We start from the raw sequence: 72089 nt of genomic DNA on the forward strand, positions 1-72089 counted from the left end.
ATGTGTGGTTGAACAATTTGATATAATAGACATATAAAGAACTTTAAGTTTATCTATTACTAAATATCTCATCATAAACAGTACTATCTTTGGTTCTTAATATAAGAGATAGTCTGATATTCAATTTGATTCTAAATATAAGATTCTTATCTATTTTGTCTCTTATATTTATCTTTTTTTAAAAAAATAGTCCTTGTTGTAGTTACATATATTAAATATTCCATTAAAACATAGTTTTAACTAATACACATAATTAATAAGAATATTATTTATTACAAATGAATGACTTAATTAATTTTTTTAATTTCTTCACATCAGTAGACTATGACTTGTGTTGAGGACGGGAGGTGGTATTATATTTGTTGTAGTTTTGGTACGCACTATCATGCACAGATATTTACCATCCATTCAGGCTTCTTACAATTAAAACAATTCCCCGAACTTCTGAATTCAGAATTTTTACGTCTTAATTGAAAAAAAAAAAAACTACTCTCACATCCCCTCTCTGTTATACCAACACGTGGTTGATCTAATTTTCCATCGCCCACGTCTAATAGGTCACATAGACCATATACCTAGATGGGTTGTACGGGAATATACCGAAACCCCTGCACGCACACTTTCAACAATATTTAATTAACAGTTTATATTTGTTTCATTATGCCACATTATATATCAACTGATTTTGAAATAATTTCCTACTATTGATCAAATAAGATAGTTACAGCATTTTGATCTTTGATGGAATGACAATCACAGTATGTAATTAACCTTATCTTTTTATGGCTACCCTTCTCCCTAACATTTGGAGATCATATTGTTTGTAAATTTTTACGTATCTACAATACAATTGGCTATTAATTCATACATTTTCTCCGGGACTTTTGTAATCAAATACCATACATTGATAATGTTAAAGAAATATATGCATACATTAATCAGCAGGGGTTGAGTCTAGTAAAAGGAGTTAATCCCTCATAAAGTGGCAAACCAAACTTTGAATTTTTACTGAAAGGGGTGTCTATATTTAGTATTCGATAGTACGTCAAATATGATTATTCCTAGTAAGAGCATACTTATGCGTAGAAAAAAAAAATGTACACAAAAGTAAAAGTTTTTGGGTTGAATATCTTTTTTAATTTATTTTCCATCATCATCACCGTTATTGGCCCGGCCTTGATGCTTTAACAAATGGATGACGTTATTGAAAAAGCCCATTACTCCCTATTAGAGGCCTCTAATCCACAGCAACCAGAAACTAATGACACTGTGATTTAGTGATGCTTTTCATAATACTTTTGTAGTCCTATCTATAAATCATTTTGAAGATGTTTAATCAGAATTAAAAAAATTAAATTATTAATTCAGCTTTAAAATTTAATAACTTTTAATTATATATATACTTTTCAAAAAAATAATTATATACACAATAATAAATGAATGGTAAATAATATATTTATGTAAAAAAATTTAATGAAATGAATTATAAATAGGACCCAAAAAAAAACCTTCAATCTCTACCTCCTTATAAATAAAAACCAAAGGAGTACTTATTTTATTATTAACTACTTAATAGTCAATATTATTTATAACTAATTAATTGTAATTACTAATTTGTAAAATCGTCGTTATATAAGTTGGCAAAAAATGATCGTTATATAAATTATGATAATGTCTCAAGAGCAAGAATAATATCCCATGTTTCTCTAAATAAATGAAATAAAAAGTCATGAAATATTTTATTTTATTTTTTTAGCCATAGGTATCATTATATTAGAGGTAATATTATTTGAAGTACTATCAAGAGTTAAATGTGAGTATCTCTCCTAACAAAGATTCAAATCATAATTCACCATATTGTAAAGGACTAGTCCACTCTACTAGACCCAATTTTAAATCTACCTATGAAGTTCTAATGAAATTGTCACTAATTTGTGGGCCAACAAAAGCCAACAAATGTTGATCCAAGTTAGGAATTGATTCAAAGTCCATAAGATTGTAAGTTTTGAACTGCCAAGACCTAAGTCACTAAAACTTTTTATTGTTTTAAAAAAGGGAAATTCTCAAATCATTATAATTTAATATAGATATACTCATTGTATTTTAAATTAAGAATTCTACTATTCAAATATAAAATCTAACCAAATTTCTTCAACTACCGATAAAATTAATCATACTATTTTAATATCTACACACATGAAAATGGCTACAAACTGTTTTAAAACAGAATTAATTTTCTTCAAATCACATATTAAAAAGATAACCAAACAAAGTGGGTTTTGTAATAGAATGAGTGAAAAAAATAAAGTAACAATCACATGGATAATGAAGTGAAAGTAATAATTTTCGAACAGTTGGTATCAGTCACTTACTCAAGTTAATTCGAATTCATCATCTTCAAATAGCAAAGTAACATAATTATTTGGAAATAGATGGGAAAATCCTATAACATTTGGACTAATGACCATGACAATTTAATTAATGGGAAGTATCCATTTCCTCGGAAATTGACAGAAACATGATAAGGAAAGGGTAACTTTTCTTTTAGTTGGCCAAAAAGAAAATAAAAAAGTAACTGTTGACTTGTTAGCAACATGCTCCATGCCTTGGCCAATTGATTACTGAGGAAGTTAAAGCGAGGAAGATGAAAAGTTCATCAAAAACTCAGCTCTAAAAGGCCATTTATATCATATGTGTTCTTTGCTGATGATGTTCTGTTATTCGAGGAAGCTTCAAGTAATCAAATTGAGGCTATGAGAGAAACCATGAAGTTCTTTTGTGATGTCGAGAAAGTTATAATCTTGCAAAATGTCAAGCATTTTTCTTCAAGAAGTGAATTTTAACGTGGCTAGTGAATTAAGCCAAAGCCTGGGTATTCACATTACAAAGTACTACCTCTAGTGCTTAATATAAGAGATGGTTTAACATTCAATTTGATCCTAAACATAATATCCCAATCCACTTTATCTTTCATATTTATCTATTTTTTCAAAGTAGTCATTGTAATAATTGCATATGTCAAAGGTTTTATCAAATGATGGTTCTAACTAATACACATGATTAGCAATTGTATTTTAGAGAAGACCACCTTTTTATTACAAACAACTAACTTGACTAATTTTCTTAGTCTACTCAAATTAATCAACTAGCTTTTATATTAAGGATACCTAGGGGTCTCTTTCCTCCACAAAAGAATGACTAAAGTGATTCATCTGCCAATCCTCCCAAGGGTTCAAAAGAGATTGGCAGCACGAAAGTGTAATTTCTTAATTATGGTGGGGCGAACAATTCTTAATACTACCTCTGATGTTTAATGTAAGAGTTAAATAACTAATATATAAATAACAAAAAAATTAGCTAAGTTAGTTATATATAATAAATAGATATTCTCTTTCCTAAAATATCTTTGTTAATAGTGTGCATATTAATATGTGGACTGCTTTGAAAAAAATAAATAAATATGAAAGATAAAATGAATTGAGGTCATATATTTGAGATCAAATTGAATTTTTAATTAGCTCTTATATTTAAAACTATATTTAAGACTAGATATAATAATTAAATAAAAACTTTTAGCTCTACTCAGCTATCAAATACAAACAATACTCCTTCCATAAAGAATCAACGACAGCGATACTTATTTGTTTACTTGATCCAAGTTTAATTCGGTTAAATTGGCCGGTCTGTCCTTGTTTTTTTTTTTTTAATATATCATCATGATACATATTTATTTACTTGATTCCCATCCAATCTAACTTAGCTTTCTCCTTTCTCAGATGGTAAATCTTGCTCATGTAAACACAAAAATGCCAATGAATTCCCACTGATGTAGCTAATATTATTTATTTTAAGCAGATAAGGAGATAATGTCTAAAATATCACAATAAATATAAAATATTAGGAATCATGCATCACATATATTTATGAGTCCAATTTTGACCTTGCTAACATTGGAATTGAGTATACAAGTCTTTTAAAAATAATATACTAATTACTTAATTATTAAATTTTTATACTTGAATAGAATTGTATGTTTAAATGTTTTTGCCTGTCTGCTAATTGTCTATATCGTGACGATTCTAAGACTACAACAATCAATATATTTTGATTTTTCAAATCTGACTTATGATCATTTACCGTAAACGTTAGTTGACTCAGATCCTTCATTGATGTGTTCTGAACTCTATACATAACACACCAGGTCACTACTCAGCAACCCAAAGTCAAATTCACACTACAGTCATGTATGGTGGAGATTTTTCTTTTAAAAAAATAATAATTTGCCAGTCTTTATAATTTTACTTAATTTTTAATTAGGTTTGTGTAGCCCCCCCCCCATTTAGGTTCTAGCAATTTCTTCAATTGTAGGCATTAGCACCTATAGCCATGACTTGTTAATTAGGGTTGGGATGGATGTTGATTAAACAACATGCAAGTTATGAAAAAATATAAAATAAGAAGAGATTTTTTTTTACAATAAAATGATAAAATAAAATTTATTATTATTGACATAAAAATTATTATGCTCATAACCATCTCCTTACATTTATATATAATTTGCGATCAGATTCATTTTGATTTTATTTAGATGTGGTAAAATCAATTCATAGGTATGCTAAGTGAAAAGAAATCTACTACCTCCGATCCTTAATATCAGAACTTTTTTTACTTCTATTTTGGTCATAAATATAAGACTCCAATTCATTTTGTCTCTTATATTTATCTTTTTTTTTTTTTAAAGATAGTTCTTTTAATAATAGTAATTCTAGTCAATACACTTAATTAGCAAAGATATTTTAGGAAATATAATACCTATTTATTACAAATAACTGATTTAATTAATTTTCTTAATCTATTCAAATTAATTAACTAGCTCTTATATTAAAGTCCAGGAGGTAGTACATCATTAGCAACTAATGCCGTTTGCCTTACAAATTAACAAATTATATAGGAGTATAGGTAGCAATAACCGTAATTAACAAAACTACAAGGACTTAATTGAAAAATGCAAGGACCTGAATGGAAGTCATGTAAAATTATCAGGACTTGCATATTTGTTTTTTCCGTTCCTTTTGGAAATCCACGAAAGGAGACGAGGAAAATAATTTCCGGGAAAGCTCTTGTGGAAATTTGTTTTCTTTCGAAAGCGATTTCTGCCCAAACAAGCCAAAAAGTCGTTATAGATTGCTACTTCGTTGATATTACCAACCCGATTATAAATATTAAGTTTTCTAATAATCTTCTTACATTTTCTTCTTGGTCAACGTCATCTTTTGAATTGTCTCAATTATTTGTTTTTTAATTAATTATTTGTGGAGATTTTTATCCACCCATCATTAAGATATCTATTCTACGCGTCATGGAAAATACACTTGGAATTTTATGCATCATTTAATTGCTTCCTCTATCAAATCAAATTGTCATGATCAATTCCATGACTTTTTGTTGGCACCGCAAATGTCCGCGTCGTCACAAGTAATAAAGTGATAAGTAGAGTATCGTTCCCACGAGGATTTGGTTTCAAAACCTAGTCAAATATTGATTATCATACTTTCACTTAATTTGAGTAATACAAATATCAAGAGTGAAAGTAATTATTTATAAAATTAAAAATTAAAAAAAAAAAAGTGATTCTTCAATTCCAAGGATTCAAAGGGACTTAGGATTATTTATCCCTCTTATATTTCAAAAGTACTCAATTAAATCCCCATTATAATTGCTTCTTAATTATAGATTATGTTAGCCAAGGATACTAAATTACCTATAAGTGCTTTCTCAAGTCTCCAAATAGGTGTTTAGCTCAATTAATTCCTTAATCTCTTAATTAATTAATTAAGTCCCAATTTTAATTGCAAACCTTTTGTGATTATGTGTGGTTCATGAGCATATCTCTATCTCATTAACAAAACCATCTATCCAACTCACAAATTTCAAGTTCTCACATGATTAAACTCAAGTTCTACACTCAACCTAGCCCTCTCAAGTATCAATCAAGTGAACCCAACAATCTCATTGGTGGCCAATCGACAAGAAGTACTAAGTATAGAGTAAAATCAACACGATCATATCATTAATCACAAATATATAGGGGAAATGAGTACTTAATCCATACAAGAGTTCAAAATAATCCTAGAATCAAAGTATTTAGCCACACATACTCAGAAAATCCACAAGAATATATATATACACATCAGCATAAAATAGAACGAGAGTAGAGAAAGCAAGATAGAAAGGAAAAACCAAGGAAAGAAACCCAAATCTCTTCAAAGCTCCAACTTCTAGCTCAATCTCCCCCAAGAAGCAAGCCCTAGCACAGCCAAAGACTCCTAAAAACCATCCAGAACTGAAGAATGGTGGCCAAAGTTGAGTTTGGGGTCTTAAAACCTAAAATTTTTGAGCTTAGTTGAGCTGTGCGTTTTGTTGTCAGCGACTGTGCTGCGGCATAAAAATTCTGCACCGCAGCCAAGTTTTCCTCTGTTTCAATTGAGCCACAACCAAGTTAGAGTGCGCCGTAGCTCATTTTGCCTCTGGAAAATTTTGTACTTCTAGCTCAAATAAGGAGTTCTACCTATGATTTGTCCTCTACTTGTTCTTCTTTGATCACCATAATGTAGTTCTTAAGAAACCTTGATCTTTAATTCCTTTCGAAGTACTTCCAAGTGGCTTGAAACTTTAATTCTTAGACCAAAATAACCTTGCAAAAATGACAAACTTTAAAGCTCAAAATAACAAAGATAAACGCCAAAATATGAACAAATATATCTAAGAGTACATAAAACTTAAAGAAAAACTACTGAAATAACATGAAATTCTGGAGATTAACACTTTTCTTACCAAGGACCCATTAATTAATATTACAAATTTCACTACTCTTCATATTAATGTCTTTCGAAAAGGTAAATTCTGCTGAAAGAAGCTATTGCTTTAGATTAAACAAAAGCATTCTGAAGCATGGGAGATTAATTTAAACTCTCTCTCTCTCTCTCTATGTGAAAAGAATTTCCAAGGTAGACGTATATATGGTGTATATAGACACAAAACCATTTACATCATATACGTTTGCACACTACTTTATCAAATAAACTATTTCTCCTAAATCTAAACGTAAAAACCTAATTAAGGAATTTATTTTAATTCTAAATATAAAAGATATAACATATTGTACAGATAAGATCCTTAACACCGAAAGATCCCAAATCCTATATCTAGTGACTAGAAAGAGGCATTACTGAGCTCTATGTAGCCTGGTCGCCTCCTTCATCTTCGTCTTCGTTCTCTCTGCTTAACTCCTCCAATGATTTCCCTTTGGATTCTGGCAAGAGGAACGCAAATAACATCCCAACAAAATTAATCACACCAAGCATAATAAGTGAATTCTTCACCCAGATGCCAGTTGGATACCCTTCATCTGTATTTTCACGACGCTTGCTCTGTGCGGGAATCGAAAACCCGATCACACCGATGGCTGCTCCGGCTTTTCCAGCGGCCGCGGATATCCCATGGTAAGTGGACCTCAACCTTGCCGGGAAAATCTCGGCGGGGACAATGAAAGTGGTGTATTTGGACCAAAATTGGTGAAGAAGAAAGTGAGAGAGTACATTACACTAAACCCTATTCGATTTTGTTTCATTGTCCAGTGATCATATGGGATTGCAAGAGCAAACATGAAGACTGTCATGAAGAAGAAACCTATCAGTTGGATGAAGAAGCGACCCAGATAGTCTATAAATGCCACTGTAAACCAATAACCTGGCATTGTACCACATAATGTTATAAGTTTTTGTGCTGCCGAAGCCTTGTAAACCTATACATATCATCCATTAAATCATTATTAGTCTTCACTCTTCATCAAGTACAAAGGTTTTAGTCAATTAAAAAAGACTCAAACATATTTACTGAGTCATAAGGAACCCTTAGAAACTAAATTTAATATGATATCTTAATTCAAAACCTTGATCCATATAATGCCTCTCAGACTTATTTTCCCACTACGTACTCTTGTATCTCAACTTTAACCGTGTCTATGTGATTCATTAACATGAATGGATACTTACATCACTTAAGCTCACTAATTTAGTGAATTAGAAACTAGGGAGATTTTTTAACTTTTGAGAAGAAATATGCTATATATATACACACACACACATAGATATATATACCTCGTGGATTGCGTTCATGTCTTCAGCCGGAGGAAGCCACCCAACTGCAGTGGAAATATCCTTCTGAAAGATATTACAACTGTAATACGCAATATCTAATAGAAACCAAGTGGAGGTGGTTCCGAGCAAGTGAAGGCCATGTCTGCGAGCAAATTCCCGACTGAACAACCCGTATCTGTTCTTCCTCTGAGTCATCTTCTCTAACTTTTCTGGTTCAGCGTCAATGTCAACTTGCAGTACTTTAGCCATGTCATCGGCGACTTTCTTCGCATTCTTAGCCACCAGTGCCGTATAATGAGCTGTCTCCGGCGTTTTCATATGCCAGTAGTAAGTGAGAGCGGCTGGGACAGCACCAAACATGAGAATGATTCGCCAAACATAGTCGGCTTGAGGAACAAGAGAAGCGGCGGCGTTGACCTTATAAGGAGGAGCTTCGTAGTTGTGGTCAAACGCCGTCGCGACAATTAGGGAAATAACACCGCCGAACAGAATCCCGAAGCCTTGCATGGCGAAAACCGCGGCGATGAAAGCACCACGGGTATTTTTATTGGCATATTCCGACATGATGGTGGCGGAGAGAGGGTAGTCGCTGCCGATGCCGAATCCGAGCCCGAAGCGGAAGAAGCAGGGATTGGTGATGACGCCTTTTGCTGATTTACGGAAAGAGAGACCGGAGGCTAGAGACCATGAGAATGAGAGTTAAACCATAGACCTTTTTCCTCCCCATTTTGTTACCCAGCCACCCAAAGAAAAGCTGGCCTAGTGAGGTGCTAAACAAGGCGACACCGTTGACGGCGGAATTCAAGCCGGGAGGGAGGGCTCTGGGCGACGGTGCACTGTCGTGAGTGTAGTAGATGCGGCCGAGCAACTTTGTGATGTTTGGTAAACTGAAGAGGTCATAGGCGTCAGTGAAGAAGCCCATGCCAGCAATTACGACGGCCTTGAAGTGGTACCATTGTACCCTGGCAGCATCAAGAGCACTAAGCACTCGAAGTTGGCTAGACATAGTTGGCCAGACCCAGAAATGACACCCGCGTTCAGATTATAGGGGGGGGGGGGGGGGGGGAAAACACACGCACACACACACTCACGAACGCACGCACGCGCAGACACACACACACACACATATAATGTGCTATTTATTATTGAGTTAGGCAAAACTTATTTTTGTAAAATATGTTTTGAGTCCTCTAACCCTAACACTGTAAATCTTAAATAATGATTTTTTTTGTACAATAGTCATTGTTATTTTAAAAATTAAGTTTAACATGCTAATTTGAGAATACTTTGCCAATATTTAAAATTTAAATATTAGTGTTTTTGTTAACGTGGTTAAAATTAAAAGATTAAAAAACTTTATAAAATTAAAAGTCTAAAATAAAGCATGATGTAAAATTAAAAGGATAACTGTGTACATTGATTTATGGTTTAAGACGTGTCTAGCACCATAAAAATTTTGTCGGGTACATTCAACATCCTAAATTATTTTGTGGTGTGCACAGCACTTTGAAGTATTTTTTAGGTGCATCTAGTACTCCTAAAATATTTTGTGGTGTAATTTTACTTTAAAATACTAATTTCTTTTAGAAGCCACTATTATTTCATGAACAATTTTAACTTCGTCATGAAAAATTACTCAAAAGGTTCATTAAATGAATGCATGTTATTGATTTTTAGTATTCTTTTAGGGTATTGGATGTACCTCAAAAAAATACTTCATGGTACTGGATTAACTGTAAAACATTTTAAGGTACTGGGTATATTAAAAAAATACTTTTTAGTACTAGACATATCATAAAATATTTTAAAGCGTAACTGAAAAAAATATTCCAATTGTTCCCACCTTAACCCCTAATCTATTATTTACTTACACACGGTAACCGAAGGAAGACTTTGACTTTTGATAGAAACTGATATAGGATATGCCACACGCGCAATTGAATATGCCAACCCGTCCGTCGTTATATGCTCGTCCCAATAGATCAAGGAAACAGGAAAGAAACAGAGGAACCATCCTAATTACCGTTTGGCCGGTCTTAATTATCAAAATACGGCGTTTTGTAATAAAAATCTGCACTTCAGTTTAACCCATTAATGTGAATGGAAATTAGAAGCAATGTTAGAAGATACTAAGAATAATTTTTTCGGTAAATATTATATTACTTGCTACTATTGTCACCAGCGATGGTGATCCGCTAATCGCTGGTAACCAATCAAAGTGGTTAGTTAAAATGGTAGTTTGATATTTTATGAGCAAGAAATAACATTAGTCCGTTGGCATTTAATTTATCGCTAATTTTGAGTACTTAATCTATATTTAGATGACGTGTTTGTAATTTTCTAAGGCCTTATCAATTGCCTTTCTTGTTTTCTAAGGATAAAACTAATGAATATTTTATAGAGGGAGAATAATAAAATATTTTGGGAGAATATCTATATAAAGTCTTAAAGAAGGAATATAATTTTTCTTTAAATAATACTTAGATCTGGTTTCTTTTATCTATTATGTCAATTTTTTCAATCACATATAGCCCTGTGTCCTATTTGTTTATGTGAGTTTATAATTAAATACTATGAAATGTTAATATTTCAATAATAGTACACATAGTCATGTGTAGTTAAAAAACTTGACATAGTAAATATAAGGAACTTGGCGTAAGTATTCTTCTCATTTAAAAGTCTCAATAACAACAAAATTGTCTGCGATGACAAGTTTTAATAGAACTTTTTTATAGTTATTTTATTGGGAGAATTATGAGGAGGTCCTAAACAAATAAAATAATTACCGGTAAGTTTCAATGATCAGTGAGTAGTTGTTATTTACTACCGTATAATATGTCATTGCAAAATGCTTTATTGTCGTTATAACTTTTTAGTTATGTTACATACTTGGGACTTTATAAAAATTCTCCCTCTAATTTTTCCAAATATATTTTATATTTAATGAGTGATATTCAGAGGTTTATTATGCAATAAGCACTTTAAAAGGTATTTTCATACAAATTAAGACAAAGCACCTCTCACTTACTTATCTTGAATACCGTAAAATCACTTTATTTGCTCCTCACATTTTTATTTAGCAATTTTCCCTTTTTATTTTTTGAAGTTTCAGTTGGTTATTTTTTACTAGTTCAGCCAGCATTTAACTAGTTCTAACTCGATTCGATTTTGGGATATATTTTAGGTCTAATCAGTTAGACTGGCTGATCTAGTCTTTGGTTTTATATCATTTCTTTGGTATTATTATGCATCCTTCTCTAGATATTTTCATCCTTCCAACCTGGTTTCTCCTTCCTTACTCAATCTTGCTTACAAAAATACAAACATGCCAATGAATTCCCATTGATGCAACTTATCTTATTTATTGTAATTAATCAAGTAACGAAATGATATCCAAAATGTATCAAGGAATCCCAAAATACTATGGAAAATATCACAATAAATATAAAATATATACTCTGTCCTATCCTTAATATAAGAATTACCTAACTAATTTGGGTAGATTAAAGAAATTAGTTCAGTTAGTTACTATATTGATAACAAATATGAGTTGATTTTCTTAAAATACCTTTTGTATGTAGTCATGATTTTTCTTGGATAAAAAACCATTTAATATGCATAATCAATAGGAATGTTTCAGAAAATGGATTACAAATTAAATTTAGAAAACAAAGTAGATTGAAATCTTATATTTAGGACCAAGCTCAAAGCTCAACTAGCTCTTACATTAATGACCGAAACTAATATATATGAGGAATCATGCATCACAAAGTAGTTCGGGTCCAATTTTGACTATGCTAACGTTGGGATTTTGGAAAACTCAAGACATATGCTTACTGATGAGTGATTGGTACCAAGTCTTCATTTTTTTTTAAAAAAAAAAGAACTCTAATGATTATAACTCGTATGCTTGGAGGTTTAAGTGTTTTGGCCTATCATCCTGTCTTAGTTATTACGATAACTCTTAAGAGTATAACAATGAATATATTTTTATTCTTCAGAATAGTATTGATTTATGATCATTTACCTTATACGTAAATTGACTATAGATCCTTCAAAAACAACCATTCTAAATAAACCAATAAATTTAGTTTTTTTTTTATAGTAACTTTAGGAAAAAAAAATTTTCCTTTAAAACCAAACCATGCTAACAGCAAACTTAAATTTATCACAAGCATATATAAACTAACTTACTATATAATAAGGTTATCCCTAATAGAAAAGAACAACACGCAATCATATATCCTATCACAGATAAAAGAATCTTTCTTAACTCATTCAAAAGTGAACCATGTTAGAAAAGATTAGTCTTATCTAACATGGTTATAAAATAACATGATATAGCTCATAAATCGAAATTGTAAGACTAATAAATTCAAAATAACCAAATTTGTAATCCTAGGCCTTTGGCTAACTACCAGCATGCATACCACAACAGAACAAATAAAAGGACACAAAAATATGATAATGTATGAATCAATTAAACACAAATCATCCTATGATGGCAATATACAGGAAAAAACATAACTCAGAGATCGAGGAGGCCCTACAAGTCACTATTGAAGCTTTACTTCTCCTGAGCCTTCCTTGTCCCTCCTCTAAAGCTTTCACATGAAAAATGTTAAACAACAGGATTGAGACAACATCTCAGTAACCAAATCCTTACCTATTACACACACTAGTATGGGTTAGTGACGTATCGGATGGGATATACAGAGCTAATAACAATAAATAGACATTTATTTAATATTTAAACCCACAACAACCATATAAGTCAAATATTTCTACTAATCTCATGCAGCTGATAATAAAAAGAGATAACATACTTTTATTTATTCAAAAAATATCAATATGAATGAAGATTTCATATCATATGCAATCCATACACCCAAATTCATCCTTATATCCTCCTTATTTTTGTCGACTAAACCCATAGGCTAAGTTCTTTTCATTTGATTGACTACTCTAACAAGCTCACCACACAAGTGATCTGGATCAGCCAAAGACCATAGAGCACTTAATGGACCATGGGTCCCCCTTGAAGAACTAGTTGGGTGTCTGAAGTTTAATTGCCCTTAATTGTCGCTTTGGGGTTACTCCAAAAATTAACCGAATTAATGCAATATAGTGCATAATCCGGGTCGTATTCACTTTGAGCAGCTGAAAATGAAATTAAATTCTAGTAAATAAATGCAAGTAACCTAAATTATAAAAAGGGATTTTTGATTTTTGAAAAACTGCTAATTAAATGCTACGAATCAAATTGAAATTAAAATACTTTTTTTTTGTTTTTATATAAAAGTAATTAAAATGAATGAAGATTAAAGAAATGAAAATGAGACACACAAATAACACTGATGATAATCAATCCTCTAATTCAACAATGTAGGCAATCATCACTCTAAAAGATGTGGGAGTTAAAAAACAATGAATTAAGAATTATAATTAAGCTTTTAATCCAACAACCGAGTCACCTCGAGTTGCCACAAAATATTTTCCCAAAATTCAAATTACTAACTGCAACCAGAATAGTAAAATGAAATTAAGGATACTAAAAACCAATGCTCAATTAAATTCTTAAATTCACAACAATAGACTTAAAACTAGCAAGAGACAATATGATCTAAGATTCTAAGCCACCTTAGAAAATCACAATATATTAACTCCAAAATCAATACAAATGTCATAACCATAACATCATAATTGAAATCAAAGCTATAAACAGCCTAATGTCAAATGCTAAACAATAATCCAGTCACAATAATCCCCAAATATAATCAGATTAAGCAATATAATTATCCCAACAATTAGAAAAACTATCCTAAGACCTAGGAATTGTTAAACAATTATTGAGTAGGAAATTAAAGCAACTAAATCCAATTATGGATTAGCCACGCATAGCCATGAAAAATGCTATATTCAATACTCTATTGCAAGCTTCCATTGAAGAACAACAGCGTAAAGAATTCGGCGCGTCTCCTCCAGCTCACTCGTTCAGCGTCGGATATCTCCTTCTCCAGCCGCCAGCTCCCTCCTTCGCCGCCGTCGAACTCGCTGCCACCAGTAAGAAGATGACGATGATGATGGTTTTGAACGGAGATGGGAAAGGTGATGATGAGGGATGGATGAGTCTGCCTCTCCACGCCGTCGAGCTCGTCCAGCCTCCTTCGTGTTGCTCTGTTTCGTTTCCTTCCCTCTGCCGCGCCCCGCTCTGTTTCTTTCGGCATGTATGTTCAGCTCCGTGCGGCTTGTTCGTGTGTGTCTCCTCTGATTTCGTTCGGCCGCGCCTGCGTCTTCTGTTTCGTGTGTGTTCGGCGTCTTCTCTCTTGCGTCTCACGTCTTGCTCTGTTTCGTGTTTGCTGCCCCCCTCCGTTCGGCGTCCACGCTCCAGCTGATGAAGAAGAATATTGGATATTAGGTTGGGGGAGCAAAACGCAACGTTTTGCTCCCCTTTTTTTATTATTTATTTATTATATTTTTTTCTTTTTTTTTTAATTTTCATTTTTATCTTTAAATCTTCCAAAAACCTGCAAACAAAATTCAAGAATAAGGTAGCATTAATTGTCCTTAAAAATCAATTAATCATAATTAAATCAAAACATGACAATTTTGCCCCTATAAAATAATAATTCAAAATAAAACATAATAAATCAATTAATCAATCAATTAAGGTCAAAAGGGACTAATTAAGTTGACAAAACCCATATAAAAGATATCAAAATATATAAAAGTAATTGAGTTTGTCAGTGTCGCAGTCCCTCAAAGAACTACTGGGACAATAATAATAGCCAACCATAGAGCTCCATATGGAAGCCAATACCTCGTGGCAAGTTCATAGATCTCAATAACTTTGATCATCTTCTCCATGACCCATACCAAATGCACATGATTTAAAACATTTAAATGGATATACGCATATATAAGAACATAACTCATTAAAGTTTTAATTCACACATCATATCCCAAAGATCAATTATTTTCAAACTCACTTTATTTAGTTCCCTTCAAAACAGTATTCCACAAGATGGTTTATGCAAATAAAAACTTCATATAAAATAATTTAATTATAAAAACCACTCACCAACACATACTAGAACATGCAACAAATAGAAATTCAATTATCTAGTCTCCTAGCTAACCGTCAAATACAAATGAAGTCCAAACTCAAAGTATGCTATAGTAGCATTTATATCTATAAATAAAATTAAAATATTATCTCTACAGTATTAAAGTAAACTACTCACAAATTTTTAGCCTTTAACTCTCACTCTAAGACCTTCAACTGTTACTCAGGATTCTAACTTAAAAAGCTTTTTCTAAGGTTAAGAGTAAGAACATATATATGAGGATTCATATTCAATTCCTCGGTTCCCTTAACTTGTATTATTCTTTAATTATTAAATTATATCATTAAAACCACCAAATTCATAACCTAGATAGAGAACTCCAAATCCATAGCTTATATTCTATCCTTGAAAATCTCAAATAAGCAAATTTAATATGAGTTAAGTTATTCTTACTAAAAGAGTCTAATTATTGATCCCACCATTGAATTTAACATCTTAAATGTCATAAATCAATTCTCCAAATTGTAAATTGATCCAATAGTGACAATATTTGAAAATGATAATTTACTATTTAGGGTTCTATTTACAAAATCTAAAACAATAAGTTCAAAGCATACTTAATAACTCCTACCTCAAAGATCGTATTGATGCTTTGTCTTGCCCGAAAAAAAAAAGATCGTATTGATGATCTAACCATTGAAATCAATGAGTTTGAAGTCCAAGACTAGCTGACCCAATTATAGCCTGATCCAACAGTTCACGAACTAGTAAGCATACCTTTACTAAGACTGTCTCAGTTTTGTACAAAATTATTTAACTCACTTTTAACTCTCCCCTACTACCACCTATATATAGGCTTGTAGAACTCCTTCTTCCCCTCATTTAGTCGATACGGGACTTCTCATCATTGGTATTTTACCCATCTTCTCATCATTTAGTCAAAGTGGGACTTCTTAACATTGTTATATTATTCATTTATTTATATAAATACACACACACATACACTCATACATAAGATCATACTTATTTTAATTACTTATATATATATATATTCAACCTTTGTTAATTTGATCATAATAAATATTTACTTAAACCTGAGAGATAAGAAAATTAGAATGTTACATAGTATTGAATACAATATAATATACACCACTCAGCAGCCCAAAGTCATGTTGCTATTGGAATATTTTCAAAATGAAGTTAGTGTGTTTTGAAAATTCATGTCCCATCCTTATAAATTAAGAAATTTATGTGAGGAGTTGTGTTGAGAGTTATAATACAGTGTCATCAATGTTGTTTCTTTGGTTTTTAAAGGCATCAATGAAAGGTTATACTCAAATGTGTGATAACAACCACTTGGTTAAGGGCTATGCTATTTAAGAAAACTCTACACAAACTAAAGATGTGGCTCTTCATGAAAATATTATTTTAAATAACATTTAACTATTAAAGCTACATTGATTCATAAACCAACATACAGTTATAACTTTTAATTAGATATGTTATCTCAAGAGACACCTCTTTAAGGCATCACTTCATAGTTTATAAATACTCCTCGCCATCATTGCATTTGCAAAAGACATAACACACAACAAATACAAAATCAAACTCATTGTATTTATCTTTGAGTGTATATAGAGATAAAGTCGAATTATCACTTTATAAAAATCATTGTTGCCTTAACTTGATTTCTAGTAGTGAAAACCATACTCAATAGTTTTCATTGTATCTGAAGAAAATTTGCTGGTAAACTCAATTGGCATCCTAAAATTGAAAAAGGTAAGACGAATTAAACCCAAAAAAAAAAAATTGTAAACCTAAGACATTGGGCATCACTTTTTTTTTTTATCCTCATCTTTCTTCCTACTTTTCAGAGAACCATTGCGATCAACAATTCCTGCTACAAGCATGTATGATCTCCATTAAAAGAAAAAAAAAAGAATATGGACATCAGTAAACTGATATATGATTTTTAGAAGTCAACGAATGGAAACGAATAACATACTTTCCAAGAAAGCCCTTATGGAAATTGGTTTCACTCTTGAGTGATTTTGGAAAGCGATTTCTGGCCAAACAATGATTACAGACTGCTGCCAAATTCGTTATAGATTGCTACTTCTTCGTTGACATTACCAACTTGCCTTTAAGTACAAAGTTTCTTATTCATTTGCTTACATTCTCTTTTTTTCCCCATCAAAAGTGCTCCTTTTATCCTTTAATTGTAGCTCCTTATTTTTATCAAGTAATTTTTTACTTCTCTAACCCTAATGTTATTGGTTTTATTAGCAAAAAACTGCCGAAGATTAGAATCTATTGTTTCAATGGCACCTCCACTCCTTAGCAAGGAAATTGTGTGCTTTATGCCCCAGAGTGACAAAAATAAAGGTAAGTTCAGAATTTTAAAATAACAATGATTGGAAAAAAAATCATTTGAGACAAATGACTTTGGGTTTGAGGATTGAAGAAGAGCTCTATAAAAATAGCTGAAGGCTCAAAACGACACTTCGTATAAAATTTAAAGGTTAAAAGTACACTTTTGCCTTCTTTTTGTGGTCAACGTTATCCTTTGACTTGTCCCAATTATTTGTTTTTTTAATTTAATTGATAATTTATGGAGAATTTTATCCATCAATGGTTAAGATATCAATTATACACGTCATTGAAAATACAGCTGGAATTTTACGCATTATTAATTGCTTCCTCTATCAAAGCAAATATATACGTCACGTTCCATGGCTTTTCTTTCCGAAGACCCGTTAATTAGTATGCTGAATTTCCCGTCGTTAAGTATTTTAAACTGTCTACTTTCCTTCCTGTCTTTGTCCAGAAAATGGAAGAAATTATGTGATGATAGTAACCTTCTTTATTTGCAAATTATTTTTGTAAAAATAAAAGTCTGCTCCACTTGATAGTGCACACCATCTTATTTTTATAGATTCCAAAAATTACCAAAATAATTTGTTTAAAATTAAACATCATAGGGATTATATAAATTACAAGTATGGGTGGAAGTTTCATATAAAATCTACTAAATCGATCCACAGAATGAAGTTGATGTGAATAAAAACTATTGTATGAAACTCTCAAGATTAAAGCAAATTGATGCCGCGCTTGACCTATACCATACATTCCAAAGATGCTGTTGCTTTAGATTAAACAAAAGCACTATGAAGCACGATAGATTTCTTTTAGTTACTTTTTTAAATTGTGAACAGAATTCGAAGGGAGATCATGCATTACAAATTGTATGACTATATACATAAACTGTTTCTAATTATGAAGAACAGACGAAAAAACTATTTACACCACAAAGTTTTGCAAAGCACTATACAAAAGATAATACTTCCCCTAATCATAAATATAAGAGTTAATAGTGTTTGTTTTTATCCTAACTCCATCCGCTATGTTTTCTAAATTTATAATTTTTTTCCTAAACTCTCCCTAGTTTGCATATATTCAAAGGGTTTTTTAATCGGGGGCAACTTCAAATGAAAAAAAAAATTATATATATCATCCTAGTCACTAATTTAATTAACGATGGCATAGCAGGAGACATTCTATAAAGAGGTCCTAAAACCCAACTAGCCATCCAAAGCGTTCAATGGATCTCCATACAAAGTCTCCTCCTACGCTCTCTTAGATCGGAAAAAATAGTTTTGCAATAGGGTGTTCATTTTCTTAATAAAATTACAATTTTGCTCCTGATCTTATTTTTTAAGTACACTTTTATCCTTGACTTGTTAGTACTACAATTTTACCCATAATTTTTTTTTGTGCAACAAGGATAGGGGCAAAATTGCATAAAAAATCAGAGATAAAATTACACCAAAAAAAAGGATCAGGAGTCAAATTGCATATGACAACAGGATAAAATTACACATTTATCCTTCTTTTCATCATAAAATTGAAACTTCACATATTGACCGGAGACTCACTGAACCAAGCATTTAATAGTACATGAACTGAAATACGTACCCCAAAAACAAACAAAGAAACAAGAAGGACAAGACCTAATTGAGAGAGTGGGCACCCAAACAAATGAGATGTGGACTTATCATAAAGATCACCCGCTCAATGGCCTTTAATTATGCCAATAATGAAGGCAACTTGGAAGGAAAAGAGTAGTCAACTTGAAGAATGGTAAGAGAATAATCAACCATACAAAATGAAAACGTAACGAATATGAATAAATAACAAAAGAATCAAATTGACTATGTTTTTTGTTTTGGCCAAAGTTTTCTAAACAATTTCTGACATTATTTTCTTTATTAGAACCAAATGTCATTCAAATCTATTTGCCTATCCCCTCGTTTCCCATTCTTTCGTTTTGGTCAAGTCCTTGAGTTTTTGGTTCAGCTGGCTTTTATGAAATGTATTTCTGCTCATAAACCATTAAACCAGTATGTGTATATGTGTGTGTGTGTGTGTGTGTGTGTGTGTACGTATATATATTGTGAACTTTTACAACTGCCTCAAACCTACTCTATGTTTTGTAGTTCTAGCACTTCTTCAAATACTTGGAAGATTTGCAGAATTTGGGAGGATTTCATGGAAAATGTGGAAGCAAGATAACGGCTTTTTGGTTTGATAAATGGTCCCAAATTTTATTATTGGCCCATAGAAAATATGGGTTGGGAAAGGAATGGGCCCAGAAACTATAGAGGCCCAAGTCACTGAAAATTTTGAGAATTGTGGCTTGGTGTTTGTTTCATGAATTTCAATAGAGGACTTCAGTTAGTTTCATTTATTTGCTTAATCTCTGCTATTTTCATTCTTTATTCACTGTATTAGTGAGGGTGATCATTACATTAAGCCTCCCAATCCTCATTGCCATGAAGGTGTCATCTGCTGGAGAGAATATTAAGTGATAAAAACTTCTCCCGTCAAGTTTGCCTGCGTTTTGAATTGATAAAAATAAGTGAAAAATAGATCTCCCTCTTGTTCGTTTGGGATAACATATTATCAAAGTGGCCAACCTTTGAAAAGAACTTAAAAACAATCCTTTTGAAAGCTACTTGGAACGGAGGTTGCAAGTTAACATGGTCAAATATGATGAATTTGTAGATGAACCCAATCTTAATTAATTCTTCAAAATCCCATTAGATGCAGGGAAAACATGTTTGTCTTTTAGAATCATAACTTCAAATTTTTATTAGATTATATTCATTAGATGAGCTTTTAATTTGACTGACGAAAAAAGAAGAGATTGCAATTTCTATTGATTGAGTTTATCACCAATACAAGTGCAAGTAATCCGAAATCCACACCCACAATAGCAAGAATGTGTATAATTAAAAGGTTTAGGTTCTAACCCTTTTCTTTTACTTTTGTCTATATTATTCCTTAATTATTTTTCTATTCCCAAATCAACGAGTAGTGATTTCCCTCCTTAAGCTGTTGCAGTGGTACTGGAATTCATAGCTTTCATGGCATCAAATCTTGGCTCCTTTGCTTGAAATTTGAGAGCAGCATAAAGCTTCATGTAATCTTCAAACACAAATTTTGGATAAATAATGTGGCCCTTCGTTTCTTCTTCCTTTCCTTCCATCAATATTGGTGCTGGAAATATAACAGCATCACTTCCTGGGTTGTAGAATGAAGCTACAGACATCCTGGTACCATCAGTTTGTGCAATCACACGATGCTCCATACTCTTGTACTTCCCATTTGTGATTACCTGTTCAAGAAAACAAAAGTATACCATCAAGGATCGAAGTTAGTTACTGCATTGCCCAAATTTGATACAACTAATTAACCTTATAGTTTATGCCGGGAGAATTAAAACAACATGGTAATGGGTCCCATTTGACAGATACATGGGCCTGCAACTATAGAAGTCCCAAGTTGCAAGGACTCAACAGTTGGAGAGGATACTAATTATACGATTAATCATGTTTCTTGGAATGTTATATCACCTCTGATCCTAAATATATGAACTAAACAATATGTTTGTATAGGCTCTAAATATAAATATTAGACTTTAATTTACTTTGTTTTTCAAATTTATAATTTTTCCCAAAATATCTCTAGTGATTGCATATAATTAAGGGGTTTTTATCAAGGGGTAGTTAAAATGCACACGATTAGAAATAGTATAATTATTAAAAAACCAACACACATTTGTTATACATAACTAATCTAACTAATTTTTATAATATCTACAAATTAAATATCCAATTCTTATATTAAAGACTGACGAAAGTATATGATATATTACCTCAATTTGGTCTCCAAGGTTGACGACGATGGAGTGACGCATGGGAGGCACACTAATCCATTGGCCATCTTTGAGAAGTTGGAGGCCACTGACCTTGTCATCTTGGAAGAGAAGGATAATGCCGCCGGCATCGGTATGGGCACGAAGACCTTTCACGAGATTAGGGTTGGGGCAAGGAGGATAGTTGGCAACCTTTGTACCAAAATTTGGTCCTCTTGATCCATGGAAAGCCTTCTTGAGGTACCCCTTCTCTAGCCCAAGATTTTCACAAAGCAAATCCAGCAGCTCCTCTGCAAGTTTCTGTATCTGTTCTACAAATTCCTTCATTACCTTCCTGCATTTTGAATTAGTATTACATTTACATACGCATGTGTATATAGTAATATATGTATAACACGTTTAATTTGATTTTTGACCTGTATTCTTCAGTAAGATCTGGGATTTCAGACAAGTTTGAGTCAGGCAAGTGACGCAAGAAGAAGGTACTCTCCCAATCCATGTCCTTAACTTCAGCTTCAACACCCTCTAGCGCTTTGCTTTTTACAAACTCTTTAAACCTTCTCTCCATGCATTCCCTATAATGCTCTTTATTTAACCTTTCCACTGTGTCCAAAAGTTCATGGGCTATCCCATGGTTCACCAACTGCAAAAGAAAAACAATCAGTTTTATTTAATAATTGCCACCAAAATTAACATAAATAACCATAAATATGCATAAACGAATTTATACCTCAAAAAATCCCCAATTCTCACAAGCATTATTAATTTTCTCCATCGTAGCCTGTCTCTCCTCACCATTAAGCTTCTCCAAGTTGATTACTGGGAGGTTCTCCATTTCAAAACACTCAAACTCTCTCTTCGTTTTCCCTTCTAAGAAATTTTTCTTGGTTTACATGCGAATTGGCAATCCAATAAGTGTGTGGTGTGTGTATATATATAGCAGTTCAGGGTCCGTGATAGACCCGAAAAACATAAGCAAAAAATAAATAAATAAGTAAGAATTTAAAAACATGAAGCATGACTTAAATACTTCGGCCGACCATGGGAGAGGATCTTTTTGCGTTGTTGAATTTTCTACTCATAATTTGGGTTCTGATTCAATGTTCTAAGCGTTTTTACTGTAATGATTATCGTCACTGTGTGTGGGATTTGCTGCTTTGAGGTTTTGCGTTTGCTTAGTTAATACGTGATGCATCACAATTCTTAAAAGGCGACAGAAAGTTAAAGTGATAATCTAAACGGTAATAATTCTTCGAAGTCTTGTCATAGAAAATCCTATAATAATAAGTAAATACTAAATATGGGTATACTACGTTTAGTGGTCAATTCTTTGGTGCTTACGCGTCTAACCATATGGAGCATACATTGACACGTTTAACACGTTTATTCTTGTGCAGTCGAAAAGAGATAATTATTAGGATTAATACAATTTTTATTCCTCAAATTTGCTTTTATTTTAATTTTCGTCCTTTAACTTTCAAATCATAAGTTTTATTCTCTCAAGTTTTTCTCTATTTAAAACTTTGATTCACATAATCTAATAAATACCTTGATCATTTTGTCCTTTGAATAACCAAACTCATAGTTTGGAATTTGAGAGACTTAAATCAAAATTCGGGTAAACTTAGGGATGAAAATTACTAATTATTATTTTTGTAAAATAATAATTAGGTTTCTGAAATGATAGTTATGATGAAGCGGGTCAATTAATTAATGCTCGATTTGATTAAATATGTAACAATGTCATGAAATTACTCCCTCCAGTCCTAAATATAAAATCAATTTTTAGTGTAAATTACACTACAAAATGGGTAAATTACACTACAAAATGGATCTTATATGTAGGACAGGAAAAGTATCATTGTTTCAAAAAATAATAATAATTAAGCTTCCGTGCGAATTAAAGTATTTTATTTGCAACTTACACTTTTTTAATAAAGCTTTCGTGTTATCTTCTGGATAACTCTTTCAATGTTATGTACAGAAAAGTAAACTTGGGAGGAGATCATGATCTTGGAAATTTTCGACAACTAACGAAAAGAAGGATGAAATGACATGAACAAACCGTGTCTTCTGAATTTTGACCAAAAAAAAAAAACTGTGTCTTCTGATTAATTATTTAATTAATTGTGCAAATTTGTTTCTATCACAAGGTACATGAGATTCTCCTATATATTATGATGTCTCTTCCCTTTTTGTCCTTTTACGTTCGTTCTTTAATTTATGTATGTGTAAATGTATTTTCGGTAGACGTAACTGATGTATAATAATATACCTATTAGCCTTTTTTTTTTTGTCATTCTAAAGGGAGAATTACTAAAAAAAATAATTATAAAAACTGTGAATAATAAGTGAGCAGTTAATATATATATATATATATACAATTCCTTTGCAATTTATATCCTATATGAAGATATTAATTATGCTTAATTACTAATATAATTTTTTCTTTTCATAAAAAATATATTTAGATATTAATGTATTTTTCTGAAAAAATTTGAAGCATGAATGTTTTCCCTGTCATTCATAAATTATTATTTTTGCTTTAATCAATTAAAATTGCATTCTTGATCTTTCTTGTAAAAAGAAAAGTTCCATTGTCTTGTCAGATTCCGGGTCCACCTAGGGAAATCACAATTTGAATTTCAAATAAATAAACTGAAAAACCTACCAAAAACAGTAAACTACGTTTTTTTTCCCCAAAAACATGTAAATATGATATAGCAGTTCAGGGTCTGTGATAGACCCGAAAAACATAAGCAGAAAAAAAAACATAAGCAAAAAATAAATAAATAAATAAATAAGAATTTAAAAAGATGAAGCATGACTTAAATACTTCGGCCGACCATGGGAGAGGATCTTTTTGCGTTGTTGAATTTTCTACTCATAATTTGGGTTCTGATTCAATGTTCTAAGCGTTTTTACTGTAATGATTATCGTCACTGTGTGTGGGATTTGCTGCTTTGAGGTTTTGCGTTTGCTTAGTTAATACGTGATGCATCACAATTCTTAAAAGGCGACAGAAAGTTAAAGTGATAATCTCGACTGTAATAATTCTTCGAAGGGTCTCGTCATAGAAGATCTTAAATACTACTCTTTTCCTCCTTTTTTCTAAACGATATTAGAGCTTATTATATAAATCAAAATATTAATTAAAATTAGTTAAAGATAATAAATGTGTAGAAATTAAAAAAAATTTTCATTAAAGTGCTCTTATTTATAGGGGAAGACAGTATAAGAGAGAAAATAAGAAAATAATTACAATGAAGCGAATTATGAAAGAGAGAGAATATGTGATAGAGAGATGATAGTTTGGAAAATAAAATAATAAATATATTAAGTATTAAAATAAGTAATTAATGAAAGCAAAATAGGGAATTCGATGCAAAAATTTAAAACAACTTGTAAATGTTGCTTATATTTAAGTACAGGAAAAAGATGGTAATTATTGTTTATAAAATAGGACGGAGGGAGTAATACATATATGGGCATATATTGTTTAACTACGGTTGATGGTCAAATCTTTGGTGCTTACACATCCAATTATAACTAAATTGAATATACGTTGACGCACAACTAAATTCAGAAACTCACTGTTTAACACGTTTATTCTTGTGCAGTGTAGTAAAGAGATAATTATTATTTTGCGAAAAATCATAATTAAGTTTCTGAAATGACAGTCAATATGAATCGGATCAATTAATGCTCGATTTAAATATGTAACGATTTTATGAAATTATTATTTTTGAGAAAAATAAGACTTGAGTTTTCATCTAATTAAAGTATTTTATTTGCCACTTGCACGTTTTCAACAAAATTTACTGATATCCTCTGGATTAATAACTCGCCAGTTGTTCAATTTGTATGAAGAAAAGTAAAGCCGGGAGGAGATCATGATCTTGGAAATTTTCGTGCTTAGTGGACAACTTCCTAGGAAAAGTAGTCATGAAATGACATGGATGCCCAGCGTTTATTCTGACTAACTAATTGTGCAAATTAGATTTCTATCACAAGGTACATGAGATTCTTTTATATATTACTCTCTCCTGTTCAAAATATAAACTAAACTTTATCCATTTATATTTATTAAGAAACTAATTAAAACCAATTTAAAATAATAAATGTTCAAGGCATATATTTGTTTTTTCTAATATACCCTTATTAATGAAGAGAATAAGTAAAAGAGGCATTAAATGAATTAAAGAGGAAAGAGAATATATAGGGGTAAAATTGAAAAAAACTCATTAAATGCTTGGACAAAAGTGAATATTATCTTATAAAAAAAAATCAACTCCTTTAAAAAAAATTTTAGCTTATATTTTGAATCGGAGGTAGTACAATGTTTCTTCATTTTTTTCCTTTTCCGTTCATTCTTTAAAATCCCTACCTATCCGAATTTGCATAATTAATTAATATATGTATGTATGAATGTATTTTCGATGGAGGTAATTAGTGTATAATACTACCACCGGTCATAATTATAAAACCTCGTTTGTAAACTATAAACAAGGTTTTATAATTAGTCTACAAATGAGGTCTTATAATTAGGATAGGAGGTATTAATATACTACCTCTCATCCTTAATACAAGAGCTAGTTTGACATTCAATTTGATCTTAAATAAAAAATTCCAATCCGTTTTGTCTCTTATAGTTATTTATTTTTTTAAATAGTCTTTGTAATAATTGTACATATTAAAGATTTCATCAAATGGTAGTTCTAACTAACACACAAAATTAATAAGAGTATTTTATGGAAGACAACACCTATTTATTACAAATAACTAACTTAAGAAATTTTTTTAATCTACTCAAAATTAGTCAACTAACTCTTATATTAAGGATTAGGCTAACACCTACTAACCAACTTTTTTGTTTATTATTTTAAAGGGAGAATTACTATGAAGTCCCAAGAAAAGAAGATAATTATTAAAAAGTTCAAATGATAAGTGAGCAGTTGTCATTTTCTATACTATAACTTGTAATGACATGTTACTCTATTATTATTGAGATTTTTTAATAATCATATTCTTTCGTAAACTTCACAACAATTCTCCATGCTTTAAATTACAAACATATTGTCTCATCTAATTAAATTTTATTCTTTACAGAGAGAATTATGATGAGTTCTCCAAAAGAGAAATGTAATCACTAAAGAGTCTCAACGGCAAATAAACAGCATAAACCTATTATCATTTCCTGCATTGAAATTTACTATTGCGTGCTGCTAAGTTATTATAAGACTTTTTAGTTTTTACATTCCTTCCTTAAGACATTAAGCTGATTCTCCATTCTATTTTCGTGTATTGTAAGTGATGCACGGACGCAAAATGCCACCATATGTGTAGAGTGGAAAATAGATCCTGAAATAACACAAGAAGATGCCCGGGTATGGGTTCCTATCTTATAATTTCAAGAACATATAACAACGATGGCTGCTCAAAGATCATTTCTAAGTTAGCCTTAATATCTATTAACATCCCAAGCCTACAATTAGCAAGAAAAGTCCTTGAAAAAACCATATCGATCTCTCAAAAACCAATTATTAGAGGCTGGGGATCCCAAGGCTCTATAATGTTCCTCTTTAAAGGTAGTCCTCCCGATATGGGACTCATGACACCCATCAATCCAATTAGTCTAATTTCAACACTTGGAGTTAGGGTTTCATGAGGGGAGAAAAATCATAATTTCAAGGTTTCAACGGTTTAAATCCAATTTAGCTTCATAACCCAACGCCAATCCACTCCTTCAAACCTCTAATAAACACCCCCACAAAAGCAATTCAAGTCTAGTAGCATGAAAGATTCTTCATAGGTTGTGGGTTCTATTTTCCTTGTAATTTCAGACTATTGGTGTTTGCCCCTCTAATTCAAAACGAAAAGCAAAAAAATAATGACACAAGGGTTCATGATACATTCCTTATGCTCGATAAAATCCCACAATAGGCTTAACATTTCCCCAACCCCTACTTAAGTCCTACAAAATTCATGCCATTGTTAAATCAAAACCAGTCCAACACATTCCACTATACCATTTTCTTCCCTTTTTTCTCATAGCCACTGTGAAATCCAGATTTTATTTTCTAAAACTTAGAGAGTTAATGTGGGACTGTAGGGAGTAGTTTGAGAAGGATAGTGGATTTGAAGGTGCGAAACATCACAAATCAACTACCTTAACAAAGCTTAAGTTTGGAAATTATCAGAATTATTTGCCACCTAGCACTCACCACAAGCGTTTCCGTCGTAACAAGTAGTAAAGTGATTAATCTGTATACCCATATATCTATATTTAATTTCAGAGAACACTTGTGCGTTTGTTCTCTACGTTAGCATAATATTGATTCAACTAGGAGCAAAGAAAAGAGGGGTTAGTTTTGTTTATGAAATACATTGGGAGATTCATAATAATCTTGTGAATCATATTTTTCACATCCTGCGTAATCCAAATCATCTTTTGGATGGCGTGAATGATGAAAAGCAATGGATTTGAATCATAATGGTAAAAATCTTTTTAAGGTTACACAGAATCAAATTAAATCCTACCAACAACCACGTGTTTGGCCTCCTTTTTGAAAAATAGAACATTTATAAGCAAAATGCATGAACTTAATCCATTTTACTTTTTTTCCAAAGGAACAAATGCTGGGAATGAGACTACTCTTCTGGTCCTATGCGTTTCTTGTGAATCATATGTCTCCCAATAGGCTAATCTTTTGGACCGAAGGGAATAAAGAAACCTAATTTTGGGTATATTAATTCGGTTTTCTAATGCAAAATTTGAACCGACGGGATTGAAAATATAGAAATTGCATGTGGTAAGTGTTATGAGTCTCACATTAGGGACTCTCACAAGTATTGTGCGGTTTATAAATTCAAAGGGTTCTCTCTTCTAATAATCTAATCTTTTGGGATTGGACTCTGCCCTTAAGCTTATATTCATTACATTGGTGCTTTTATTGAGAGTCAATCGACCGGAAAGGGCTACCTACGAAGGATTCTGACTAGTTAGAAGACCGAGTGCAGTGCTGTAGAGTAAAATCGCCAGGTAATAGTGTCAATCTTTTGGGGTTCTGACTGGTAAAAAGTCCGAGTGAAGTGTCATGGAGTGGAGCCGTCAAAGACATTGGTTTCAAGGGGTATGCTCTATTATGAGTCTCACATTAGTTAATTTCACAAGTGTTGTTAGGTTTATAAATTCAAGAGGTTCTCTCTCCTAATGGGTTAGTCCTTTGGGATGAGCTGTTCCTTTGAGCTTATACTCATCACGGTAAGCAACAACTACAATGTGTGTCATATTGTTTTAGCCAGTAAGTCATCATCAAAAGAAAGATTTTCATGCAAGTATTCATTAAAGTGATTGCGATTTTTCTTCCAAAAAATAGTCTAGTAAATATTGGATTTAACCGGTCCAAAATTATCAGAAAAAAATTGGAAACACTGAGTAATTGGAAACCAGATTGAACTGGCTATATTTTTGAACATTTTTTTAAAAATTTTTCGTGTTTCTAAGCTATATTTTATGCATATCATGCATTATAAGCATTAAAAAAAAATTAAAACTACGAGGTAAATGTGCAAATATATTTATATTCATCATAAAACTCTGAACTTTAAAATAGGTCCATACATTATTCAAATGTTACATGTCCAAATTATATCCTTTTTATTTGTTAATGTATAAAATATTTTGATTTTCTTAAATTATATTTTTTAAAACCAAAAATTTATTTTTGTTTTGCTAAATTAAAGAGAAGACACCGTCACATCTTATTGGCTGTCAATTTCATATATTAATAAAATGATATTTAACAATAAAAAAGTTAACAAAAATTTAAACACGTCCTATAAATTTAATTTTCTAAAATAACATGATATAAAATGTTCCCTTTAAATCCCATAAAAAAATCCCTTTAATATATTTAACATATAAAATTAAAATATATAAAATTAGTCATGATCATGGGATGATTACTAACCCTTGAACCACTGCTTGCTCAATTCAGTGATTGGTGTGGTTTTTAAATTCTTGGTCATATATAATTATATATGCAAATATTCAAGAAGCTATGGATAGCCTTAGATTTAGCAAAACTTTTAAAATTAATGTCTGTATAAAAATATTATACAGCAATGAGAATATATAATATGATAAATAATAATAACAATTATTTTTTCTTAGCTTTTTTCTAAGTCAAGCAACAAGACAAGATTTAGCCATGCATCATTTAAAAGGGCTCTTAGAATTATAGACTGCAAGGGATCTCACTCACTAGTCAAAGATACAAATACAAATTTTATTTTGAATTTAGCTCTTCAACTGACTTTCATCAGAAATTCACTTACCGCATTTATCAGATTACACTTATTAGCCAATGTGTGTCTACAATTATATGTCTTAAAACTATAAGAACTAATCGTGTACGTTAGGAAACTTTAGGGACTTAATTAATATAAACTTCAGCGACCAGATTAATAACTGAAACAAACTTGAGAAGAAAAAATGTCAATATCTTAGTGGGATAACTTTTTCATATTTTGATGCCTTTTTATTGTTTATTCTTTTGATCAGGTGTCATTTTTTTCTTAAAAGGAATTTATTTACCATTATCATTATAAGTGTGGGGAATTAATTAACATGTCAATTAATTATGCACCTAAACATATAAAATAAAATAATTTTATTTATTCCATATTAATATTACAAATATAACAAGTTATATTATTTTATTTGAATATGTAAACAATTTTTATATCTTAAAAAAACACGCTTTTAAAATTATTTTTACTTTCAAAGAAATACCAACTCTTTCTTATATTCATATTGACATTTGATCGGAACCTGAATTATTTTTACCAACTCCCTTTTCTCGCGTGTAAGGTAAAGCTTAATCATTAAAAGCCCCTACAAATTTGCTTGCGTGTCCATGATTTCTTCTTCGACTAGACACCTCGATAGAATCAATTGATACAAATTTAGACCGCTTTAACTTTTGCCACTTTCCAAGAAATGGGACAGTAAGATCATCCAAAACAAACAAAAAACCCATCACATTAAAAACACAGTAATGTTAAAGCAGACACCAAATTATCAGTGGAAAATTCAACGACGCAAATTAATCTCTTCAACGGTCAGATTATGTAAGCGTTTAAGTCATAATTAATGTCTTTCTTTAGTGTAGCTTCCTGCTGTCTTCCTCGTCTTTGAACTGCTTTCTATAAATACCACACACTTTACTTGGAAATAAGCATAGAAACTCACAAAGATAGCTCAGAAACTAAAGAAAGTAACAGAGAGTTTTGAGTGTTTTCAAATGGCGAACTTCCCAGTAATCAACTTGGAGAAGCTTAATGGTGAAGAGAGACAGGCCACTACGGAGAAAAGTAAACTTGGGAGGAGATCATGATCTTGGAAATTTGTGTGTTTATTGGACAACTTCTTATGAGAAGACGTGATGAAATGACATGAACACGCAGTACTTTCTGACTAATTAATTGTGCAAATTAGATTTCTATTACAAGGGACATGAGATTCTTTTATATATTATGATGTTTCTTCTTCACTTTTTTCCTTCACGTTCATCCTTTAGAACTCCTGCCTATCTGAATTTGCATAATTAATTAATATATGTCCGTGTAAATGTATTTTCGGTGGGGCTAACTAATGTATAATAATGCACCTATAAACCAATTTTTTTACTATTCCAAAGAAATACTCATTTAATTCTATTTATAAGGTACTTCTAGCATATTTTACATAAACCAAGAAAAATCTTAAACTTCATTAACTTTCATTTAAAATTTAATAGCTTTATAGCTTTATTCCTGTTTAATATACGCTATACCTTATGTAAACAAAGTCAACACAATAATAAATGAGGGGTGAAATTGTACATCTATACAAAAAATTTCTTTCAGTACCTATAAATAGGACCAAAAAATTATTATGAGGTCTTAAAGAAAACAAAATTTAATTTTTTGGTCCTTTTAATTTTAATTCACTTATAAGTTAATCTTTCAATTATAGACAGAGTCACATCCACTTCTTCCCTCTCTCCTGGAGTCTTTTTTTCCTCATTAAAAAATAAACTTTCCAGAGACAAACATGCAAATGTATAGCATCTAAATTCATCTGGAATGGTGAGGAGGAAGGAGAAGACGATGAGCTGAATTTTTTCCCCCTTAAAATATTAATTAAATACATATGAGCTAAGTTGGATGACATGTGTGAAATTTTTAATGGTATTAAATAATTTTTTTTCCATGTAGGACAATTATTTAAGGATTAAAAATAAATTATGTATGATCAAAATTAAATTAGTAAATGTGAAAAGATTAAAGACTGGGTTACAAGCGAAGTAAAAGTTCATAGATTGAGTTACACTAAATTATAGTTGAGGATTGAGTTATAAGTGGGTTAAAATTTGAAGGACCAAAAGATTAATTTTTTCATAAAATAATTATAAAAAAATCTTAATAATAAGAGAGCAGTTAATATATATATATATAAATATAATTCCTTTGCAATTTATATCATATATGAAGAAACTAATTGCGCTTAATTACTAATATCATTTTTGCTTTTCATTAAAAAAAAAATGTGGATGTCAATGTATCTGTCTGAAAAAATTTGAAGTATGAATGTTTTCCCAGTCATTTATATTTTGAAACCTGAAATTATTATTATTTTTTCTTTATGGGATAATTTTAAACAAAAGCTATTCAGAAAACACGTATACTTGCCCAAACGCAAACATAGAAGGCGATAAATGTAAACAATTAAAATTGCATTCTTGATCTTTTTTAACAACAAAAGTTGCATTGTCTTCACTACAAAAAAACAGACTTTAGGCGACGACTTTCAGCGGTGACAAAAAAAGTCGCCGCTGAAAGTTCGCTGCTGAAACTAAGACTTTCAACGGCCACTTTTTTAGTCGCCGCTGAAAGTGTAATATAATAATAAATATTTTATTTTATAATATGAATAAACAAATTCAATCTGGCTTAGCGGCAAGAAGATTGGACACGAAAGGAGGCAGTCACGAGTTCGAACCTTGAAGAAAACACATTTAAAGTGAAAATATTTGGACGATGATGTGGTGAGGAGGAGTGATGTGGCAATGATGTGGAGGTGGCTAGTGATGATGTGGCGGTCGGCGGTGATGATGTGGTCATCGATGACGATGACGTGGCGGCCGACGGTGATGACGTGGCACCTGCGACGATGACGTGGCGTTGGTAAAACCAATTTTTCTTAAGCATTACTTTCAGCGGCGACAAATTTATTCGCCACTGAAAGTTTTCAGCCACGGCTGCTACGGCAAAGTCGCCGCTGAAAACTTTCAACGGCGACTTTTATACTTTCAACAGTGACTTTTGTCGCTGCTAAAAGTCAATTTTTTTGTAGTGCTTGCCAAATTCCGGGTCCACCTAGGTAAATCACAATTTGAATTTCAAATAAATAAATTGAAAAACCTACCAAAAACAGTAAACTATGTTTTTGTCCAAAAAAAGTGTAAACTATGATGTTTCATAAAATCCGTAGCAAGAAAATTTGTGACAACCGCATTAAAATCAGCAGCCGTGCGCCAGCAAAATCCGTCATAAATTCAATTTGCGACAGATTTTCCCGTTGCAATTTTTTTTTAAAAAAAATGAATTACTAGTTGTTGCTAGTTAATGAACTAAATGTATAAAGAATAGCCAAATTTAGGGTCCGTTTCCCTCAATTCCATTGCGCCTAGCAATGTAACGCAATGCAATGAAAATGTAATGTAATATTAATGACAAGGATACTGCTTGGTATGCTTTTTAAGAGGGGTGCAATTAGTTATTAATAACAAGAAAATTCAAAGAAGACTTAGAAAGAATCTCCGGCAGCAGCTCCATGGAAAAGGGTAGGGGTTCAAAGAACCACCCCTAAAGGACCCATCCCTTGTTGGCAAGAACACAACTAGATTGCTTGAAGAAGAATCTCCATGAGAAGACCTTATAGAAGCAGAAACACCCACAACCACCAGCAAAAAGGATGAAAAAGGAGAGAAGAGCTCCTTACCAACGTGTATCCTTTGAATTCGTTGCCACCAATAACCGACAATGATCTTCTGAAAGATGTAGCAATAAAGGAGTAGGATCATTATCATCTGAGCCCAAACCCCCAGAAACACGAATCAAAGCCACCATGAGAGATCTCATGCCATTGGAGGCCCCAGGCCTGGTTAATACCACGTAAACCAAAGATATAGCCATAAAAAATCCAAGGAGATGCAAAGAAAGACAAACAACAACACAAAGATGGACATGTCCTCCCCCAGTCAGAGCCGGGGAGGGAGATCCCTTGAAAACTGCTTGCCCAACTGACGAGAGGAGCTCCCACCACCTCTGAAGAGTCAAAAGAGGGAAAGAGAGAAAGGAGTACCCTGGTAAAGTTCCTCTCTCTTCGCTAAGACAATATGCATCTTTGTACTTCATCATTATCAAATTCAAAGTTGTCTCTTTATGGATTTTTTCATGTGTTATTCCTTCTTGCTATTTTGCTCCTTTTTTGTTTCCCAGGTTTACCTATTCTCTCATTTCTGCAACTTGATAGGCTTTTTGTATCATTCATATGAAGTTTGGATAGTGACATGCTATCAGCTTTGTTGCTCCGCCAAAAGGGGGGGAAAGAATTTATCGACTTCTGATGAAATCCTTTGAAATTAGATGCGTTGGGAAAATGCTTATAAACCTCCCTGTGAAGCTTCTGCGTAGTAGGGCTTTTGATGATGATTCACAATTTATTATTTTGAGGGTAAAATATTGTCTTTTTACCTAGTTTAGTAAGGACAAAGTAGACATTTCTTAAAGGTTGCATTCCTGCATAGGGTATTCATTAGAGATCTCCTGTGAATAGACAATACCAAAAAATATGCAATCTTTATTACTAACTTTTTTCACTATCATTAAGTCCAACCAAACAAACTATTTATGATAATACATTGAGGATTACTATCGCACCCCTGCGACCAACCATAACAGACCCTTAAATTTCAAATCATCATGATATTCTTTGTTTGACCCACAAGTCAAATCAAATTCATAATAGAGATGGCAAATTTGAAACTTCTCATATTGAGCGAAGACTCACTGAACCAAGCATTTAATAGCAGATGAGCTGAAATACATACCCAAAAAACAAACGAACAAAAAAGCCGAGAAAGATTTGATCTAATTGAGAGAGTGGGGAGCCGAACAAATAAGATGTGGACTTACTTAAAGATCATCCACTCAACGAAGGCAACTTGGGAAAAGAGTAGTCAACTTGAAGAATGGTAAAAGAAAAATTAACCGTACAAAATGAAAATGCAACACCTCACTTTTATATACTAATAGGATCATTTTAACGTCTGTGAATCACTAACGCCAGGTTTCCGTCCTGGGAAAAGACAGGGAATTTTTTTTTTCCTTAACATTGGAATCCGTTGATCAAATGTTTCAAACCTTCAGTTAACAGATTAGTGATCCAATGTCAACCCTGCTTTCAACTCAATCTATTATCACCTAAAATAATTTCATACTATACAATCTTATAATATTATATTAAAAATAAAGCAACGCTCACCTCCTTCTTCAAAAGGATACAAAATAATATTTCCATAAAGCAAGTAAAGTTACTTGCCCGAATATTTTACTATACAATTTACAGAATTATAACAGGTATCTCTGCTCTTCAATCAGCCCACCTTCTTCTTAAATAACCTCCTTGTCCTTCTAGCTACTAGCCTTCACTGTTCATCATAAATTGGGGGGTGAGATTCCGAAGAATCTCCGTAGTAGTAATTTCCATCAAACAAATGTGCAGATCACATAAAACATGCAAAACAAGCCATATGGAACAAAACCTTGCAAGCTAATGCAATTAAGCATTTATGCGCAATAACAGATAGACAAGCTGAATAAATAATGCGCAAATAATAGGCAATCACTGCCGCGCATATAATTGGCAATCACTGCCCCATGTCTATCAGCTACACGTGATCACGGCTAAATAATCCATGCAAGGAATTAAGGATTACATGTTCTCGTACTTTTTGAATAGCAATATGGCACAAACAGACATGCAGCAATCATACACAAGTGTAAGGGAAGAAAGAACTACTACCTGGTCCGCATCCCTCCAAATCAAACCTTACCGTTCTCCTTTCTTTCTACTTCTTGGTGGGCTTGAGCAGATATAAAAACCTATCATATTAGTAAGGGTAGATCAGTACTTGATCCAACTGTATCTCATAAATTAAATAACTCTTTAAATCCCAAATCTTCTTTAGTCTCTACCGTTACGTAGCAGTTGATCATCCTGGATTGTTTTTCTTATTCAACTATTCTTTTGGGAAGGCTTCCTTTCTTATCTCAACCCATATAGTTACTTTGCTTAGTAACTGGTCATCTTGGTCACAAATACTATTTCTATTTATTATATTTTAAGGACAATGCTCACCACTCAACTAATTCACACAAGAAATCAAAACATGAGTTCACTCACACTCTTCCAAGATCCTCGTTCATTTTGGCCTCTTCAACCTTTAACTAACTCAAAATTTCAGGTTTAACTTTAAGCTTTTATACTCCAAATTATTCATACCTTGCTTCCACTAATCTTGAACACTTAATGCACCCTTGAACTTTTAACTATTTCCCTTTCCATAAAATCTCACGGACTCCTCTCTCAAATTCACCATTTCAAGTTCAACATCCCCAATCAATTTCATGCCATCCTATAGCTAAATTTTACACACAACCGCATGCATAAAATATATGAATTTCATTCATCAATTTCCAAATCCTTCCAATCGCACATTCTCCAGCTCTAATTCCTCCCAATAATGTGTCATTAGGATTGCAACCCACTCCAACCCTCAACTGACTAAACATATACCTAAACCTAACTAAGTGATTGGTTACAGTGATATATATATTCTACGCAGGTTCCCTTGCTTATAGACAGTCCCCTTCATGTTTAAAGTCTGATTCTCACAGCATTTCCACATCAACTCTATATATAAATATATATACACACACTTTTTTTTTTTTTATACTTCCTTTCCCTAGCAATTACCATTAACAAGTCCGTTATTAATCTTTCTATTTTACCTTTTCAAAACTCAACAGTAAGTTTTAGTTAATACTTTCCCCCCGTTCCATTCACCCACAGCTTATTTACATAGATATGTGCATCGTACACTTTTCCTTCACGTACACAAACTCAACACTTCAATAGCACAACACTTTATTTTTCATTTTGCATAAACAGAACTACAACTCCATTCTTTAACGGCCTCAAATCAATTTCATATTATCCTATCTTCTTTAACTTTCAATAAACATATTTATATACACCCATTATGAGATTCACTTATCTCATCCCCTCTCTAAAATTTCATACCTCTCATAACGACAAATCTGGAAATTTTTCCAGATTCGAAATACATTCTTCAACCAGCTTCGATGATCGCAAATGGAAAAAGTAAGCACCATCCAAGATTATCTATTTACATGTATATATCCTCCTCCTAAAACCTGTGAATCCAACACCCAAACTAGACGCCACTTTCCTGAACCTTTGACCCCTGTTTCGATCAACACAAAATAGAGCAAAGGAATCCACATGCAGACCATTAGACATACTCCATAATCATCAACCCATTCTTATCTCAAACCAGCGACCATAACCTCTGTTCGGTAAACCCAAAAACAGAGCAACAACCATACATGCAAGCCCATAATTTACTTACACGAGCTTTAATCTACCTATAGCTAGCTACCTTGTTCTTAGGTTGATCATTAATTTCTTCACTTCCCATCAATTTTCAGCAATCCAAAACTTCCAAAACCTTTCACAAATGACAAAACAAAGGATAGAAGGAGGGTTAGGAAACTCACCAATGCCGGAAACCAAGATTGCATGCAACAAAACTCCTTCGATCACCAAGATTCAGCACAGCCTCTTCTCCCGTGTTCTCCCTCTCTCGCTCGCGCTCTCACTCTGATTTTCTATACAGAATGAAGAAAGGAAGAAGCTGCCGCCAGGTTAATGAAATGGGGAGAGCAGAAATGACCATTACACCCTTCAACAAACTTTTGTTTTCACTTTCATCCTTTCTATGTTTTTCTGAACTTAGAGAATAAACACAGAAATTATTCCACCATGTTTTATATGGATTTTCCTTATCCATTAGCTTCTTTGACCCATGAAATAATGTCCATAAAAAGTTCGGGTCAAAAATAATCTCCTACCTATTTTTCTTGAATTGTGGAAGAAAATAGCCCTTAAATCCAGAAATTAATCCTTAACCCATTTTAAGGATTTTATGCCTCAAATAAATTCTCTACATCATAAGATAATTTCCCTAAAATTTTCTAGTTAATTAGAAACCTCTAAGTATTTTTTTCCATAATTTTCAGAGAAAATAAACCATTTTTCTCTTAAAATTATCTATTAAAATTATTTAAGCCATTTTTGGGGAAATACCTTTTCCAAAATGTCTCTAAACCCTAAAAATCATTATTCCATAATTTTCCCCCTTTATTTGGCAAATAAATAATTTTAATAAATTTTCTCTTTTCTACTCATCCTAAATCATAAAATTCGGGGTGTTACAGAAAACGTAATGAACATGAATAAATATCAAGAGAATCGAATTGAGTAGTTTTTTTATTTTTGGGGTTTTGGCCAAAGTTTTCTGAACAATTTCTGACATTATTTTCTTTATTAGAACCAAACGAATTTGTTCAATCTATTTCCCTCACCACTCTTTTCCTGTTCTTTCGTTTTCGTCAAGTCCTCGAGTTTTTCATTCGGGCTTTTATGAAATGTATTTCTGCTTATAAACCATCAAACCAGTATATGTATATTGTGAGCTTTAACAACTGCCTCAAACCTACTTATGGTTTGTAGTTCTAGCACCTAGAGGTGTTCAAGGTCGACCCGTCCTGATCGGCCCGTTCCGGTCCCGGTCTTATTGGGACGGGACGGATCTATCCCGAAATTTTTCGGGACGGGACAAACCGAGACGGGACCAAAAAGGGACGGGACACGGGGCGGGGGTCGTCCCGTCCTGGTCCCGTCCCGATTCCTTTTTTTTTTAATTTTTTATCCTATTTATACAATATCATTTTTTTCATATTTTTTTAAGATTTGAGACTATTGTATGGAACTATGGATATATTTATTTAGAGTTTTTATATTTGTTAATGATTTGAGATTATTGATGATTAGAATTTTTAACAAGTTTTTATTATGTTAAAAGCTTTTGTTTAGAGTTTTTAATGACTATTATATGTAATATTTTGAACTTTTGTTTAAGAGTGCCCAAACAAATAAAAAAGAAAATAAAAATATGTTTTTATAAGATTTAAACTCAAAAAAATTTTAAAAAAATTAAAAAAATATATTTTCGGGACATCCCAGTCCCGTCCCGGATCCGTCCCGTCCCAACCGGGGTGAGCCGGGACACGGGACAAAAAATCTGTCCCGTTACTGTTCATTGAGACGAAATCGGGACGGGCCTGTCTCGGTCCTGATCCCGATCCGTCCCCTGAACAGCCCTACTAGCACCTCTTCAGACACTAGGAAAATTTGCAGGGGAAACTATTCTTGAGGCATATATGGTTTCCTTCCATTTTTAATTTAGTAGCTGTGTGTTTTTACTCCTTATTTAATATTTTAATCTTACTCTTTCAACGCCATTAATCTCTATGACTTTACTCTATTAACATTATTAGACCATATGCAAAAATTAATTGTGTTAAGAAAGTAAAAGTGGATAATTTAATATGAAAAGAAAAGCTAACAGGAATCAAATTAAAAATTGAAGAAAATTATAGGTATCTTAAAAGTGGTTTTCCTTTTGCAGAACTTGGGAAGATTTCATGAAGAATGTGGAAGCAAAATAACGCCTTTTTGGTTTGATAAATGATCCCAAATTTTATTATGGGCCCATAGAAAATATGGGTTGGGAAAGGAATGGGTCCAGAAACTATAGAGGCCCAAGTCGTTGAAAAATTTGAGACTTGTGGCTTATATGGGCTACTAATGTATGTGCTTGTTTCATGAATTTCAATAAAGGGCTACAGTTAGTTTCATTTATGTGCTTGATCTCCAGTATTTCCATTCTTTATTCGCTGTATTAGTGAGGGTGATCATTACATCAAGACTCCCAATCCCCATGGCTATGAAGATGTCATTTGCAAGAGAGATCATCAAGTGATGAAAACTTTTCCCATCAAGTTTGCCCACATTTTGGATCAATAAAATTACGTGAAAAATAGCACTCTCTCTCCTTCGTTTGGAACAAAATGTTATGAAAGTGACCAACCTCCAAAAAACTTAAAAACATTCCTTTAGAAAGCTGCTTGGAACACGGGTTGCAAGTCAACATGGTCAAATATGATGAGTTTGCAGATGAACCGAATCTTAATTAATTCCTCAAAATCTCATTCGATGTAGGGAAAACATGTTTATATTTTAGAAGCATAACTTCAAATTTTTATTAGATTATTATATTCATTAGACGAGCTCTTAATTTGACCAACCAAAAAAGAAGAGATTGCAATTTCTATTGATTGAGTTTATCACTGACACAAGTGCAAGCAATCAAAAATCAACACCCACAATAGCAAGAATGTGTGTAATTAAAAGGTCTAGGTTCTAAGCTTTTTCTTTTATTCTTGTGTATATTATTCCTTAATTATTTTCCCATTCCCAAATCACTAAATAGTGATTTCCCTCCTTAAGCTGTTGCGGTGGTACTGGAACTCATAGCTTTCATGGCATCAAATCTTGGCTCTTTTGCTTGAAACTTGAGAGCAGCATAAAGCTTCATGTAATCTTCAAACACAAATTTTGGATAAATAATCTGCCCGTTGGTCTCTTCTTCCTTTCCTTCCATCAATGACGGTGCCGGAAATATAACGGCATCACTTCCTGGATTGTAGAATGAAGCAACAGACATCCTAGTACCATCAGTTTGTGCAATCACACGATGCTCCACACTCTTGTACTTCCCATTTGTGATTACCTGTTCAAGAAAAATCGAAAGTACCATCAAGGATCAAAGTTAGTTACTGCATTGCACAAATCTGATGCAACCAACTTTATAGTTAAAATGCATATGATTAAAAAGAGTATTCTAGAGAAATCAATATATGTCTATTATAAATAACTAATCTAACCAATTTTCTTAATATCCAAAAATTTGTTATATATCTACCTCTTATACCAAAGATTAGAGGGAATGTATGATTTATTACCTCTATTTGGTCTCCAAGATTGATGACGATGGAGTGACGCTTGGGAGGCACATTAATCCACTGGCCATCCTTGAGAAGTTGGAGGCCACTAACCTTATCATCCTGGAAGAGAAGGATGATGCCGCCGGCATCGGTATGGGCACGAAGACCTTTCACGAGATTAGGGTCAGGGCAAGGAGGGTAGTTGGCAACTTTTGTGCCAAAATTTGGTCCTCTTGATCCACGGAAAGCATTCTTGAGATAACCCTTCTCTAGTCCAAGATTCTCACAAAACAAGTCTAGCAGCTCCTCTGCAAGTTTCTGTATCTCTTCTGCAAATTCCTTCATCACCTTCCTGCATTTAATTTGAATTTATATAGTTCAGACAATGTACATACGCATGTGCATATAGTAATATGTATATAACACGTTTGTTTTGTTTAGTTTGATTTTTGACCTGTATTCTTCAGTAAGATCGGGGATTTCAGATAAATTTGAGTCAGGCAAGTGACGTAAGAAGAAGGTGCTCTCCCAATCTATGTCCTTAATTTCAGCTTCAACACCTTCTAGGGCTTTGCTTGCTACAAACTCTTTAAACCTTCTTTCCATGCATTTCCTATAATGCTCTTTATTTAACCTCTCCACTGTGTCCAGAAGTTCATGGGCTATCCCATGGTTCACCAACTACAAGAATAACAATGAGATTTATTTACTAATAGCCACCATAGTTTAAAAAATAGATAATAAAAATACATGCAAACATGTATATATACCTCAAAAAATCCCCAACTCTCGCAAGCGTCATTAATTTTTTCCATCGTAGCCTGCCTCGCCTCGCCATTAAGTTTCTCCAAGTTGATTACTGGGAAGTTTTCCATTTCAAAACACTCAAATTAAAAACTCTCTTTTTTTCTCCTTTCTAAGAGGCGTTTCTTGGTTTATATGCGAATTGGCAATCCAGTAAGTGTGTGTATATATACACACACACAGCAGTTCAGGGTCTGTGATAGACACGAAAAACATAACCATAAAGATAGAAATTAAAAAAACATGAAGCATGACTTAAATACTTAGGCCGACCATAGGAGAAGATCTTTTTACGTTGTTGAATTTTCTACTGGTAATTTCGGTTCTGATTCGATGTTCTAAGCGTGTTCACTGTAATGATTGTTGTTACTGTATGTGGGTTTGTTCGTTTCTGGTTTTGCGTTTGCTTTATTAGCACGTGATGCGTCACAATTCTTAAAAGGCGACAAAAAGTTAAACTGTAATAATTCTTCCAGGGGTCTTGTCTTGGAAAATGCTAAATTGAATATACATTGGCATGCAGATGAATTCAGAAACTCACTGTTTAACACGTTTATTTTGGATAATTATTATTTTTGAAAAATCATAATTAAGTTTCTGAAATGATAGTTAAGATTAAGTTGATCCGTTAATTAATGCACTTTTTTTTTACCATCACATTAATTAATGCTCTAATTGTTTAAATATGTAAGAATTTTATAAAATTATTTTTTTTAAAAAAAAGTAATGTTAATTAAGTTTCCGTCCTAATTAAAGTATTTTAGATGCAAAATACTCTTCTGGATAACTCGTTAGTTGTTCAATTTACATGAAGCAAAGTAAACTTGGAAGGAGATCATGATCTTGGAAATTTTTGTGTTTATTGGACAACTCCCTATGAAGAAGTGATGAAATGACGTGAACAAGCAGTGTTTTCTGACTAATTAATTGTGCAAATTAGATTTCTATCACAAGGTACATGGGATTCTTTTATATATTATGATATTTCTTCACTTTTTCCTTTTCCGTTCATTCTTTAAAACTCCTGCCTACACGAATTTGCATAATTAATATATATACGTGTGATCCTAAGAATGAATAACAACATACCTATTAACCAACTGTTTTTTAAAACTATTTTAAAGGGATTATTACTATGAAATCCTAAGAAATGAAAATAATTACCAAAATAAGTCCAAATGATAAATGGACAGATATCATTCCTTATACTATAACTTGTTATTACATGCTGTTATATTGTTATTAAAAAATTTTAGTAATTATTTTCATTCCTCAAACTTTATAATAGTCCTCCCTACTTTAAATTGCAATTCATAATGCCTCATCTAATTGTATTGTATTCCTCACAGAGAGAATTAATAGGAGCTCCAAAAAAAATTTACTACCTCCTGTTCTTAATATCAGAGCTAGATAACTAACTTGAGTATATTAAGAAAATTAGTTAAGTTAATTATTTGTAATAAATATTTGTTTTTTCTAAAATATCCTTATTAATCAAGTGTATTGGCTAGGATCTAGTTAACTAATTTGAGTATATTAAGAAAATTAGTTAAGTTAATTATTTATAATAAATATTTATTTTTTTAAAATATCTTTACTGATCAAGTGTATTAGCTAGAAGCTAGTTAACCAATTTGAGTATATTAAGAAAATTAGTTAAGTTAATTATTTGTAATAAATATTTTTTTTCCTAAAATATCTTTACTAATCAAGTGTATTGGCTAGAACTACCATTATTACAAAGACTACTTTAGAAAATAAATAAATAAATATGAGAGATAAAGTGAATTTAAGTCTTATATTTAAGACTAAAATAAAAATCAAACAAGTTTTTATATTAAAAACCAGAAATAGTCATTATTACTAAAGAGTCTTGGTAAAGATGAAAATTAGGTCAAGTCAAGCTTTAGCCAAATAGGCTTGAGCATGTATCGGAGTTTAAAGCTTGAGCCTACAAACAAACCTTTTTTTTTGGCCTAGACCTAAGCTATTGAAAGTTTTTTTTTTTTTAATGGCTTAGACCTAAGCGGTCGAAAGGCTGCCTAGCAGGTTTAGAACTTTTTTAAAGGCCTACTTACAATATAGGGTTTAAAAAAAAAACCAAAAAAGCTCATGTTTCAAGTTTAAAGGCCATAGTAGGCTACACAGACATAGGATGCTCAAAGACCATTTCTATTTCCAAGTTAGCCTTAACGTCCATCTATCTATCTATCAACATCCGCAAGCCCGCTAGCAAGCACAATCCGGAAAAACGGTATCTCAAAAGTTAACCGTCGCCGTCCTTCAACCCAATACCGTATAAGGTTCCTTTTTCAAGGTTCCTCTCGATGTGTGACTCCTGCCACCCATCAGTCTAATTTCAGCACTTAACCTAGGGTTTCATGAAGGGGAAAAGAAAAAATCAAAATTTCAAGGTTTCAACGGTTTAAATTCAATTTAATTACTTTCATAATCCAACGTCAATCCACTCCTTTAGACCTCCAATAACAACCCCCCCCCCCAAAAAAAGAAGGTAATACAAGTCGGACACAAACAACCCAATTCGAATTCAGATCGGTTGAAATGAGTGGAAATTGATCTTTTCAAATCACAACGATCTATCCCAAAATTAATGCCTCCGGAACGAAACGCTATTGCTGCTCCCAACTCTCCCAATGTTCTCCCTCTATTTCTATTTCATTTTGGCCATTATATTTTATAATGCCTTTTGCGATTTCATATGTATAAGCTTGTGTTAATTTCCATTATTTTTTTCTTTTTTCCTTTTAGCTTTTCTTCCTTCCTATTTCTTCTTCGAAAACCTTCAAAATCCCCTTTAAAACATAAATAAACTCATCATTAACCCTTTTTTATTATCATTTGATTACCAATTGATTAATCTCCTTTACATTATTATGGTCATCTGTGACCGCCACATAATTCCTTTACTTAATAGACAGAGAATTTATTAATCATTATGAGTCAGTTCATGCCCCATTATTATGATGTCTCTTTCTGCCGGATCCCGTGAAGGTACACCTTTCTTCGCACGTATAGCAACTCCACTAATCAGGTAATGGCACAAGGCCAATGACTTTGTAGTCTAGTGTCAAGAAATTAAGATTATTTTATAAGTAGGAGATTATGGGTTTGATTCTAACTATAATTGCATACTGTTAATGCCTGCCCTTTTATTTCAAAACAGAAAAAAAAAAAAGATAATGACACAAGGGTTCATGATATATCCCTTATGCTTCATGAACTCCCACAATAGGCTCAACATTTCCACAGCCCCTATATAAGTCCTACAAAACTCACATGTCATTGTTAAATCAAAACTAGTCCAACTCATTCCACTATAACATTTTCTTAACTTTTTCTCATAGCCACTGTAACATCCAGATTTTAGTTTCTAAGACTAAACGTGGGAGGGTAGGGAGTCGTTTGGGTAGAGTAGCTAGCTAGTGTGGGTTTGAAGGTTACGAAAACATGATAAATCAACCACCTTGACAAAGCTAAGTTTGGAAATTATGAGAATTGTTTGTCGCCTCACATTCACCACGAGCGTTTGTGTCGTAACCAGTAATAAAGTGATTAACCTATATGGCTATATTTAATTTCAGAGAACGCTTACAAGTGCGTTTGTTCTCTAGGTTAGCACAACATTGGTTCAACTAAGAGCAAAGAAAAGAGAGGTTAGTTTTGTTTATGAAATACAAATCATTTGAAATTTTGATAATTTGATACTAATCTTATGAATGATATTTTTCACATCTTGTGTAATCCAAATCATCTTTTGGATGGCGTGAATGAGGGAAGGCAATGGATTTGAATCATATAATGGTAAAAATCTTTACAGAATCAAATTAAATCCTACCAAAAACCACGTGTTTGGCCTTCTTTTTGAAAAATAGAACATATATATATATAAGAAAAATGCATGAACTTAGTCCATTTTATTCTTTTCCCAAAGGAGAAAAATGGTGGGAATGAGACTGCTTTTCTGGTCCTATGTATTTCTTGTGAATCGTATGTCTTAAGGGAATAAGTAAACTTAATTTAGGACATATTCGGTTTTCTAATGCAAAATTTGAACAAAAGGGGCAGTATTAGTAAAAGAAGTAATAATAGCGTCATATTGTTTTAGCTAGTAAGTCGTCATCAAAAGAAATATTTTCATGCAAGTGCTCATTAAAATGATTGGGTTTTTTCTTTCGAAAAATAGTCCAGTAAATATTGGATTTAACCGATCTAAAATTAGCAGAAAAAGATTGGCAAAGCTGGCGAATCGGAAGCTAGTTTGAACTGACTAGAATATATATATATATATATATATATATTAGAATCGAAAGCATGAAATTTAAACTACAAGTGAAGTGTGCGAACATATGCATATTTATAATGTAACTATGAATTTTAAAATAGTTGTATGCATTATACAAATGTTAAATCTCATAATTATAAAAATGTATATTTTTGGCTCAATGAAAGAGAAGACAACCTTACATCTTATTGGCTTTCAATTTTTATATATTAATAAAGTGATATTTGACAATAAAATAGTTAAAATAATTAAAATCATCCAATAAATTTAATTTTGTAAAATAATACTATATAAAATATTCCGTTTAATGCTATATTTAACATATTAAAATTAAAAATATATTAAATTAATCATGATTGTCAGTCCGACTACCATTGAACCATGATTATTGACCCTTGGATCGCTCATCACGCTCAATTCAATGACTGCTGTAGTCTTTAAAATCTTGATCAGGTGTACTGCTTAACATAAAACTTAGTTGATTAATTTGAAAAGATTAAAAAAATTAATTAAATTAATTATTTGTAATAAATATATATTGTCTTTCATAAAATATATTTACTAATTATATATGTTTGAATCAACCATTATATAACTATTATAGAGATTATATAAGGGCAAAATAAGTAAATACTGGAAATAGTGGATTAAAACCTTATATTTAAGATCAAATTAAATATCAAACTAGTTCTTATATTAAGAATAAAAAATAGCATATATATATAAACACGCACGCGCACACGCATATAGAAGAAGCTATGACTTGCCTTAGATCTAGAAAATCTTGAAGAATATATATAATATGACAAAGGCTAAAATATTCATTTGGTCCTTGAGCTTTATGTAAGATTTTATTTTAATTCCTTAACTTTAAAAAGCATATTTTTAGTCCTTTAACCCTAAAATTATTAGCATTAAATGATGATTTTTACTAATAATTAGGATTGTTTTAAAAATTAAACTTAATATATTAGCATTTAGTAATATTTTATCAATATTTAAGAGCTCAATATCTTTTTTTTTTTGTTAATGGTTTTCGAGTTAAAGGGCTAAAAGTTTACTTTTTAAAGTTAAGGGACCAAAATAAAACTTTGTGTAAAATTAAAGGACAAAATATATTTTAACCTATAATAAATAATAAAAGAATTAATTTTTCTTAGCCTTTTTTTAAAAGTCAAGCAACATGACAAGATTTAGCCATCGTTTAAAAGGAATCTCATTTTCGGCAGTAATGGAGAAGGATATTGCTGCAAGCAAGAGATCTGACTCATTAGTCAAGGATACAAAAACAAATTTTATTTTGAATTTAGCTCTTCAACTGGCTTTGCTTTCTCACACACTTTTCATCAGAAATTCACTTTCCACGTTTATCAGATTACACTCATTACCAAATGTGTCTATAATTATATGTCTTAAACTATTGGACTAGTTGTGTGCGTCATGAAACTTTAGGGGTTTAACTGATAAATATTAAACTTCAGCGATCAAATTAATAACTGCGACGAACTTGGAGCCAAAAAAAAAAATCACTATCTTCACGGGATAAGATAACTTTTTTTATGTTTTGACATTTAATTGTTTGTTCTTTTCATCAGATGGCACCTAAAAAATATAAAATAAAATAATCTAATTTATTCAAAATTAATATTGCTAATATAATGAGTTCTATTATTTTGAATATCAAAACAATTTTTATATCATAAAAATATATGCTTTTAATTTTATTCTTACTTTCAAAGAAATACTTACTCTATTTTATATTTATATTGACATTGATCTAAACTTGCATTATTTTTACCACCTTCATTTTTCTCACGGGTAAGGTAAAGCTTGGTCATCAAACGCGCCTACAAATTTGCTTGCGTGTCCATGATTTTTTCTTCGACTAGACACCTCGAAGACTCAATTGAGACAAATTTAGACCACTTTAACTGTTGCCACCGTCCAAGAAATGGGACATTAAGATCATCCAAAACAGTAATGTTGAAGCAGACACCAAATAAGCAGTGGAAAATTCAACAACGCAAATTAATCTCTTCAACGGTCAGATTATGTAAGCGTTTAAGTCATAATTAATGATTTTCTTTAGTGTAGTTTCCTGCTGGCTTCCTCATCTTTGAACTGCTTTCTATAAATACCACACACTTTACTTGGAAATAAGCATAGAAACTCACGAAGATAGCTCAGAAACTAAAGAAGCTAACAGAGAGTTTTGAGTGTGTTTTCAAATGGCGAACTTCCCAGTAATCAACCTGCAGAAGCTTAATGGTGAAGAGAGACAGGCCACTATGGAGAAAATTAATGATGCTTGTGAGAACTGGGGATTTTTTGAGGTATATATACATTTTTGCATATTTATTTCTCGCTTCATTCCTTTTCAGAAGAAACAATATCTCTCATACCGGTATCCCTAAATGTAAGAAATAAATCCTCTATTTGAAATTTTAAAGTAGTTTTTCTGCTTTTACCTCCATTAAATATGTGCCCCTTATTATATATCTGCAATGAATTTCTACTCAAAGTATCTTTCATGTATTCTTTTCATAAAGAAGAATATAATTAGAAAAATATGTATGTATCCTACACATCTATCGTTTTTAACAAACTTTAAATAATATTTTAAACTACATGATTTTAGTAGTTATTTCTTATATAATAAGAGATGGAGGAATATTATTATTACTTTTCTGTTAATTTTGGTGGCAATTATTAAATAAAATCTGATTGTTTTTCTTTTGTAGTTGGTAAACCATGGGATAGCCCATGAACTTTTGGACACAGTGGAGAGGTTAACAAAAGAGCATTATAGGAAATGCATGGAGCAAAGATTCAAAGAACTTGTGGCAAGCAAAGCATTAAAGGGTGTTGGAGCTGAAGTTAAGAACATGGATTGGGAAAGCACATTCTTCTTGCGTCACTTGCCTGACTCAAACTTGTCTGAAATCCCAGATCTTACTAAAGAATACAGGTGAAAAATCAAACTAAATAAAACAAATTAAACCTGTTTTATGTATCACAATATACACATGCGTATGTACATATTATACTAACTATATAAATTCAAATTAAATGCAGGAATGTAATGAAGGAATTTGCAGAGGAGATACAGAAACTCGCAGAGGACCTATTAGACTTGCTTTGTGAGAATCTTGGACTAGAGAAGGGCTACCTCAAGAAGGCATTCCATGGGTCAAGAGGACCAAATTTTGGAACAAAGGTTGCCAACTACCCTGCTTGCCCTAATCCTGAACTCGTGAAAGGCCTCCGTGCCCATACCGATGCCGGTGGCATTATTCTTCTCTTCCAAGACGACAAGGTCAGTGGCCTCCAACTTCTCAAAGACGGCCAATGGATCGATGTGCCTCCAATGCGCCATTCAATCGTGGTGAATCTTGGTGACCAACTTGAGGTAAGTTAGACATAAATTAAATGCTCTCATAAAACTTGTTCCTTGGTCTCCATGGGGAAAAAATAGAGAGAAAAGAATATTCGGAGGAAAAACTACCAAACAAAGTAAACTTTCTTACTATTTTTGGAACTTTTTCTTCTTAGTATTCTGTTTTTATTTTCATATGATTTTTCCCTCGGTTCAAACCAAGCCTATATGTATAATTGATATTATGTAAATGCTCACAAACAATGCATTAGATTGTGCGGCTATATAGAGAAATCGAGATAATGCAGATGGGACCCAACTTATATTTATCTCTTTCCATAGTTACATAAACTACACTACAGTACTAGAGAATCAATGCTACGTAGTAATATAAATTTAACCCTTGACAATTTCGTCACCAGGTGATCACAAATGGGAAGTACAAGAGTGTGGAACATCGTGTGGTTGCACAAACTAATGGTACGAGGATGTCGGTAGCTTCATTCTACAATCCAGGAAGTGACGCTTTTATTCATCCAGCTCCACAATTGATTGAGGGAAAGGAAGAAGTAATGAAACAGATTTATCCAAAATTTGTGTTTGAAGATTACATGAAGCTCTATGCTGGCCTCAAGTTTCAGTCTAAGGAACCAAGATTTGATGCCATGAAAGCTGCGAACTCCGCTGCCGCAACAGCTTAAGAAGGAAATATATATAATTGATCTGGGAAGGGGAACAATATATAAGAAATTATACACACAAAAATAAAACAAAAAGGGTTATCACCATCAGGGATTTTTTTTTAAAAACTTATTCACATTCTTACTATAGTGGTTGAATTTAATTGGTTGGACTTCATTGTCAGTGAGTCATGAATTGATCAATAAAAGATAGCATTCTTTTCATATCTTTCTTTGTCCAAATGTTGGATTTCCGCTTTCTCTAATTTCAGCAGTTTCAAGAAATATTAAATTCGATTATATATGTTTCATGATAAACAATTTTTCTGTTTTGCCTATATTCATGTCGCACACCCTATATGTGTCATGATAAATCAGAGGAAACATCCAACATTGGAATAAAAGCAAAAAACAAGAAGAAATGTTCTTGCTAAAAAGAAAAAGAATAAATGTTTGGTACAAGTTGATTTATTTGATTTCAGCGAAAAAATGGTTGATTTGATTCCAATTGATTTATGGATTTGACCTTTTTTTCCATCTCTTAATAATGGTTTTCTCTTTCTTAGTAATATGTGGAGCCTGACAGATGCGTCTTCGGAACGCAAACGTCCACATGGAGGGCCCTCTTTGCAAATTGGTTCTTTCAACTGTGGCTTTGATATAACTATGTATTTAAAATATTTTATCAACTAAAGTTGTTTACCCGGTCCAAAAAAAACTAAAGTTATTTACCAGATTTACGCCAATATAAGCATATTAAAGCGAAAAAAAAAGGATATATGATCCTCTTCTAATGCGTGGGAAGTTTTGGATTAATGCGCCAACCATACTATACAAACATAAAATGAGCAAATTAATCATTCCCAACACTGCCCAGCTGCCTCAGTAATATACTCCTTCAATATTTAATATAAAACCTATTTTATAATGTAAATCAACATAGAACCTATTATGCAAACATAGTTCATGTACCATAATATCAAGAGAACAACACATGCGAACGGTTTCTTTAGTATGATAAATAGACATCTCTTCTTCTTTTCCCTTACTTAGCTTATACCTTGACCTGATACAAGGTCAGTAATTATAGAATAATGAGATTTGGGAGAATTTTAATAGCAATACTCAAACCTATGCATACTTACATACAAATGCTCAACTAACTTTAGAACATGTTTGGAGATAATCAAGTATTTTTATTTGTTTCAACTCTTTTTCATCAATATTGGTTAAATAACAATATGAAGAGTAATATTTTTGCATAGTGATTGAGGTGTGTTTGGTAGAAACCAAAACCATCGTTTTGGATGCAAAATGATGGTTTTGGGATCCTACCATCCAAACATGTAAATTTTTTGCAAAATTATTTGACTAACCCAAAACTAGAGGTGTTCATGGGATGAGACAAGACAGGACAGGGACAACCCCATCCCAGTCTTGTCAGAATGGGACGGACCTTCAGTCATGTGCTCCGTCTCGTCCCAATAATATCCCATCTAATTTTTTTAAGTTTTTTTTATTTCAAAACTAAATGAATTTGAAACATAAAATCTCAGAGTAACCATTATATAAAGAAAATAAATAAAAACTGACTAAAAATAAATAGTAATTGAAAATTGACCCCAAAAAAAAAGTTTCTTTTTGAAAGACAGAAAATATATAAACTCAAAATGTCCCCTAAAAAATATCATATAACCCATAAGAAAAATTATAAATTATAAACAACATAATAATTATATTATTATTATATTAATGATAAGTAAAATAAATTTACAAAATTAAAAAATAATACATTTTTGTCCTTTCTCAAAATGATTGGGATTGAAATGGGACATTGAGACAAGACACAAGTGAATACCCCTACCCAAAACCATGGTTTTCCAAAAGTGAATTTTTTGTGTTTTTGGGGAGTGAAAACCATCATTTTTCTAAAATTATATTTAATCTTATATTTTATAAATATATGTACACACATATTAAGTAGGGCTAAGGTGCATCCAACATCTTGAGATATTTTTTCAGGTGTATTCAATATCTTAAAAAAATTTTGTAGTGCACTAATATTTTGAAATATCTTTTTTTAGGTGTGTTTAACACCCTAGATTATAATTTGGTACATCTAATACCCTAAAATATTTGTTCATGTGCATCCAAGAAGTCTTTAAGAAATTGGATGCACATTCACCCTATTATTTATTATTTAACTAACTTTAAATAACATTTTAAACTGCATGATTTTTGCAGTTAATAAGGGACGGAGAGAGTATTATTATTACTTTTTTTGTTAATTTTGGTGGCAATTATTAAATAAAATCTGAATGTTTCTCTTGTGTAGTTGGTGATCTATGGACACAGTGTATATATCTGACATTGTGGGTGAGTTTGATTAGTTGTACTTCATTTACAGTGAGTCATTAATTTGTCAATAAAAGGGATAACATCTTTTGTAATACATCCCCTACCCTAAAATATATTTTGATATCTTAAAATATTTTTTATGTTCGTCCAATAAGCCTTCAGGTGTTAAATGCACATTCACCCTATTATTTATTATTTAATTATATTTTTTCATATATTGTTTATTGTGTTGGCAAAAAATGTTCATTATTAATTTATTGCTTAAAGCAAGATACAAATTTAAATGTACTCTTTATATAATTATCACATTAATTTATGTCATTTTTAATAATTTACACATGAAAAATGTATTTTCAATAGCAACCATATGAACATCCTCATTTTACTATAATCATTTTTTTTTACAAAATCTATTCTTTTGAAATCTATTCTAAAAATAACTTTTTATCATTTATTTTTTAGAAGTTATTCTCTAAAAGCTAATCCAAAATCCTAAGCCTTAGAAAAAGGGATCTTTATTATAATCCAAACGGGGAAGTGTCTAAACAGCCAGGAGACACCATTTATTTTTCCCGTTTCTTTTAACTTCGGCTTGTACTGAGTTTTGAAAGCAAATCCAAATATTTCCTCTTCGTTATAAAAATTAATCAAAACGGGCCAAGAGGCCACTAATTACGCCACATGAATATTCTGACACAAATGGCCGACGTATTTAAAAGCTCACACATGTTGGCCCATGATGGGCCCAATAGAAATTGTTTAGGCCGATGTGTGGCCCAGTCCAAATTGTGTGGTCTTTAATTGAAAAGAAAGACTGGGCCTACTCTCAGCTTTGACGTATGGACTGAAGCCAACCCCTTCATCATTTGGGCCAAAAGTATTAAATGATTTTATTTAAAAATAATCATAACGTCGGTCCAACTGATCTTTACAGTATTCACAACCGTTTTGCAAATTTTCACAATTGATGCGGCTCAGTAAATCACCTCAAGTATCAATTTGAAATTTCAAAACATCAACATCGATATATTCTTTTTTTTTTTATTACAACATCGATATATTCTTAAATATGGACCAAAGTACCATTTTACCCATCAACCGTGAATTAATTAGTATGCTACCTCCAGTGGTTAATACTATCTCTGATTTGTAATATAAGAGTTAATTTAACTTTTAATTTAATCATAAATATAAGATTTTAATTTATTTTGTTTCTTATGTTTATTCATTTTTTAAAATAATCATTAAATATAATATCCTAATTTATTTTATCTCTCATATTTATCTATTTTTCTCAAGATAGTCCTTTTAGTAGTTACGCATGTTAAATAATTGATCAAATGATAGTTATAGCTAATATATATATGGTCAGCAAAGATAATTTAGGAAAAACAATATATATTTATTATCAATAATTAACTTAACTAATTTTTAATTTCTTCGAATTAATTAACTAACTCTTATATATTAAGGAGTAGAGGTAGTATTAAGCAAAGTCCTAAATTTTAAAATTTTCGTCTGATGAGAATTAGTTTCCGAAAAACAAAATGTCATTCAAACTTACCCATATATTCAAATCTTCATCAATCAACTCGCTATTTCTTTCCTAATTTCCTTCTGTGGAACCAATTTTACCTAGTTTTTTTTTTTGAAAAAAAAAAGTTAACAAAACACAGGCTCCAATGGAAAGAGGATGGAATAGAAGACTCAAAGAATGGGGAAAGAGTCATGAACGTGGGTTTTTCCAAAAGACCCATGACAATTTATCAGCAATGAGTTTAGTTGAACTCATATTTAAAACGAATAGAGTCAAATAAAATTAATAAGCCCTCCAAATAAGACATTTAAATTTCAACCGTTAAGCATCCTTCCCTTAAGTCCAATCAATCAAACTTCTAAATGAAGTGACAGGTTTGAATAGTTCACAATATTGACCGGTAGCTCCCTGCCCTACCAAGCCCGAATAGACCTAAAGAAGACCCCCCAAAAAAAAGAAAATTGACCTAAATGACAAATGAGAAAAAGGCCGGGCACCAAATAGATAATGAGAGAAATTTCATGCGGTTCAAGAAGAATCATCTCAGAAATAGTACATGAAACAAGTTGCCAAGTAGTTTCTACTCTTTGTTTTTTTTTTCTTCCCTCCTTTCTTTTTCCTCATATTTTCAATATTTTTCTGATGCAATGGAGTGTGATGCTCAAAGCAACAAATATTTCTGTCATTTATCTATTTGGCCATTTTGTACGTGTTGATTTTTCTTTGTACTCTTTAGATTGACTATACACTGTTCTTTTTCCCACGAAGTTTTTCTGACCAGCTATTTCCTAGGAAGTTGCCTTCATTTATTCAGCATCGACCATATCTCTAAATGCATAAGAATTATGCTGGTGAAAAAAATGTATATATATTAAGTGTACAATTTATTATTTTTTTGGTGAATATGTTTACAATTTATTTAAATTGTCCAGGTTGAATTTGCACCGCTACAGTTAATACTACTGCAAAATTAAGCCAATTACTTGACACTACATACATATTAATATTTAAACATAAAAAATTGAGGCGTGAGTTGAGCAAGGACTTATTTGACGGTTATTATATTGACCATCACATAAGTATGGTCACATATTTGATGGTAAGATAAAAAAAGCCATCAAATTATTGTATTTTAAAAAAAAAATTCATCATTTGCTGGCTTTTTTATAGTTTTCTTTAAAACAACCGTCAAATAGTTAAAGTTAATATTTGACGGTTTTTCGGTAAACAACTTTCAACAAGACTTATGTTTCTCGTCAAATAGTTCGTGCTTTTTCTATCCTTTTTTTTTTTTGTTTAAATGGGACATGATCATATTGGTCAACAAAAGTAACTGAATGTATAAGTGATACATATGGTAAAATCAAGTGCGATTTTTTGCTTGCTGATGGAATATTTAAAAACTAAGTGTTAGCTTTCAATTATAAAATTACGGGGAGTTCCACCTTTCTGAGGATACTTTGTCGAAATTTATGTAGTATTATCTAACTTGAATTTTTCTGTGCCTCCTCATTTAAGTAATCATAGATAAATCGTAGTTAGATAAATGCTACAAGAACGAGCTAATTGATGATATCTGTAAGATTTAAGAATAATGAATATGACATGGGGAAGAATTAGAAAGGTTGTGTGCTTTCCAATAAGAGGGAAGTTGATCATAATGATCAGGATACGGATACGATCGGTTAAAATATGGTATCAACTTTAAAAAGAAGTGCGGATATATTCTGATCGTAAATGGGACCAATCTTCTTTCCAGACTCTTCTAAACGAAGGAGTAGTTGGAGCTTGAATTGTTAGGCGAGTAGAAGGAGGATTGTTTTATTGCTTAGGGTGTTGTTGAACACTACTCATCACATACTATTGGTTTTTCTTGAAAAAATAAGTATTTGAAGAGAGATTTTTCCTCAATTTTGTATTATTTATGTTCTTTAGAGTTATACGTGTGTGTGTATATATTAGGGTTAATTGTCAAAAATAATCATGAACTTATATCAAAAATTCACCAAACACCATATATTTTCATTTGGTGCAAATCTAATTGATAGTATGACCCATGATGTTTTAACGAAAGTACCGAAATGCCCCCAGTTTAAACTTGAATTGAATTGTTTTTCAACAATAAGCTGCTTGTACCTCCAATAATTTTTTATGGTAGACATTATGCATATATTTTGGGCATAAGTTATTTGTATCAGGGACATATGGAGTGGTTTGTTAATCTTTCAATCTATGTTATCAAATTTAATAGTTAACGTGAAATTTCTTTATAAAGTTTATGCTCAATTCCTTGAAAGAATTTGAAGCCACTTTTGATAATAGGACCCACGATATTTTGAACGAATGTACTAAAATACCCCAATTAAAAGAAAAGGAAAAAAAAAAAAACCCCTCTCCCTTCAATCTTCTCAATAGTCTTCTCAATTCATAATTTCCCTTTATCCCCACATAATCGGACCTAAGAGTAAGACTTAAGGGTTCACGAAGTGAGAAGGATCATAGCTTCACAAGTAATGGCAGCTCAGCTTCAGTGCAAGATCCAAGACGACCAATACAGAGGATCGCAAAGCGAAGGATTTCTCAAGTAAGGATATTATTGTTCATGAAGCTGTAAATGAGTTGAAGAGGATTATGTTCTAAGTATGTGGGATGAAAGAGATTGAAGAGATAAACACCACCGTTAAGGTGTTTTAACAGTGGCGTCATTTTGCACCCATTTTAACTTGCATAAATATTTGCACCCATCAAAATTATCTGGTATTTAGTGAATTTTTTATATAAATTAAGTTTATGAATATTTTTGACCCTTAACTCTGTTTTTCAATTGCGATTATTTTGATATTTTCATTAAAAATAATCACGAGTCCCACTACTAAAAGCAATGAACATTGTGTTTTAACGTTGGTGTCATTTTTGCACTGATTTTGAACTTGTATAGGTAGATTTTCATGGAAAAAAAAAATTATGTTTGATAGTTCATAGGTATTTTTGACCCTTAGCCCTGTAAATTAATAGAGTATACAGTTTGTGTACAAGAAACCCCAATTTAAAAAACAAAATCATGCATAATACTTTACAATATCTACGTAGAAAAAAAAAACAAATTAATATTAAGAAATTAATTTATGGTTATCTTAAAAAACCGTCAAGTAAATCAAGAGTTAGAAGAGGGATCGCAAGGAAGATAGGGAGCTTCCCGATGCAAAAGTTTTTCGATTTTAATTTAGTTAGAAGTTCAAGATTGAGTCACGTCAAATTAGGGTATAATTGAGGGGCTAAATCGTAATCATGTTAAAAGTTAAAGACCCAGAATTAATTTTCCGAGAAATTTATATAATTAGATTAAAAGACTTATAACAGGAAAAAAGAGAGCTCATATATATAACTTAACCTTTTTTATTTTTGACAAGACGATCGATCACTACTGATTATCAAACTTCAAATTTCAGCAAATTGTTCTAATTTATAAGGAGTCACATCTATCTCATTCAAATTTGGCTGTATATGAACCTCTCGATCTGCTTCAATTTTTGACTCTTCAACATTTAATATTTAATTAATTATAGACGAAATAATTACAGTGAAAATATTATTACTGCATACTGATAAAGAAAAAGGTACGTGCACGTTTCTGCCTTCTATTTAAATGCATGCGCATGCATATTTAAAACAATTATTTAATCATTAATCCACCTGATTAGAATTTTAAAAATTAATTAATATAATCGTTTCAAACATGTCAATTTAGTAATTCTTGCTTCAATGATTATAAGATTTTTCGAAGCCGGACTCTTCATCAAATTTGTAAAGACACTGATTCAAGATTTATAAGTCTATACAGCTGAATTGGTTTGTAATTATTCATGACCAGTTTTTATTATTTTCCTTATCGATTTTCAAAATATTTATTAATCTTTAACTGGGTATATTTCATAAAAAAAATTAATTCCCAATTTTAAATTGAGCTAGGATTGGTTAGTCGATTTGTGGTTTGGTTCCATCAGCTAGCTGATATCGCAAATAAAAAAATCAAAATAGATAAATCCAGAAATGAGACGTCATCAACCATGTAATTAATAATTTCATTAATTTTTAAGTGGCTGGTTGTTTTTTTTTTAATTTTTCTGAGTCAAATCAATTTTCCATTAGCCATCATTCCCCCTATAGAGTTAAACTATATAAATGTCTAAAACGTGAAAATTAATAAATTATGCTTTTTCAAAATTGTGACAAAAACAATTACCTAAGCAGCCAAAGTCAGACTTAATGGATCTTCAGTCCAAAAAAAAATTAATGGATCTTGCAGAATTTACTTGTAAGTCACAATTCAAAACTTCCATCCATATAGCTCCATAAGAACATAAAAACTGTAAGTATGTCCCAAATTTATTTATTATCATTGAACATTTAACAATTGAATAATAGACTGAGAGAAAATATATGCTTAGTAATTAGTATATTTATATAAGTTGTCTTTAAGAATAGTATATATATTTATATATATTCGCATCTCATCTCAATTTACGTTAATAAGTCCTGTGGGAAAATAAGAAAAACAAATGCTGAATTCAGATCATCAGTTTTCAATTTTAACACTAATTGGAAAAGTCCCCTTACGCAGATGCATAATATTATTTAAATTCACAATTACTCCATTAGTTAACGCTATTCAGTTATTTTTGTAAAATTTTAAAATTATATTTAATAAAAAATATTATTTAAAAGACTTTGGTTAATTAATCAGCAAACTTTATGATTATTATTTAGAAGTGGAATAACTTAACATTTTAGATAAAACATGTTATATTATAAAATAAGAGAGATCAATAAAATAGCTTTGAAGAAACAAGAAGACAAGAAGTGAGTTTATCCGTGGAACAAATAACATTGATCCTGGTGGAAGAGATTTTGGCCGCTAAAGCATGAGGTCTTAAACTCGAGATCGTGTGAATGCCAAAAACACATATGAGAAAACTATTTCTTTTCAAATCTAACTTAGTCAAATAGTCATAAAAAAAATAATAGACTTCTAAGTATAAAATGGTATATGAATAGTAAATTTAAGAAAAAATGCCCTAAAATACTAAAACTTTTTACATAGAAACATAAAATAAAAATTTAAGAAAGTGAAATGAATAATAATTCTATAATAATACACGCACACAACAGTTTATTCAATTGTATTATGTTATATTGATTGTTTAACAGCAATTCAATTGCCAATAACTCAATGCTTAATCCTACTAAATATTAATCAAAACTTAGGGAAAAAAACCAATTGTGTGTGAACAACAATATCTTCATATTGGGAATGACAAATAAAAGAAAATAAATATGAGCATAAAATTTAGGGAAAATTACTATAAAATCCTAAGAAATGAACGTAATAACTAAAATGTCCCATGAGAAATGAGTAACACGAACATATTACCAGTTATTATAAGACTTTTTAGTGATTACATAACTTTATTAAAACATTATATAGCAATTCTCCCTAAATCTATTACTTGCAAATTTTTATTTATCCTTTATAATGCCGACATTCAAATACTATTTATTATGGATCAAATCAAACTTTACAACTTTTGGTTACAAAATAAAAGATGAAACTTTAAAACTTAAATAAAGTCTTTATTCGAAAAGAAAGTAAGGCGGCTACTTCCAAAATAATATATAAGGGTATCCACTTTGATTATCTTAAGAACTTTGTGTAGTCATTCTCAAAAGAAAAGAAAGTCCAGTGGACTATATTATTTAGAAAGCAATAGATAAAGATAATTGCCTCCAACAAATCTAAAGTAGTACTGTATGAATAGTATACTAAATCGTTTGCAAGATGCTCCACTTATTTCCTTTTTTTTTTATAAAAAAAAAACGTAGGTCGGCCTCCATAATATACACTTCATCCTATTTTATTTTTGAAAACAAGAACTGTAGATGAGTTGGACGCCAGGCTCATCAGATAAGAACATGCTTTCAGGCTCAAAAAATATTTACAGAGCTATTTACAAAGTAGAGAGAGATATTTTTTGGGTCTTATATAAGTTACATCATTAAACTTTTTACTTGAGTATAAAAGTTTGCCATTTATTGTGGATATTTTAAACTCTTGGGATAAAATGTATATTATATAGAGGTAAAGTTGTAAAGTCTTTAAATTTTAAGACAGTGTTAATGAGATATATTTTGCTTAATTCCAGTGAAACATATTCACTTATAAATAGGATCAAATGAGTATACAAACACCTATTGTTTAAATTTTCAAAAAATAAATCATATTATTCATAATTTATAAATAATATAATTTTATTATAAATTATATATTTTATTAATACATTTGACATCTTGTTTGGTAAAATCAATGCATACGTATTGCATAAAATATTTTTAAAAAAAAGTAAAAGTTGGTTTAGTTGATAATAATTTATTTTACATCCAACGAGGATTAGGATTATAGTGGGGGGCTTGATGTGAGAGTCTTAAGAAAACAACTGGACATGAATACTATACTTTATCAGTTTGGTGAAGTACGCTTGGATTGCATGGTAGGTAGATATTCATTTCGCAAGATTTGGTAGTAATGTGGAAACAAAAATGTACAGATATAAATGTACTAAAATCCACAACTTTGATGTAATATACTAACCACTTTTTTTAATACACAGATTAGAACCTCATTAAATTTCTTACAAGAGACTCATATATAATTGCGAAAATCACTCCAATAAAAGAATTTAATTATAAAATTTTTTATGGCAAGTAAATGATAAATTCCAGCGTAAGAAGTAACAGGTTTCGTCTTGTCTGGAGCTTCAGCTCATTCACACAAAGGTCTATGATTTTTCTCCATGATCTGTACGACTTGATAAACTACATGTGAAGTTCCATAACAAGTAAATGATAAATTTTAATGCAACAAATAACAATATTCATCTTTTTGGCAAAACAAGTTATCTCTTGTCTCCCTAGCGCTTTCACACATTTTACAGTAGTTTTACTGCTTTAGGCATGATTCTAAGCAAGGATTTAGGCTTTTTTTTTCCAATCCCAGCTCCACTATCCTGATTTTCATCTTTATATAAGTTAACAATTTATGCTGCTCTCTTATTATTAAGATATTTTGATGATTATATATATCTATATTATTGTCTTGGGATCTCATAGTAATTTCCCCTATATCATTTTTCTAAGATAGAAAAATAGGGATAAAGTGCTTAAAAATCCTGAAAGTATTCATGAAGGAGCATTCAGCATTTAGATTTTTGTTTTTTTGTTCTTGTATGCCTTAAAAGTTTATTTTCGTAGCAAAAATACTTTAACTGTTATCTGCCGCTATGTTTGACAGTTAAAATATGCGATCTGACTGGTTATCTTTAACAGTCATGTGACAGCAAATAACAATTTAAGACATAAATGTTATGAAATAAAACTTTCAATGCATATAAGAGCTAAAAAAATTTCAAGAGGCTAGGTTCTCCTTCATGGATTTTTTTTCAAAGTATTTAAGCACTTTACTTATAGATAAATATGTAAATATTTCTGTAAGTGCGTATGATGATGAGGCTTCTTTTTGACTCTCGAATGAGCTGCAGATCTCAACTCACATACCTAAACATTTTCTTAATTATAAATTTAAAAAAAAAAAAAGAGGTTGAGAACAAGACACCGAACATGCAATCAAAAGTGGTTAATGCATACGTGGAGATCCATAAACCATAATTTCTCCAACTTTGTGGCGATATGGCTATCAAACACTTATATATATATATATATATTAAGTAAAGTGTTTCACATGATCTTTTATATATATATATATATATATATATATATATATAAGATCATGTGAAACACTTTACTGAAAAGCAGTATTCATGGTGGTCCTCACTGTCTTTTGTTTCTTTCTCACTTATATATGCCGGAGCCCACTTTACACATAGTTCATCATTCTTCCCTAAAATTACCTACCATGTTGCTCCACATCCATTTTCTCATATAGGTCATGCAACTTTAATTCATAACCATTAAATGTAAAGCGGCTTAATGTGCAATTTTGTCTTAGAATTTTTCGCGTGGGAGTTGTCGGTATTAAAAAGCTTTTGTTGGATCAATATTATCCCGAAAATATTAACAAAAGAGCAACATCATCCTTGGTCATTAAAAATATTAACGACTAACGTTATTTTTTTAACTGTTAGTACAATTTTGCTTTATTTTTAGTATCCCCGGGATGGCATTGACGTAAGAAAAACTTTCTAATATACATTGCTCTTACGTAAAAGATACTTACCTTAGCCCATGTAATTTAAGGGCCCATTTAGTATGAGAGATACGGAAAAGAAAGCAGGGAAGGAAAGAAAATGTTTTAATGAGCTCGCTTTAAATTGAAGAAGCGGGGTTAAAAGTTTTTAAGTAATTTTTATTATTTTTTTTATCTAATATATTCTCTTTATTAAAATTTTAAAATCTCACTTCTCTAGTTTTTCTAAATCGAGCTCATTAAAACTTTCTCTCTCATCCCCTCCCCAATACTTTTCTCGTGCCAAACATAGAGTAAAAGATACTAATCTTAAGTTGTTGTTTGTCACTAGTGCAAAAAAGTTTTTTTTTTTTTGCTATGCACAAGTATCTCTTCTATTAGAAATAATATTTTGTTTGAGACACTATCGAATACTGAATATGGGCACCTTTTTTAGTGGGATTCGAACCTTTACACAAGCTCAAAAGAAGTCTTTTTATGCCTATGATAAAACCTTTACACCATTTTTGCGTTTGTACAGAAAGTCTCAGTTTTATGGCCGGTGCAAAAAGATTTGGACATCTTGCACTGTCCTCGCAACAACTGGTACAAATTGCTCAATTTAGAAATACTCTTTTGCACTGCTGTGTTTTGCATATTATGATAAAATTCATTATCTCTTGAGTTAGACCTTAAATTCAATCAAATCTTCAGAATATGAATGAAGAATATAGACATTTCAAAAATAATGATGCTAACTTTATTGTTAAAGTGGAAACAACTCGATTCTCTTTAGATACAAGATCAAGGGTTTGTTTCTCGTGGATGCCAAAAAAAAAATTGTAAGAGTTACATCCAATTAAGCGTAGCAATATTTGAGTTTGACCTGGTAGTGTGGGATCTTAGATTAAATGTATTAAAAAAGTAATATAACTTGGTTTTAATGTAATCACAAGTACAATAATTAATATTGTTGTTTTTCAAATTTTGCAATTGCACTATTGATCATTGGTTTATTTATGTAATCAATTTCTCAACAACATATTGTGTACTTCTGGGAATTGACTTGTGATTAATGTAAATATTACATCTGGTCCTTAATATAAGATGAACTTATCTGACTTTTATTTTGGTCCTAAATATAAGACCACAATCCATTTTGTCTATCATATTTATATATATATTTTTTCAAAGTAGTCCTTTTAACAATGGTAGTTCTAACTAATACACTTGATTAGCAAGGATATTTTAGGAAAGACAACACTTATTTAGGACAAATAACTAACTCAACTTACTTTCTTAGTCTCTTCAAATTAGTCAACTAGCTCTTATAATTAGGACCGGAGATTGTACTAAATAACAATTTTCTACATCGCAAGTTTTGGGTTATTTATCATCAGCAACAAAACAAAAAACGCAATAATTGTGCTATTGAATAAAAACATTAGATATATTAACTGCCATTGGAATCTTTCTATATTTATTTATTATATAGCAAATAATAATGATGGCTCGTTCTATTTTTGGGTTTATTTCCTGTTCGAATCCATGAACAAAATAGCGGATACATTCATGCATATAAACAGTTCCTTTCAATCTCCCCACATTATGGGACCAATTCATTTGATCATATCCTTTTTCTGCCTTACCAAACAATTCTGGCTATAAATTTTTCCGAAAATATTTCTTTTGACAACCATTGCTGACCTACCATCACCAATTACTGCCTCAAATAAGAGCTTGATAATTAATTTACAGATATTAAGATAATTTGTTAAAAAAGTATGTCATTTTTTTTTAAAAATATCATCTTTATTCACTCGTATTTAAAATAATTTTTAATTGGACCTAACAATGATCAAATATGACCAACAATACTGGATATTAATATATATTTATATTTTTATATTATATGCACTCATAATTCAGTGCATTGTACCTTGCTAGTGTTTGAGAAAACATAAATGGGAAAAAAATAGAGTCCAATAATGACACATGATGGTCGACACTTCGCTGTCCTCATCTATAAACTTAGGGAAGAAGAGAGAAGGGTCACCATTCATTCAAAATGATTTTTTGAAAAATTCTAAATTTGTAGAAAACAATGGTTGTCACTAATTTGAAGCAAAGCTTCAGATAAGTGGATAGCCACTACAACATGTGAAAGATTCCTTTTAAAACACACATTATTGTACTGTATGTCTCTCAAAGGCAAAGCACTTTTTTATGCTTACGTACTCGTATACTCAAATATTTCAAATTTATTTCGTATTATACTAATGTTACTTAATCTGAGTGTCCAAGTGATGGAAGTTTTATAAGTTAATTTTGCACATTAGTAAAGAAAATGGGTTCATCAAAAGGGAGATACCAAACGCGCATTGTGATATTGTTGGCTGGCCACAAATTACAGTGCAATGAGGAAAATGAAAATCATGAAGATCAGATGTAGATATTTTTATTCCCAACCTTATTTGAGTTGGTTCAATGTTTGTTTCCTTTAGGCAATTAATGTCTAGGGTTCATGTGTTATATATGGAAAAAATCACCGTTTGGGAGTTGGAGTCATGTTATTAAAAAAAAAAATACTATTTAATTTTTAATATAAGAACTAGTTAACTAATTTATTTTAGCGCTCAAGTTATATGTCAAGCTCCATATGTATGTACAAAATCCACTTTATAAAATATAGTGTAAAAAGCTATATTGCTTATCCATTTGGTAAGAAATTAACTCATAACTCAGAATATTGTAATTTCAAATCCTACTGCTAATTTGAGAATATTATTAATGAGCAATCTGTAAGTATGTAAGCACTCTTGGAACTCGGAAGCATACTCTGTCTGACCTTGGTGAGCTCTCGATGTCCAATTCATCTAAACTTTTTTTTAAATTAAAAAAAGCTATGTTATTAATAAATCACGAATGGTGGTTAGGGCTGTGTTGCCCGACTGAAAACAAACACTTAAGAGAGTTGTGCCCAAGTAATCGTGAATGGTACAACTTATCTTATAATCTGCGAAAATAAATGGGACCTAGATCTTTAGCTCTCTAGTAAACAAAAAAAGAAAAGATGTTCCATTAAGATTACTCCTCTGACGAGATAAGGTTTGAACAAATGGCAATAATTCTGATGGAAGGAATGACTAGGAAGCAATAATTTTTTTGTCACTTGTACAATAAAAAGAAATTTCATCTGCAAAAGAATGAATGAATGAAGAATTCCAAAATTGAAAAGATGTCTTTAAAATGATAACCATTTGGGAAGCTTCATTGTTGTTTCAAGTTTCCTAATAATGTTCAATTACTCAAAGTACTTAAGCATTTTATCTTAGTAAGCTTTCCATTTTTAACCCATTTTTTCTGTACCCGTGGCCTTTTCCCCTACTAGAGAGAACACACAGGCTTCCAAACGTAAAAATTTATATCATACATGGTGCAACATCATTCTACACCGACATAAAAATAACTCAAAACCATTCAACTTCCTAAAAAAACACACACACAAAGTAATAATCAAAAACAAAATAAATATGAGTCCACCATAGATGATTCATATGTCCCAAGGCTCTACTACTCAAGAGGGACACGGAGAACCAACCAATTTCAATTGCTAAGAAGTCAAGTCATAATTCACATAATTTACAAGAATCTTGTTGATAGGCGATTTGTAAATACTTTTATAAGTCCTTTTCGAGTCTGGAGACATGTCCTGACTCTAATAAACCTCAAAAACCTAACTCACCAAACTTTTTTACGCCAAAAGAACAGAAACACAGGGACAGACACAAGATTATGTATCAAATACATTAATCCATACAGAGAAATTGATACAGAAGAATATAAGTATTATGTGACAGTGAACATCTCAGCATCACACTTGTCACTTTCCTTATCCCCAAATATATAATATGAACGGTCCGTATTTTATTTCATTTTAATTGTTTAATATGTTATTCCTCTGGTCTTAAATACAAGACCCATTTTGTAGTATAAATAACATTACAAAATGGGTCTTATATTTAGGTTAAAATGAGTTTCCTTAAAAAGGTCGTATGGGTATTATGCATTGTAATGAATCTGAGTAAATATTATTATTCTTAGTTTATGACTAGTGCATAACTTATCCGTGTTTTTAAACATTTAAAAATTATATATACTCATGTTTTGTGATGCAAGAAGTTTTAACCGATAAAAATGTGACTCATAAATACCCACCCATGAGTTGAAACAAAAGAATTTTCCAGAGAAACATTGACCATTATCAGAGGTAGGAATTTTGTATGTGCTAAGGAAGTGAAATTGCTCGGCTCCTTCCTTCGCATCACCTTCAGCTCACAAAATGAGAAAATAGACCCCAAAAAAAAAAGTGAGAAGAAAAAAAAAAACTTGTGAAGAATGCGTAATTAATGTGCTTTAGTGGCAGCCTGTCCTCCCTGAGTCTGGTCAAACTCTCAAGAAAGAAATTCAGCCTCCAAGTGGGGTACGCAACCAAAGCTTTCTATCTATATTAGCTGTGTAATGGACAAAAAGGTAGTGAGTTCGGTCACATTAATGAAATATTTTAATCAGATATTATATTATTTTCAATATTTCTCTCCTAATCCCAAACCATCGCCTATAAATGCCACCCTCACGAAGCATTAATCTGCATTGAGCAACGTAAGCTATTGAGATAGAAAGAGAAAGAGAGAGAAAAACAGAGAGAAAGTAAGTGTTCTTAGAGAGATGGAGAACTTTAACTTCCCAGTTATTAGCTTGGACAAGCTCAATGGTGATGAGAGGAAGGCCACCATGGAGAAGATCAAGGATGCTTGTGAAAACTGGGGATTCTTTGAGGTATATACATGTATTCCCTTCTAATAACTTTCTGGGTTTTCTTCAAGTTATTCCTTGATTTAGATCTGTGTTTTAGCTTTGTTGGTTTTTTCTAATTTGGCTTTCAAATCAAAAACTGTAGCTGGTGAATCATGGAATCCCACATGATTTCATGGACACTGTGGAGAGGTTGACCAAAGAACACTACAGGAAGTGCATGGAAGAGAGGTTTAAGGAATTAGTGGCAAGCAAAGGGCTAGACGCTGTTCAAACTGAGGTCAAAGACATGGATTGGGAGAGCACCTTCCATTTGCGACATCTTCCTGAGTCAAACATTTCTGAGATCCCTGATCTGACTGATGAGTACAGGTATAACATAGACACACACAATCGAAAAAAATCATTCATCCACAAACCCTTTATGAATTTATGAATCCCCATGTGAAGTGTGAACAGAATTCCCTACTAACAAATAATTAACCCAAAAACAGAGAGGTCCCCATGTGAACAGAATTCCCATCTTGATGTGATTTGTTTCATTATTAATATTTGATTGATTGATTCTGAGTATCTAACTATAAATCACTATTCATTATGATTCATGCAGGAAAGTGATGAAGGAGTTTGCTTTGAAGTTAGAGAAGCTAGCAGAGGAGCTTCTAGACTTGCTTTGTGAAAATCTGGGGTTAGAGAAAGGTTACCTCAAGAAGGCCTTCTATGGTTCAAGAGGTCCAACTTTTGGCACCAAGGTTGCAAACTACCCTCCTTGTCCTAACCCAGAGCTTGTCAAGGGTCTTCGTCCCCACACCGACGCCGGCGGCATCATCCTTCTCTTCCAGGATGACAAGGTCAGCGGCCTTCAGATGCTCAAAGATGGCCAGTGGATCGATGTGCCTCCAATGCGCCACTCCATCGTCGTTAACCTCGGGGACCAGCTCGAGGTAAAATCACTCACTCTTATATATCTGACAAGACAAACAATATAAAAAACCATAAAATTTTAATGCCAAGAACGCACAAGGTTTTATTCCTCAGAGACATTTCATCGAACACCTTGCCTGTAACTTCCAGATTCTCAGAAATTAAAAATTTCCTTCAATACGCAGGTGATCACAAATGGGAAGTACAAGAGCGTGGAGCACCGTGTGATCGCTCAAACCGATGGAACCAGAATGTCCATAGCTTCATTCTTCAATCCAGGAAGTGACGCTGTGATCTACCCAGCTCCAGCTTTAGTGGAGAAGGAGAAAAGCGACGAGTACCCCAAATTTGTGTTCGAAGATTACATGAATCTCTACGCAAGGCTCAAGTTCCAAGCCAAAGAACCAAGATTTGAGGCCTTCAAAGCATCAAATGTGAATCTGGGTCCAATCCCAACGGCTTAAGAAGAAACTGAACTACTAAACTGTTGCTTGACCAAAATATATATATATCATTATATATCACCATAAGTAGGAAGATTCTAGTCTGAGATCACGAAATCTCAAACTGGATATTATATATTATATCAGAGTTTTACTCATAGTTGAATTGTGGGGTGGAAGTTGTTTCTTGTATGATAAACTCAAAAAAAATATTACTATTAATATTTAATTAGCATAAATTGTTCTTGCCTTTGTCAAATTTCTTTTTCTTTGGGTGTACGTGTACGTGAGACTTGCTACTTATACAAGTCAAAATACAAAGTCATTAGTATAACTAACTTATTCAAAATTATATTATAGTGCTGACTTTGAAAATGGATCTTAAAATAAAATTATCCTCAACAAAAAAGTCCATATGCTCTCAGAAAAGAAATATTATTTATTTAATATATTTATGAAAAATTTGAGAGACAAATATGTTATTTATTAAAATAAGTTTTAAACAATACAAGGCAGATATGACTAACTACAGGTTTTGCTTAATTATCCATCTCTTTCAGTTAACAAAAATATTTATAAACTTAAGTTTTGATTTTTTGAAATGTAATTATCATACCCATTTTTTATGAGTGAAATATCAAAAGTATAATTTAATAATTAAAAAAGTAAGAAAAACATTATTATTTAGGTAGCACAAGTTTTTTCTTGGCTTCTCCCCTTTGTTGCACTTCTCTTTCTTTCTCTAGCTGGGCTTTGGACCACTTTGCAAGTCAAAAGAAGCCATTAGTTATGACCTCTTCGTGGAAATTATTATTATACTACACCTTGTCCTAATTATAAGACTCAGTTGACTAATTTGAAGAGATTAAGGAAAGAAGTTAAGTTAGTTATTTGTAATAAATAGGTGTTGTCTTTCCTAAAATATCCTTACTAATCAACTATATTGACTCGAACTATAATTATTAGAAGGACTATCTTGGAAAAAAATACACAAATATGAGAGACAAAGTGGATTGGGGTCTTATATTTAAGAACAAAATAAAAATCAAACAGGGTCTTATATTAAGGACCGGAGGTAGTACTACAAAAAGAATTTAGCTATTTTTTTTTTATTTGACTATTCAAATGTAATTTAAAATTAATTGTGGCACAACATATAAATAAACAAATACGTTATGATGATTGTGGAAGATAATATGAGTATAAAAGAAATTCCATATTTTATTCAAATTATATCATTGACATTCGTAAAAGTTAATTTTGAGCATTTCAATACTCCCCTGTTTCTAAATATAAATATGAGAGTTAGAAATTAATTTTTCTTATAAATATAAAATTTTAATTCATTTTAATCAGCTTAGTTAACGATGGAATGATAATAGAAAAGAATATATTATAAACTAATCTTTCTTCAGGTATTAGATGCAAAAAAATTTAAAAATTTATTAAAATAAATATTATTTTTTATTTTTTGCCCGAAAATAAACTTGTTTATATTCAATGAACATGACCATTTATAATAATTATTCGCTCCTAGAAAAAAATAATTATTATTAAGAATCAACGAATATGTTAGTTCAGATTATAAAATGGTGATGATCCAAAATAATCTATGAAAAATGATTTTACATATAAATTCAATATAACTATATAACTAAAGACCTTCCTCTTTTCTTTCCATTCCCTTTGTTAATTATTTTAGGAAAGTTTAGCTTTTATTTTGAACCAGAAGAAGTATCTAGTAAAATTTATTAATTTTGAAATTACAAAAAAGGATTCAATAATTATTTTACTAAATAATAATAATAATAACAACAACAAGAACACAGAATTCAATAAAAATCAAATATCTTAAATCAAAATATTCAAAAAGACAAAACTGAAAAAGATTCCCCATGCGATTTCTTTACACACACACATATTATGCACGTATAAATGCTGTGGATCCATCCAAGGGACACATATAATTGGATCTTGCAATGCGAGAGGACAATGGGGGCCCAGTGTCAGTGTCCATTCAATAATAGAGGAACATTTGCATATATCAATATATTCTCTTACCCTTATTATCATTATTAAAATACTCATACAGCATCTTAATATTATTTTTTAGTTATATTTCTCATCATCTCTAATATTAGAATTAGATAATTAATTTAAAAATATAAATAAAATTATTTAGTTTAGTTATTTATAATAGTTATGTGTTTTTATTTTTAAAAGATCTTTATTAATCATATACTATTAGTACTATCATTTGATTGAAATTCTCTCACATGTGCAATTATCATTAGGAATACATTAGGGGAAAAAAATGATGAAGTCATGTATTTGAGAATAAATTAAATCTTTTGCTAGCTCTTACATTAAGAGTAAAAGATAATATTATTAGTAAAGCAACCCAACATTATAAACCATGAATATGCTGAATGTTACCAGAAAATAACATTAAAGGTGCAAAAGAAAAATAACATTAGATGCATCATTAATAAGATTATAATATTGAATGTTACTGGAAAATAGATGTTAATTTATCTTATTATCTAATCTTCTCTCCTTTTCCTTGAAGATGAGTTTTTATTGAAAATAAATAAAGGCTCGACGTAAACATATAAACAAAGCCAAAAGCATGGAAAGGGCCAGAACCTAAATAACACACCTCCACTACCTTGTCATTTTTAGCAATATATTTGAGCAGACTAAAATGATATCTGCACACAAACACACACATATATATTCCTGCAATAGTGATTTTGACCCAAAAAACTGATGTATACGTAAAACTTCATTTAATAAAATTTCTAATACGTAAAATTAATATTAAAAAAATCGATTAGAACAGACACCACGTCCATGATCTGAACAAAAATCATAAACAAAAATGCCATGCATTGAATAAATCGCTACAATCTTTGCTTGAACGCCAATGTGTTATTCAAAATATTATATTTCTAAAAGATTTACATTTTTATTCCAAATCCATTTAATCAACTTCACAGATGATATATAAAATTAGCTGTACTTGTTTGGCCAAAGAAATATGTGTGTGTAATTTAAAGAAGCACATGGGCAGCTCAAATAATAATATTAATTATGTCAATTAATTATGCGACAAGGACGGAAAGTGACGATTACCTATCTCATTAATTTTAGAAATACTATAAAATTTGTTTTTTTTTTTTGCTCGTTTTCTCACTTGAATAGTTCCAAAAGAATTTAAGTTACGTAAGACCTTTGATCCGGCGTTGGGCCACCATTACAAGTCATGGAAGAAAAAGAAACAGGACAAGAATGTAAATTGAAAGTATAAAAGAAGAAGGACCAATGTGATTGGATCTAATTGAAGGGGCCAGTCTCTTATAACTAAAATTCAAATCCTTCTTAGAAGAGGTGCACACATTTAGTGCCCAACAGTACTTGGAATAAAATTGCCTTTAATAGGAAAATACTTATATTTTAGCGAAAAACATACTACCTCCGATCCTAATTATAAGAGCTAGTTGACTAATTTGAAGAGATTAAGAAAATAAGTTTAGTTATTTATAATAAATAAGTGTCTTCTTTCCTAAAATATCTTTACTAATGAAGTGTATTTACTAGAACTATCATTATTAGAAGGATTATCTTTGAAAAAATACACAAATATGAGAGATAAAGTGAATTGAGATCTTATATTTAGGATCAAAATAAAAATTAGATGAGGTCTTATATTAAGGATCGGAGGTAATGTGTGTACGTGTGTGTGTGTAAAAGAAGAAGGCTTTGCATGCAAGTAAATGGAAATATTGTGCCAAATGGTAAATTCTAATTGGATCTATGATCGATCAGGGAGATGATTTTTTTTCCTAATACAGATTAATTTTTTCCCATTACAAGTCAAAATACAAAGCCATCAGTTAAATAAATA

General features: G+C 31.5%; 4 protein-coding genes and 1 pseudogene across 4 annotated transcripts; 2 read left to right on the forward strand and 3 right to left on the reverse strand.

Annotated features, from left to right (window-relative positions):
• Positions 1–7490: 7490 nt before the first annotated feature.
• LOC114751141 (probable inorganic phosphate transporter 1-5) lies at positions 7491–9165 on the reverse strand (annotated as a pseudogene).
• An 11450-nt stretch (positions 9166–20615) lies between these two features.
• On the reverse strand, positions 20616–22278 carry LOC114751140 (1-aminocyclopropane-1-carboxylate oxidase 3-like). The gene is made up of 4 exons (XM_028939800.1): positions 22174–22278; positions 21860–22086; positions 21444–21777; positions 20616–20903 (listed from the first exon to the last, which is right to left on the reverse strand). The coding sequence occupies exons 1-4, from the start codon at positions 22276–22278 to the stop codon at positions 20616–20618; spliced, it is 954 nt and encodes a 317-aa protein (XP_028795633.1).
• A 17926-nt stretch (positions 22279–40204) lies between these two features.
• Positions 40205–41581, reverse strand: LOC114751139 (1-aminocyclopropane-1-carboxylate oxidase 1-like). The gene is made up of 4 exons (XM_028939798.1): positions 41477–41581; positions 41161–41387; positions 40725–41058; positions 40205–40492 (listed from the first exon to the last, which is right to left on the reverse strand). The coding sequence occupies exons 1-4, from the start codon at positions 41579–41581 to the stop codon at positions 40205–40207; spliced, it is 954 nt and encodes a 317-aa protein (XP_028795631.1).
• A 6440-nt stretch (positions 41582–48021) lies between these two features.
• LOC114751138 (1-aminocyclopropane-1-carboxylate oxidase-like) lies at positions 48022–49960 on the forward strand. The gene is made up of 4 exons (XM_028939797.1): positions 48022–48146; positions 48555–48781; positions 48889–49222; positions 49612–49960. Exons 1-4 carry the CDS (start codon positions 48042–48044, stop codon positions 49888–49890), a joined length of 945 nt encoding a protein of 314 aa, XP_028795630.1. The 5' UTR covers positions 48022–48041; the 3' UTR covers positions 49891–49960.
• Positions 49961–66643: 16683 nt separating this feature from the next.
• LOC114751137 (1-aminocyclopropane-1-carboxylate oxidase-like) lies at positions 66644–68421 on the forward strand. The gene is made up of 4 exons (XM_028939796.1): positions 66644–66839; positions 66961–67187; positions 67426–67759; positions 67925–68421. The coding sequence occupies exons 1-4, from the start codon at positions 66729–66731 to the stop codon at positions 68201–68203; spliced, it is 951 nt and encodes a 316-aa protein (XP_028795629.1). The 5' UTR covers positions 66644–66728; the 3' UTR covers positions 68204–68421.
• Positions 68422–72089: the final 3668 nt, after the last annotated feature.

This window comes from Neltuma alba, unplaced genomic scaffold (assembly GCF_004799145.2).
Source record: "Neltuma alba isolate B1F8T4 unplaced genomic scaffold, ASM479914v2 tig00006768_pilon, whole genome shotgun sequence".
NCBI lineage: Eukaryota > Viridiplantae > Streptophyta > Magnoliopsida > Fabales > Fabaceae > Neltuma > Neltuma alba.

Excerpts from the sequence above, each read along its gene's own strand:
- LOC114751140 (XM_028939800.1), bottom strand. The coding sequence starts at position 22,278 with ATGGAGAACCTCCCAGTAATCAACTTGGAGAAGCTTAATGGTGAGGAG. Across the intron at positions 22,087-22,173 it reads AGAATTGGGGATTTTTTGAG|TTGGTGAACCATGGGATAGC; the intron begins GTATAAATTCGT and ends TTTCTTTTGCAG. Across the intron at positions 21,778-21,859 it reads GATCTTACTGAAGAATACAG|GAAGGTAATGAAGGAATTTG; the intron begins GTCAAAAATCAA and ends TTCAAAATGCAG.
- LOC114751139 (XM_028939798.1), bottom strand. The coding sequence starts at position 41,581 with ATGGAAAACTTCCCAGTAATCAACTTGGAGAAACTTAATGGCGAGGCG. Across the intron at positions 41,388-41,476 it reads AGAGTTGGGGATTTTTTGAG|TTGGTGAACCATGGGATAGC; the intron begins GTATATATACAT and ends TTATTCTTGTAG. Across the intron at positions 40,493-40,724 it reads ATCTTGGAGACCAAATAGAG|GTAATCACAAATGGGAAGTA; the intron begins GTAATAAATCAT and ends TTTCTTGAACAG.
- LOC114751138 (XM_028939797.1), top strand. The coding sequence starts at position 48,042 with ATGGCGAACTTCCCAGTAATCAACCTGCAGAAGCTTAATGGTGAAGAG. Across the intron at positions 48,147-48,554 it reads AGAACTGGGGATTTTTTGAG|TTGGTAAACCATGGGATAGC; the intron begins GTATATATACAT and ends TTTCTTTTGTAG. Across the intron at positions 49,223-49,611 it reads ATCTTGGTGACCAACTTGAG|GTGATCACAAATGGGAAGTA; the intron begins GTAAGTTAGACA and ends TTTCGTCACCAG.
- LOC114751137 (XM_028939796.1), top strand. The coding sequence starts at position 66,729 with ATGGAGAACTTTAACTTCCCAGTTATTAGCTTGGACAAGCTCAATGGT. Across the intron at positions 66,840-66,960 it reads AAAACTGGGGATTCTTTGAG|CTGGTGAATCATGGAATCCC; the intron begins GTATATACATGT and ends CAAAAACTGTAG. Across the intron at positions 67,188-67,425 it reads GATCTGACTGATGAGTACAG|GAAAGTGATGAAGGAGTTTG; the intron begins GTATAACATAGA and ends TGATTCATGCAG.